Here is a 61,557-nt window from a genome sequence, read left to right on the forward strand (position 1 = left end):
GTGAAAAGACAGCCGTCAGATTGGGAGAAAATAATAGCAAATGAAGAAACAGACAAAGGATTAATCTCAAAAATATACAAGCAACTCCTGAAGCTCAATCCCAGAAAAATAAATGACCCAATCAAAAAATGGGCCAAAGAACTAAACAGACATTTCTCCAAAGAAGACATACAGATGGCTAACAAACACATGAAAAGGTGCTCAACATCACTCATTATTAGAGAAATGCAAATCAAAACCACAATGAGGTACCATTACACGCCAGTCAGGATGGCTGCTATCCAAAAGACTACAAGCAATAAATGCTGGAGAGGGTGTGGAGAAAAGGGAACCCTCTTACACTGTTGGTGGGAATGCAAACTAGTACAGCCACTATGGAAAACAGTGTGGAGATTCCTTAAAAAACTGGAAATAGAACTGCCATATGACCCAGCAATCCCACTTTTGGGCATACACACTGAGGAAACCAGATCTGAAAGAGACACGTGCACCCCAATGTTCATTGCAGCACTGTTTATAATAGCCAGGACATGGAAGCAACCTAGATGCCCATCAGCAGATGAATGGATAAGGAAGCTGTGGTACATATACACCATGGAATATTACTCAGCTGTCAAAAAGAATTCATTTGAATCAGTCCTAATGAGATGGATGAAACTGGAGCCCATTATACAGAGTGAAGTAAGCCAGAAAGATAAAGAACATTACAGCATACTAACACATATATATGGAATTTAGAAAGATGGTAATGATAACCCTATATGCAAAACAGAAAAAGAGACACAGAAATACAGAACAGACTTTTGAACTCTGTGGGAGAAGGTGAGGGTGGGATGTTTCAAAAGAACAGCATGTATACTATCTATGGTGAAACAGATCACCAGCCCAGGTGGGATGCATGAGACAAGTGCTCGGGCCTGGTGCACTGGGAAGACCCAGAGGAGTCGGGTGAAGAGGGAGGTGGGAGGGGGGATCGGGATGGGGAATAAGTGTAAATCTATGGCTGATTCATATCAATGTATGACAAAACCCACTGAAATGTTGTGAAGTAATTAGCCTCCAACTAATAAAAAAATTAAAAAAAAAAATAAAAATTAAAAAAAAAAAAAAAGAAAATGAGGATATGAAATACTATTACACTTGTCCTTTGAACTGCCAGAAAGTCAAATGAAACAATATATTGTGGTTTACACTGAATTTATTTTGTAAGTACATATAGATGGAGAAGTCAGTTAATATGTTTTTTAAAATAATTGACTTCATCATGGACAATATCCAATCTGATACCCTTCCTGTTTTCCATTGCTACTGGGTCACTTTTCCTCTGGGCAATAGGTATTTGTCCTTAAACCTGGGGTAACCTATACAACTTGTTCATCCCTAAATGACAGTCCCAGGGAAAAATCATAGATCTCATTCTAGTAGAACTTTAGATACTAGATTTTTCCTCATTTGCAGAGGTAACTGAAAAGTATACGGTCATTGGTGAAACAATTCATTGTGATGTATTCATCTTTTTAGATTAAGCTGTGAGACACAAGTTCATGGCAGGTGCTATGTTCTTTAATGGAACTTAGTGGATCTTAATAGAAGCTAAATAAGTAAAGAAATGTCTTCTTCCTTCTACTCTATATATGTTAGCTAATATTTAAGCACATTAACCTTCCCCCTCTACAAACAAGTCTTTAGATGAAGGGGAAGTCTTCACCTAAAAGAGGCATATTTGTTCTATTTCATCTTTCATTCCTTTACCCTGCCATTCACCGCACAAATACTTATACATTACATGGCAGGCACTATTTGAGGCTTTAGAGATACAGAAGTGAACAAAAAGAAAATTATCTCTGCATTTTAGGTGTCTATACTCTAAAAGCAGAGACAGTAAAACAAATAAATAAAATAGTACAATGGTTATAATAGCTATGTAGGATGTTAACAGGGTGATGTAAAAGAGAGAATAACAGGGTATGGGCTACATGAGATGGGATGAGCAGAGGTCATTCTGAGAATAGCATATGGACTAATTTGCAAAGAGCTGTGGAAAGAATCTTTGGGGGCTATGAGAATGGTTAGTGCAAAGGCCCTGAGGTATGAGAGAGCTTGACAAGTTCAAAATACAGAAAGGGAGGGGGTGATATATAGGTAAATAGGAGTGAAAAAGTAGAGAGTCATCTACCTTTTCAAGTTGAAGAAGTAAGTGGCCAAAACCAGGATTCAAGTTGAAGAAGTAAGTGGCCAAAACCAGGAGTGAGAACAGAAATGAGCTGGCAACTGATGAAAGAAGTAAAGTCCCTAAGTAACCCATGTCTTAGTCTCCAAAGCCTGAAACCAGCTTGGAACCTTTGGCTCACCTCATCTGAGCAGTGGTGTATGAGTTGTCTTCTCTAATTCTGACCTTCTTCTGTTGATTTTACTCAGGAAAACTCCTGGCTGGGAGGTCGTGGGGAGACACTTTCCATATGCAAATAAGATAATTATTCAAGAAAAATGGCCTAATGTAGTGTAGACAAATAAGTTAAATATTATCCATCGTCCTATGGGGTTTCTTAGAAATCAACATGTTTCCCTTTGATTTATAAACTCATGGCTTTGAAAGAAAGTTTAAACTGGAAAGTTCTCATTCATTTAAATCCAGCATAACATTTGCTTACAGTTGTTTGAAGTTTAAGAAACCCCTTGAGACTTATTTATTTAAAAAATCAGCCATTTAAAATTTAAAAGCCCTTTTAGCTCTTTTCATTCTTAAGAACAGGAAATTATGATTTTTATAAACACAAATAAACAGAAAAGTCTGATGCTAGAGTTCAGTTTGCAACATAAAAAGTAATGGTGCTGGTGTCAGTTTCAAATTAGGCAAATACATTCACACTTCCATGGTTTGATGAGAAAAATCAGACTTTGGTAAAATGAGGAATGGGTGTCTTTTATGTAGAGTAGCAAACCATAGCAGGATATCAAGAGTTTAACTCTGCATATTTTTTCACTTCACCTCAGCTCAGTGAGTTACTGAATTTCAGAGATTCCAGAAATACCAGACCTTTAGGAAAAAATTATCCAATCATAAACTGACAGTGTTTGAAGAGACTTTATAAAAGATCGTTTTATTTGTTAAGGCATTCTGAGTTGCAAGTGACAGATAATCCACCCACACTGGGCTTAAACAAAAGAAGAAATTATGTGACTGAAGAAGTCAGAGGTAAGGGGGGTTTCAAGCAGGGGAGAAAGTAAGAGACTCAAACAATGTCATCAGAACTCCAGGTCCTTGTACCTCCAAGCTTTGACTTCCCCTTTAGGCTTCATGTAATAGCGAGGTGGCTGTAAGTAACCTGGAAGCACATATTCATTCTTGGGTTCCACTGAAATCCCATGGAAAATTACCGAGACACACTGGCCGGTTTCTCAGTAATTGTTTCAAGACTCCCCGCATCTCTGATTGGGTCAGGAGTTCATTTCTGAGCCAATCACAGCACTTGAGGAGTCTGATATTCTGATTGGCCTGGCTCCAGAATTACAAGTTAACGGTGGATCTAGGGATTTGAGTGAATTTTGCTTGAACCACAGAGATAGAGGTAGAGAGGTGATATTCCAGAGGAAAAACTGGAGAGTCAAACAAATCATCCAACAAACAGAGCCAAACAAAAATGTTCACCCTACAACCTTCTGCACCGGTTCATCCGATGTTTGAGTCCCTTGAATTGGGAAAGTGGAATAGGAGCCTGGATCCAAGTCCTAGCTTTGCCATAACTTACCTGGCTGATGGGGCCCCGTTGCTTCACTTCTCTGCACCTCAGGATCCTTGTTTCTAAAAGCAACTTGATGCTGTCTCCGAGTTCTCTTCCAGCTCTGAAATGGTAATGATCCCAAGCTTGCCAAATGAGAATGGGAAGATTCTTCTGGCCTAAGATTTCATGGAAAAGCAAACGGAAGCAGCCCCAGGTGCAGGGCAGAAAAGGGAGCCAGCAGACCCCGGGCCATGGAGCAAAGGAAGCAAAGAGAATGCCCCGGGGAGCGGGGTCAACTCTGGGACAGGACATCTCTCTGCAAGCTAAGGAGCACCCTCCAGTCTCTGCTGAGTACTCTGGGAGTGAGTGTACTGGAGCAGCGGAGATAGTTGCCATAGAGAGGGATAAATAGACTGTTGTTTGGTGCAATAACTTGGTTTCTGCCAGGAAGTTTCACACTCAAAATAAATATTATATATGGCTCCCATCGGCAGTGCCTAATCCGGAAAGGAAAAAAAATGTATATTTTAGGAGGTGTTTTAATAAAGTGCTATGATTCTAGATGTTCATGACTTCCCATATAAAATCCTTGAAGTCATATATGTTTTGGAATCCAATTTTTTAGCTTTTGAAAAACAAATATGGAACATGTACCATATATTACCCAAAGTGGGATATAGTGTAGAAGCCTAGTCATCAAGTCAATATTTCTACAGTAAAACTTACTAATGTTCACATTGAGAGGTAAATAAAGACTAAAAATAGTCTCCTATTAGGTCAGGTCAGATTTCTGAGAAACAACAACAACACTGTTTTAAGGTTTTTTTGGATTTCAGAGTTATGGATAAAGCACTACAGACTTATAAGTGCCAGAGCTAAGTAAGATTATTTTGGAAAAGATTAAAAGAGATGGAATACAGAATATTAGTTTAAAAATGAAATTGCTTTTATTTATTAATCAGGGACATAGAATTTACTTCCTTGTCTATTTCTTCTGTGCTAGTCTCCAGTAGGTGTTCAGTAACTCTTGGTGAAATGAATATTGGCCGTGTTCTCACCATTACCCCAAATTCTCCACTGAACGTGTGTGTGCTCAGTCACGTCTGACTCTTCAGGAGCCCTGTGGACTGCAGCCTGCCAGGCTCCTCTGTCCGTGGGGATTTCCAGGCAAGGATACTGGGGGTGGGTTGCCATGTCCTACTCCAGAGGATCTTCCCGACCCAGGGATCAAATCCTCCTCTCTTGCATCTCCTGCATTGGCAGGTGGATTCTTCAACATTGCGCCACAGGGGAAGCCTCACTCCAATCCTAGGAACTATTTATAGTTCTCCCAGCATGCTCAAGTCATCTTACCTTGTTCCTTTGCCCATGGTATCCTCACTTTCTAAAGCTGCCCATCCCCTCAAATGCCTTGCTAACTTACATTTGTGATTCAGACTCAGTTCAGACCCCTGTTCCTTCAGGAAGTTGTTCTGATCATGCCCAGCTGGGCCCTCCTCTGTACACCTATAGTGAGCACTCTGTTTATGATCCTACTACAACATACTTTATAATGTCTAAATTCTTGCATGGGATTGCTAGATTTCTATGAGCAGAGGCCAAGAAATTCATATCCTATTACCTAGAAAAACTCATAATATCCCGCAATAAATTTCTGATGAAAGAATATATACACACACACATATAAACTCACACATCCCACATATTAAGGGATGAATATTGGTGAGTGAATACACACACACATACACATACACACACATTCACATCCCACATAAAATTCAATATGTCCTTTCACTTTTCCAAAATGTAAAATATTGGCCCATGAAATCTAGGAAATGTTTCTTTGCTTTTTCATGACTCAAATGACTAGTATATCATTCAGTGTAGGCAGGGTTACCCTGAAGTAAAAACCAATCTGGAATCTTGGAGGCCACCTGGGCCCTAAGCAGCTCAACCCCCTCATGTGCACAAGTCATGAAACATCTGGAGTATGCGAGGACCAGCAGAATTTCAGCTATGAAGACGTTTAGTTTGCTGTCGACACTTAGAACCAGATTTATGAGTAAAAGCTCACAGTTTATTATCACATGTTGACTTTTAAAAAGCAACTTCTAGATCAATATCAATTTGTTTTATTCTACTTCTTCTACGTCAGCTTCTAAAGGCCTGATTCTCTCAGTCTTTACATCTTTTTAAAAAATTTTAATTTGATATAGGAGTAGGGTTGATTAACAATGTTGTACAAATTTCAGGTGTATAGTAAATTGATTCAGTTTATACATATATATGTATCATTTCTTTTTCAGATTCCTTTCCCATTTAGCTTGTTACAGAATACTGAGCAGAGTTCCCTATGCTATACAGTAGGCTCTTGTTGATTATCCACTGTATGCTATATTTAAAATGGATAACTAACAAGGACCTACTATATAGCACAGGGAACTCTGCTCAATGTTATGTGGCAGCTTGGACGGGAAGGGGGTTTGGAGGAGAATGGAAACATGTATATGCATGGCTGAGTCCCTTTGCTGTTCACCTCAAACTATTGCAGCATTGTCAATGGACTATATCCCAATACAAAATAGAAAGTTCAAAAGAAAAAAAGAATAAATAAATATAGCAGTGTGTATATGTCTATCCCAGAGTCCCAATCTGTCGTTTCCTGGACCATCACATACCCAATCATCTAAGGAGTCCTTCCCTCCTTCCTCTTTCTGCTCTTAACACCCTAACCATCACCCCTGTGTGTCTGGGTTATAGCATTAGCTTGCTGAGTATCCTGTGTCTCCTACTTCAACCCGTCTCTACACCTTACAGCTAGAATAATCCTATTAGAACATTCTTTTGCATGTCAGTGTTTCTCCAGAGTTTACAGAATAAAATATTAAAGCTATAGCTTAGTATTCAAGGCCTGTTATCATTTGCCCCTGACCTCCACTATGACCTCATTTTCTTATTATCTCCTCTGAAAGCCTTTGGCTCATGTGCAGGGGCCCTCCTTGAGTTTCTGTGTCTTATCTGGCCTGGCTTAATAACAGTTCTTATCTCTTAGGGTTGTCCTTAAGATTGAATGAAACAATGTATTATAAATCTCCTAGCACACTGCCCTACGACACTGTTGGCTCTTGATATTACTATGGCACATGGTTAAAAATACATATGACAGGGACTTCCCTGGAGGTCCAGTAGTTAAGACTTTGCCTTCAACTGCAGGGACATTGGATTTGGCTTCTGGTTGGGGAGCTAAGATCCCCATGACTTGTGACCAAAAAACCAAAACAGAAGCAGAAACAATATTGTACCAAGTTAAATAAAGACTTTAAAAACAGTCCACATCAAAAAAACTCTTTAAAAACACACATGACACCCTTGTGACACTCATCAGCAATACCTTTTTAATTATCAGTGTCCGTGTGGCACGCCAGTGCATCCCTCACTCATTATTACCCTGAGCACAGAGAGCATTCTAACCAACACACCCATGCCAGTCATTCACATTTGAAAACCATATAAATACTTCTCACTTAGTGCTTTGCGGTGAATAGTTCCAGTTCCCATCATTCAAATGATGGCATGACACTATAGTCCTCAGTCTTATGGAGTTTCACTGTGACTGCCAATAGTTAAGCAGCCACTCAAAAGAGGTATCATTTTGAAGATCAAAGTATTTGCTTTCTTAGCTGCCAGGGATGGAGTGTTATAAATCCACTATGCTGTATAGTTTTTTCTTTTAATTGAAGTATAGTTGATTTACAGTGCTTCAGGTACAGCAAAGTAATTCAGTTATACATATTAATATGCATATGTATATATATTAATATACATACATTAGTTTCTTTTCTATTGTAGGTTATGAGAAGATATTGCATATAGTTCTCTGTGCTAAACATTAGGAACTGTTGTTTGTCTATTTTATATATAGTGATGTTTATCTGTTAATACCAGACTCCTGATTTATCCCTACCCCTCCTTCCCGCTTGGTAACCATAGGTTTGTTTTTCATGTCTGTGGGTCTGTTTTGTAAATTAGTTCATTTGTATCATTTGTTTTGGATGCCACATATAAGTTATATCATATGATATTTGTCTTTGTCCAACTTACTTCCCTCTTCACTTAATATGATAATCTCTAGGTCCATCCATGTTGCTGCAAATGATGTTACCTCATTCTTTTTCATAAATGAGTAATATTCATATATATATGAATTATATATATAATATATAGTTATATATCTTATAATTATAAAATATAAAATACATCTGCCCTGGTGGCTCAGACAGTAAAGAATCTGCCTGCAATGTGGGAACCTGGGTTTGATCCCTGGGTTGGGAAGCCCCCTGGAGGAGGGCATGGCAACCCACTCCAGTATCCTTGCCTGGAGAATCCCCATGGACAGAGGAGCCTGGTAGGCTACAGTACATGGGATCACAAAAAGTTGGACACACCTGAGCAACTGAGCACTGCATATATATATATGTATATATATATATGATGCTAGGAGGGATTGGGGGCAGGAGGAGAAGGGGACGACAGAGGGTGAGAGAGCTGGATGGCATCACTGACTCGATGGACATGATTTTGAGTAAATTCCAGGAGTTGGTGATGGACAGGGAGGCCTGGCGTGCTGCGATTCATGGGGTCGCAAAGAGTCGGACACAACTGACCGACTGAACTGAACTGATATATATATATATATGTGTGTGTGTGTGTGTGTGTGTGTGTGTATGTATATAAAATATCTTCCTTATATATGTATATATGTAAACATATATATCAGTTCAGTCACTCAGTCATGTCCGACTCTCTGTTACCCCATGGACTGCAGCACACTAGGCTTCCCTGTCCATTGCCAACTCCCAGAGCTTGCTCAAACTCATGTCCATCAAGTCAGTGATGCCATCCAATCGTCTTGTCCTCTGTCATCCCCTTCTCCTGCCTTCAATATTTCCCAGCATCAGGGTCTTTTCCAATGAGTCAGTTCTTCACATCAGGTGGATAAAGTACTGCAGCTTCAGCTTCAGCATTAATCCTTCCAATGAATATTCAGGATTTATTTCCTTTAGGATTGACTGGTTTGATTTCCTTGCTGTCCAAGAGACTCTCAAGAGTCTTCTCCAACACCACAGTTCAAAAGCATCAATTCTTTGCTGCTCAGCTTTCTTTATAGTCCAACTCTCACATCCATACATGACTACTGGAAAAACCATCAGTTCAGTTTAGTTCAGTCACTCAGTCATGTCCGACTCTTTGCAACCCCATGAATCGCAGCACACCAGGCCTCCCTGTCCATCACCAACTCCTGGAGTTTACTCAAACTCATGTCCATTGAGTCGGTGATGCCATCCAGCCATCTCATCCTCTGTTGTACCCTTCTCCTCCTGCCCCCAATCCCTCCCGGCATCAGGGTCTTTTCCAGTTAGTTAACTCTTTGTATGAGGTGGCCAAAGTATTGGAGTTTCAGCTTCAGCATCGGTCCTTCCAATGAACACCTAGGACTGATCTCCTTTAGGATGGACTGGTTGGATCTCCTTGCAGTCCAGGGGACTCTCAAGAGTCTTCTCCAACACCACAATTCAAAAGCATCAATTCTTCGGCACTCAGCTTTCTTCACAGTCCAACTCTCACATCCATACAGGACCACTGGAAAAACCATCGCCTTGACTAGATGGACCTTTGTTGGCAAAGTAATATCTCTGCTTTTTAACATGCTATCTAGATTGGTCATAACGTTCCTTCCAAGGAGTAAGCGTCTTTTAATTTCATGGCTGCAATCACCATCTGCAGTGATTTTGGAGCCCAGAAAAATAAAAGTCATCCACTGTTTCCACTGTTTCCCCTTCTATTTCCCATGAAGTGATAGGACCAGATGCCATGATCTTAGTTTTCTGAATGTTGAGCTTTAAGCCAACTTTTTCACTCTCCTCTTTCACTTTCATCAAGAGGCTTTTTAGTTCCCCTTCACTTTCTGCCATAAGGGTGGTGTCATCTGCATATCTGAGGTTATTGATATTTCTCCCGGCGATCTTGATTCCAGCTTGTGCTTCATCCAGCCCATCGTTTCTCATGATGTACTCTGCATGTAAGTTAAATAAGCAGGGTGACAATATACAGCCTTGACGTACTCCTTTTCCTATTTGGAACCAGACTGTTGTTCCATGTCCAGTTCTAACTGTTGCTTCCTGACCTGCATATAGGTTTCTCAAGAGGCAGGTCAGGTGGTCTGGTACTCCCATTTCTTTCAGAATTTTCCACAGTTTATTATGATCCACACAGTCAAAGGCTTTGGCAAGTCAATAAAACAGAAATAGATGTTTTTCTGGAGCTCTCTTGCTCTTTCAATGATCCAACAGATGTTGGCAATTTGATCTCTGGTTCCTCTGCCTTTTCTAAAACCAGCTTCATGGTTCACATATTGCTGAAGCCTAGCTTGGAGAATTTTGAGCATTACTTTACTAGCATGTGAGATGAGTACAATTGTGTGGTAGTTTGAGCATTCTTTCGGATTGCCTTTCTTTGGGATTGGAATGAAAACTGACCTTTTCCAGTCCTGTGATCACTGCTGAGTTTTCCAAATTTGCTGGCATATTGAATGCAGCACTTTCACAGCATCATCTTTCAGGATTTGAAATAGCTCAACTGGAATTCCATCACCTCCACTAGCTGTGTTCATAGTGATGCTTTCTAAGGCCCACTTGACTTCACATTCCAGGATGTCTGGCTCTAGGTGAGTGATCACACCATCATGATTATCTGGGTCACAAGGATCTTTTTTGTACAGTTCTTCTGTGTATTCTTGCCACCTCTTCTTAATATCTTCTGCTTCTGTTAGGTCCCTACCATTTCTGTCCTTTATTGAGCCCATTTTTGCATGAAATATTCCCTTGGTATGTCTAATTTTCTTGAAGAGATCTCTAGTCTTTCCCATTCTGTTGTTTTCCTCTATTTCTTTGCATTGACCACTGAGGAAGGCTTTCTTCTCTCTCCTTGCTATTCTTTGGAACTCTGCATTCAAATGGGAATATCTTTCATTTTCTCCTTTGCCTTTTGCTTCTCTTCTTTTCACAGCTATTTGTAAGGCCTCCTCACAAAACCACTTTGCTTTTTTGCATTTCTTTTCCATGGGGATGATCTTGATCCCTGTCTCCTGTACAATGTAATGAACCTCCGTCCATATTTCATCAGGCACTCTGTCTATCAGATCTAGTCCCTTAAATCTATTTCTTACTTCCACTGTATAATCATAAGGGATTTGATTTAGGTCATACCTGAATGGTCTAGTGGTTTTCCCCACTTTCTTCAATTTAAGTCTGAATTTGGCAATAAGGAGTTCATGATCTGAGCCACAGTCAGCTCCCAGTCCTGTTTTTTGCTGACTGTATAGAGCTTCTCCATCTTTGGCTGCAAAGAATATAATCAATCTGATTTCGGTGTTGACCATCTGGTGATGTCCATGTGTAGAGTCTTCTCTTGTGTTGTTGGAAGAGGGTGTTCGCTATGACCAGTGCGTTCTTTTGGCAAAACTCTATTAGCCTTTGCCCTGCTTCATTCTGTACTCCAAAGCCAAATTTGCCTGTTACTCCAGGTGTTTCTTGACTTCCTACTTTTGCATTCCAGCCCCCTATAATGAAAAGGACATCTTTTTTGGGTGTTAGTTCTAAAAGGTCTTGTAGGTCTTCATAGAACCGTTCAACTTCAGCTTCTTCAGTGTTAACTGGCTGGGGCATAGGCTTGGATTACCGTGCTATTGAGTGGTTTGCCTTAGAAACGAACAGAGATCATTCTGTCGTTTTTGAGATTGCATCCAGGTACTGCATTTCGGACTCTTTTGTTGACCATGATGGCTACTCCGTTTCTTCTAAGGGATTCCTGCCCACAGTAGTAGATATAATGGTCATCTGAGTTAAATTCACCCATTCCAGTCCATTTTAGTTGGCTGATTCCTAGAATGTTGACTAAAAGCTATATATGTATCTATTATTATATATATATACCATATATATAAATTATATATAACTTCTGTATCCACTTATCTGCTGATGCACACAGATTGTTTCCATGTCTTGGTTATTGTAACTAGTGCTGCTATGAACATTGGGGTGCATGTATCTTTTCAAGTTAAAGTTTTTGTCTTTTCCAGATATTTGCCCAGGAGTGGGATTGCTGGAGTATGCTGTGTAGTATTACGGTTGTCAAGGATGTCATACCAGCCACTGGTTTACTTGCTGAGAACAGGGATTGGCCGCTTGTTGGGTGTTTATAAATGTTCCCTTATTTAAACTGCCTGAAATCAGACTATAAAAACAACGCTGTACTGAAGCAAGAGTGCTGGACCAGAAATCTGAAAATCTGTCTACTGAGACCTATTTAGAACTAATGGTGTAATCCATTAGCATCCATTTATTTCTCAGTAGAATGTGAATATCTGTCTTCTTAGAAGACTGTTGTGAATAACAAATTACACTTGTGAAAATGTCTTGTTTATATTGATAGTTTGATTTCTGCCTGCAATTTGCATCTATAAAACATAGTGTAATATTCAAAGCATGTAAGAAAAGATTTTCATTAACTCTGTGGTATTTGCTGAAATCATTGTTTCTTTAGGACCAAATTTGGTTCCTTTCTCAGAGGTAAGTAGCTATAACACTGAGTCAACTGCAAGTTAAGTTTTGAGAAGGTTTCTCATTATTATTCCTTATGATTTTTGCTGTTGGTTTTCCTGAAGGAAAAGAAGGCATATGGAAGAAAGGGACTTAACAGAGGATAGGAAATTTGAGAAATATGATTGTTTGGGAGTGAAGGAAAAGAAAATTTGAATTTTTCTCCTAATATTGAAAACTGAGTTGTTTGATTAAAAAGAAAATGATTTATTTGGGCTAATATCTGTGTTCCCAGAATAACACAAAGACTCCTCTACCCCCTGGAGGAATGTCATGGTCAGTTCATAACAGCAACAAAAACAGCAGCAGCAGCAGCTCCTGTTCCAATTCTCGTTGTTGTTCTTCCGTCGCCAGGTTGTGTCCAGCTGTCTACGACCCCATGGACTGCAGCACACCAGGCTTCCCTGTCCTTCACTATCTCCTGGAGCTTGCTCAGACTCATGTTCATTGAGTCAGTGATACCATCCAACCATCTCTCATCCTCTGAGACCTCTTTCTCTTCCTGCCCTCAGTCTTTCCTAGCATCAGGGTCTTTTCAATTACCAGACTAGCCTTCAATCTCCAAGTTGACCCAAAATATAAAACAAGTTCTACCTGGCTCTCAACTCCCTGTTTCTTTCATGGCACCACCCCACCAAGCTGGTTGTGAAAATAACTGCTACTTCAATCACGGAGGCCAAAGACTGAAAGAGCGGTGACTACAAGATTTAGCTTTTTTTTTTTTTCACTTTCATTAGTACATGACAAGCATGATGGCCTTAAGTGTGTTGCTATTAATAATTCAATCACCACTAAGGTTGTAAGTGACGGCTCACAGCAGTGCCCATCTTCAGTAGAAGGAGCTACCAAGTTTTGCAAATGGGGAGAGCCTTGACTATGTTCCCAAGTTGAATTTTGATTAACAGCGAAAGGTATTGAAAGGTGCTTGAAAAAATGACTTTTAATTGTAATGTAATGAATGTCTCAAGGACTTGAAAGTGCTCATGTTTTTCGTGTCTCCCCTCACCCCTCCTGGTGAGGGCCTCCTGGTGGCTCAGACAGTAGAGAAACTGCCTACAATTCAGGGGACCTGGGTTCAATCCCTGGGTCAGGAAGATTCCATGGAGGAGGGCATGGCAACCCACTCCAGTATTCTTGCCTGGGAAATTCCATGGACAGAGGAGCCTGGCAGGCTACAGTCCATGGGGTCACAAAGAGTTGGACATGACTGAGCACCTAACACTCTCACCCCTCCACCCCTACCAAGTGGAAACAGGCATTATGATTACACTCATTGCTATCTGTGTTTTTAATGATTAACTTTTGGCTTAGTGACTTAAAAGGAGCCAAACTCTCAGCCCTTACTTAGGACAGAATGTTACATACGGCCTTAAACTGGGTTTACACATAACCCTGAGGCAAGGGACTCAAGAGCAGATCAAGTTAAAATGGAAAATCTTTCTGAAGTTTCCCACTTGAGCAGCTACCTATCAAGTCTCTAAACTGTGCTCCTACTGCCCTCTCCTGGTTGGATGGAAGAACAGCTAAAAGAAAAGTGAATGTGGGTTTCAGCATTGACTGCTCTTTGATTAATTCTAAATTACCAAGTGGTCAAGAGAGAAAAACAGTGGGACAGAAAAAGGATTCTCACTTGTGACTTTGCAGTGTGAGTACAAAGCCAGACTAAACATATTTCATGAAAGAACACCCCAACCAAAGTCTTGTGGTAGGGTCATTTGATTAGTAGGGTTGTCCCACAGCCATCAACCATGAGTGACCAGAGCTCATCTGAGCTCGGGATAGCTTTGCCTCAGGTGCACTAAATTGTAGGACAGGATGCAGTGGAGACACGAAACTCATGTTGCATTTGTTTTCATGCACTTCATAGCTTGGTGCCCTTTGTTGAACCCTGATGGCAGATGAAAAGACTGATAGCAGGCTGGAGTGCAAAAACAGAGGTAGCTGGAAATCTGTGGGAAATGTCTGTGTCTTGTTGTAAAACACTCTAGCATTGCTCCAGAGTTTATTGACCAAGTGCATGGCCATGATAAAACCTAAAAGTATAAATTTACTCAACTCTTTGCACTTGGTTCAGAATTGTGAAATGTGTTAGGTTTCAGTACTTCTCGGCTTCTTGGGCCATATCACTTGGGCTGGAAATGTCGCATGACATTAAACAAATCCTCACGTTTCAACGACCTTAGTTTTCACATCCGGAAAATGGTGATCATAAGGGTATGTCGAGGGGTTTGGGGAGGGTGTGATACATCTAATGTTCTTGGATCAGTGACTGTGTGTGCTCATTTGCTAAGTCATATCTGACTGTTTTGTGACCCTATGGACTATAGCTTGCCAGGCTCCTCTGTCTATGGAATTTTCCAGGCAAGAATATTGGAGCAAGTTGCCATTTTCTACTCCAGGGGATCTTCCTGACCCAGGGATTGAACCTGCATCTCTTGTGTCACCTGCATTGGCAGGGAGATTCTTTACCACTGCGCCACCTGCGAAGCCTGGATCCATGACTAGCACCTAGTAAATGTTCAATAAATGTCAGCATCTAACTCTTTGCGACCCCATGGACTGGAGCACTCCAGGCCTCCCTGTCCATCCCGGAGTTTACCCAAACTCATGTCCATTGAATCAGTGATGCCATCCAACCATCTCATCCTCTTTGTCCCCTTCTCCTCCGCCTTCAATCTTTCCCAGCATCAGGGTCTTTTCAAATGAGTCAGTTCTTCACATCAGGTGGCCAAAGTATTGGAGTTTCAGCTTCAACATCAGTCCTTCCAATGAATATTCAGGACTGATTTCCTTTTGGATCTCCTAAAGGAGATCCTTGGTTGGATCTCCTTGCTGTCCAAGGGACTCTCAAGAGTCTTCCCCAACACCACAGTTCAAAAGCATCAATTCTTTGGCCCTCAGCTTTCCTTTTAGTCCAACTCTCACATCCGTACATGACTACTGGAAAAACCATAGCTTTGACTAGACGGACCTCTGTGGGCAAGGTAATGTCTGGTTTTTAATATGCTGTCTAGTTGGTCATAACTTTTCTTCCAAGGAGTAAGCTTGTAGTAAGAAGTGGTTTTAGAAAAGGCAGAGGAACCAGAGATCAAATTGCCAACATCCCTTGGATCATTGAAAAAGCAAGAGAGTTCCAGAATATCATCTATTTCTGCTTTATTGACTATGCCAAAGCCTTTGACTGTGTGGATCACAACAAACTGTGGAAAATTCTGAAAGAGATGGGAATACCAGACCACCTGACCTGGCTCTTGAGAAATCTGTATGCAGGTCAAGAAGCAACAGTTAGAACTGGACATGGAACAACAGATTGGTTCCAAATAGGAAAATAGTACGTCAAGGATTGTCACCGCGCTTATTTAACTTATATGCAGAATACATCATGAGAAATGTTGGGCTGGATGAAGCACAAGCTGGAATCAAGATTGCCGGAAGAAATATCAGATATGCAGATGACACCACACTTATGGCAGAAAGAGAAGAACTAAACAGCCCCTTGATGAAAGTAAAAGAGGAAAGTGAAAAAGTTGGCTTAAAGCTCAACATTCAGAAAACTAAGATCATGGCATCCAGTCCCATCAATCACTTCATGGCAAATAGATGGGGAAACAGTGGCAGACTTTATTTTGGGGGGCTCCAAAGTCACTGCAGATGGTGACTGCAGCCATGAAATTAAAAGACGCTTACTCCCTGACATTAACATATCTAATATTCAGAAAATTTTAAAAAGGAAATATGCACATTCAGAATGGCCAAACAATAATAAGTACACCTCAAGGGCTTTGCTCACTGCCTATGGACAGGAAGTCAACCCATATTTGCTTCCCTTTCATCTTAATATCATTCCAGTAGTTTAAACTAAAGAAGACTGATTAAACCTGAGTAAACCACATGTCAGATGTGCACCTTGATTCTTCAATCTGTTAGCAAAAATTGAAAAGGGAGAGGGAATCCTGGTCATTCTTCATTTCAGAAACAATATAAAGGATCTTTGTGGACTAGATGAGGTTGCCACATTAGAATACCAGGCCACTAGAAGCCAGCAGCTGATCAGAGGGGTTATGAGAGTGAGTTTGTAGAAAGAGAAAAGGGGGCGGATTTTAAAAATAGCACCCATGTTTCTGATGGCAGGGGATGCACTGCTGTATGTTCCTGAAAGGAAGCACCAAAATCCTCAGACTAAAGTGGTGCAGCCAAGACTTTGGGACAAACTCACCCAGGGCAACTGGGAAAATTTCAACGCTTGCTTGAGGCAGAAAAAAATTATAGGGGTGAAGAAAGAGAAATTATGAGAAGTTAGCTGGGCAGGTGCAATTTTTCGAGTGGACGTAAGCCTCTTGGGACAAAGCCCAAACTCCTTAGCGTGACACGGAAGGAACTTCATAATGGGAGACTAAACCTAGACAGCATATAAGAAAGCAAAGGTCCATTTAGTCAAAGCTTTGGTTTCAGTAGTCATGTACGGATTTGAAAGTTGAACCATAAAGAAGGCTGAGCACTGAATAATTGATGCTTTTAAAATGTGGTGTTGGAGAAGACTCTTGAGAGTCCTTTGGACAGCAAGGAGATCAAAGTAGTCAGTCCTAAAGGAAATCAACCCTGAATATTCATTGGAAGGACTAATGCTGAAACTGAAGCTCCAATACTTCGGCCACCTGATGCTCCACCAACTCATTAGAAAAGACCTTGATGCTGGGAAAGATTGAAGGCAGGAAGAGAAGGGGACGCAAGAGGATGAAATGGTTGAATGGCATCACCGATTCAATGGACATGAGTTTGAGCAAGCTCTGGGAGATGGTGATGGACAGGGAAGCCTGGCATGCTGCACTCCATGGGGTCACAGAGAGTCAGACATGATTTAGGGACTGAACAATGAACACTAACAACTCCGGTATCATCCCTGAATCTGTCACCATCACACATTCCAAGCAGTCACCATCACACATTCCACGCTGACTCCACACGGAACCACTTTGCTTCCTGAACACAGCATCTCTTTTTCTGGGCCTTTACACAAGTGGGTCTGATACTGAGCAGTACCCTGTGGGGCTCCTGGGCACAAAAACGTTTCTGTGTCCCCCATTTCTTTATTACAGGAAATAGGCTTCATTCAGCCTTCATGATCTTGCCTGAGTTCCAATGGGCAGGTTCAAACAGTTGTTATTTAGGGAAGGGAGGGGATGCAGAGACAAGGGAGGAACAGTTGAGGAATAATAGTGGAGCCTTGGGGCAGGGTCCTGGTTCCCCCTCAAGCAATATACATAACAATATTTTTGAGCTGTTTTGCAGATACTGAATCCTCCACCAGGTAATGGCAACCCACTCCAATACTCTTGCCTGGAAAATCCCATGGACGGAGAAGCCTGGTAGGCTACAGTCCATGGTGTCGCAAAGAGGTCAGACATGACTGAGCAACGTCACTTTCCTTTTCCTTTCCACCAGGTAGGAGAAGCTAAGGATGTGCTGCCTACTAGCACGTAGATCCTAGCTCCCAGGCTACCAGGAGGTTGATGATGCTGACTCCCACTTACTTCACCACTAACCAATCAGAAAACTGTCCCTGAGGTGATCATGCCCTCTTTGATCCATTACTGTATCATTTCTCACTACCTTCTCCAGTGACACATAGTTTTTGAGGGCATTAGCCCACTGTGACCTTCTTTGCCTGGCAAAGCAATAAAGTTATTCCTTTTTCCTTCACTCGAAACTCTGTCTCTGAGATTTAGCTCAGTGTTGGGGTACAGAGGCTAGATTCAGTTTCAGGCCCCTCTGCCTGGAATGCCCATCACCTTACTGTCTTGATAGTTTCTTGTGTGTGTTAATCACTCAGTCCTGTCCAACTCTGCGACCCAACGGACTGTAGCCTGTCAGGCTCCTCTGTGCATGCAATTCTCCAGACAAGAATACTGGAGTGGGTAGCCTTTTCCTTCTCCAGGGGCCCTAATTCATCCTGTAGATCCCTTATATATGTCACTTCTACCAAGAATCACACTTCTCCCCTCTACAACCTTCCTTCATGCTTCCATAGCATTCTAGGCTTATCTCTAAAATCAGCTTTTTTATCTTTATTGTACATTAACTTACAGATCCCCTCCTTATGGACAGTTATTGGGTCTTATTCATCATCTTGGTTTCATCTCTTCCACATTTCTTGTCCTAAAATAGGTTATCAATACCTATTTTGAATAACTATAAAGACTCTCTTACTTTCCTTAGGACAATCCAGAATTTCTACTTGAGAATTTTACTCAGCGGCTGATTTTACCTTAGTGGTGAGGTCACCTTTAAGGCATTGTTTAAGGACATGGTAAGACCTTAATGAAAGCCCTGAAGTCAGCAACCACTCTAGAATTCTTTTCTTTTACTTTTAAGAATCTCCATCAATGTATAGTTTATCATTATTTGTGTATAGCAACTGCCCTGAAGCAAGCTGACATTTTAGCTTTAAATGTAACCAGTGATATATTAAAGCATGTTGTATTCTGAAAATACGTGGTCCAAATACATGACGACTGAATGCAGAACTACCTGTAACATGAAGGGCTTTGACTGATTTGCCTGGTGGTGCTTAAAACATTTTAGAGGTCTTCACACTCATTGTCCAATTAGACTCTCACAACAGTCCCTTACAGGCCGAGGCTGTAATTTCCAGTCTTATAGAGAAGGAAATTATGATTGCTGTATAGTTTTCCCAGGCTTATTCAGTAAACAGGTGGATGCCAGAGTTGACAGTCCTTACCATTTCTAACTTGGAGCTTGCATCTGAACTCTAGATTTGTACATGCAATCGCTTCTCAACATGGACACCTAAGGAATCTTAAACTTGAAAACAAATTTGAAGGACTTTCCTTGGTGGTGATTAAGATTCCATACTTCCAATGCAAGGGACCCAGGTTCGATCCCTGGTTGGGGAAGTAGATCCCACATGTCACAACTAAGAGTTTGTATACTGCAACTAAAGATCCCAAGTGCTGCAACTAAGATCCAGTGCAGTCTAACTAATTAATTAATTAAAATTTAAATAAACAAAACAAACTTCACATGTCTATATGCGTTAAATTGTGTCCCCTCGCCCAAAAAAAATTATGTTCAAGTTCCAAACTCCAGTACTTTGAATGTGACCTTATTTGCAAATAGACTTTGCAGATGCAAGGTCGTTAAAGTGGGTCCTTATCCAATGTGATTGTGTCTTTTTAAGAGACAAGCTCAGAGAGAATGCCATGAGATGACAGATGCAGAGACTGGAGTGATACAGTTGTAAGGCAAGGAATCTCAAGGATTGCCAGTCACCACCAGAAAGTAGGGAGAGGCAAGAAAGAATTCTATCAGCATCTCAGAGAGAGCAGGGTCCTGCCAACACCTTGATATCAAGCTTCTAGCCTCCAGAACGTGAGCAAATATATTTCTGCTGTTTTAAGTCACCACTTTGTGGTACTCTGATACAGCAGCCTTAAAAAACTAATACAACATTTAAAGCCTAACTTTTGAATCTTTTCTAAACCACTTCCTCCCATCAGTTTAGTTCAGTTCAGCCACTCAGTCGTGTCCAACTGTTTGTGACCCCGTAGACTGCAGCACGCCAGGCTTCCCTGTCCATTGCCAACTCTCGAAGTTTACTCAAACTCATGTCCATCACGTCAGTGATGCCATGCAACCGTCTCATCCTCTGTTGTCCCCTTCTCCTCCTGCCTTCAATCTTTTCCAGCATCAGGGTCTTTTCCAATGAGTCAACTCTTCTCATGAGGTGGCCAAAGTATTGGAGTTTCAGCTTCAGCATCAGTCCTTCCAATGAACACCCAGGACTGATCTCCTTTAGGATGGACTGGTTGGATCTCCTTGCAGTCCAGGGGACTCTCAAGAGTCTTCTCCAACACCACAGTTCAAAAGCATCAATTCTTCATCACTCAGCTTTCTTTATGGTCCAGCTTCCTCCCACAGTTTCTTGTAAAGCAGTAAATGGCAACTCCATCCTTGACCTCAGTTTTTTCCTCTTGCTCACACTCCAAACCCAGTCCATCCACACACTCTGCTGGCTTTACCATCACAGCATGCCTAGAGTCCAACCACTTATCACCACCCCCACTGCTGCTCCTCTGATCTGACCACCAGCATCCCTCTCACCTGGTTTATTGCAACAGCCTCTTAACGAGTACACATCCTTCTACCTTTGTTCCTCTGTACCCAGTTCTCAGCCCAGCAACCACCATGATCTTGCTAAAACGTAAGTCAAATCATACCACCTTCTGCTCACGACCCTTCAATGGCTTCCCAACAAACACAGGAAAAGGTAGAGTCCTTTCATGTAAATACAAGACCCTATATGAGCTGCATCTGCCGGCACTGCTTCTTGCTTCATGTCACCAGACTCCTCCTGTTCACTTCTTTCTGGCTCCGGTAGTCACTGGCTTGATCCTGCATCAAGTCCTTTGGAGAGATTGTCCAAGTCCCTAAAGGCTTTTCCCTTAGCCACCTGCTTGCATCCATCCCCCAATCGCAGGATTCTGCTCCTCGCCTCTAAGCTCCCCTACCCAATTTATTTAAAATAACTCTACGTTCCAATGATCGTCCTATACCCTTTCCTTGTTTCATTTATCTCGTTAGCACTGATGAATACCTAACCTTTCATATATGCGCTTTGCATCTGTTTACTGCCTCTCTCCTCACATTACAATGTAAACCCTATGAGGATAATAGCATTGCTTTCTTCCTTGTCTCTGTAGCATCTAGAAACATAGCTGACACGTAAAGGAATTCAATAAATGTTTGTTGAATAAATGGATAATAAAATCTCTTAAGTCAGTCTGCTACTCTTCCCATTTATTCAAATGATAGAAAAAGGAATCCAGTGTCAGTGACATAAATGACTAAACTAGATTAGCTTTTTAAAAAACTGAATATACTCAACACACTAACAATTTATTTGCATTCCTCTGAATTAACCACCATAAAATATTTAAACGATTTAAATACCTTGTCAGACTTACCTGAAACGACCAACAGATTCAAAAGTGGAGGAGGAGAAAGAAAAGAGATAAGAAAGAAGCAGGAGGAGGACTTTTATAGTTTATCAAGATAAGAGTGTTCACTATCAAAACAAAAGAATGAATACTGAAGAAGTGAAGTGAAGTTGCTCAGTCGTGTCCAACTCTTTGTGACCCCATGGACTGTAGCCTGACAGGCTCCTCTGCCCATGGAATTCTCCAGGCAAGAATACTGGAGTGGGTAGCTGTTCCCTTCTCCAGGGGATCTTCCCAACCCAGGGATCAAACCCAGGTCTCCCACACTGCAGGCAGATTCTTTCCCAGCTGAGCCACCAGGGAAGCCCAAGAATACTGGAGTGGGTAGCCTATCCCTTCTCCAGTGGATCTTCCTGACCCAGGATTTGAACCAGGGTCTCCTGCATTGCAGGAGGATTCTTTACCAACTAAGCTATCAGGGAAGCCCAGAAAGAAGTAAGGGCTTCCCTAAATTAGCATCTTCTTCAGCCAATTCTATGTCACCAAAACCATTCAGTTTTAAATCTACTAATAGTATTCATTCTGGTAAAGAATCTGCCTGCAATGTGGGAGACCCGGGTTTGATCCCTGGGTTGGGAAGATCCCCTGGAGAAGGGAACAGCTACCCACTCCAGTATTCTGGCCTGGAGAATTCTCAGAATGACTGAGCGACTTTCACTTTCACTTTCAATCTTTACTCTGTTTTAGTGAGTCATCTGGATTTCTTTTCTGTTTGGAAACCAGATCTATTCAAATCTTTGGATAAAAAACATGCTATGATTAGTTATTGGAATTTAAACAAATTTGGCAGTGATACTTTAGAGTGAAATAGTGCTTTTTTTTGGATTAGTGGCAGTTCAGTTCAGTTCAGCTCAGTTCAGTCGCTCAGTCGTGTCCGACTCTTTGCGACCCCATGAATCAACAGCACGCCAGGCCTCCCTGTCCATCACCAACTCCCGGAGTTTACTCAAACCCATGTCCATCGAGTTGGTGATGCCATCCAACCATCTCATCCTCTGTCGTCCTCTTCTCCTCCTGCCCCCAATCCCTCCCAGCATCAGGGTCTTCTCCAATGAGTCAACTCTTCACATGAGGTGGCCAAAGTACTGGAGTTTCAGTGGATTAGTGGCAAGCACATATTAAATTTTACAAGAATAGTTAAGTGATACTGATAAAATAAAAACCATAGATTCCTTACTAGGTAAATATAATCTCCCTAACATAGGAGAATGTCTCCATGGAGAGGAATACTCTGGGTGATGTGATAACTCAGGCCTTCGAAAACACAGAGGAAATAACATATGAAATTATAAACATTGTGAGAATAACACAGCTAAAGGGCACACTCAAGATCTGACAGGTTCACTGAATCTCAAAGCATTCTCTACTAAGGCAAATCTGTAGTGCTAAGTTCAGCATCCTGAGGAGGAAAGCCTGGGCCCGTGAAACATGGGATGGGGATGTTTGAATATGTGTGCATGCATAGTCATGTCCAATTCTTTGGGAACCCACGGACTGTAAACTGTGAGTCTCCTCTGTCCATGGGGATTCTCCAGGCAAGAATACTGGAGTGGGCTGCCATTTGCTACTCCAGGGGATCTTCCTGAACCAGGGGTCAAACCCAGTCTCCAGCTTCTCCTGCATTGACAGGAGGATTCTTTACCACTGTACCACCTGGGAAGCCCAGATACTGCCAAAGACTGTGGCTCTCTAGAATTCCCTGAAACGCTTGGAGCTTCAGAGGTAGTTCATCCCTCATCCCTCCTTATTAAAAGTTAGTACTTTCCCCTGCAGACAGAAAAGACACGGGAAAGAAACTCTTCCCCAGGACATGTCCCCACCTTTCTACTGAACGCCCCCCTCAGAATAGCACTGCTGAATTCATGTTGGGTTTGATTTAAAAAAAAGAAAGAGAGAATACTCTAAGAGAGTTGCAAAAATTAACTAGCATTTTATTTGCAGGAGCAGGGGAGTACCAATGGAATTGGATCTTAAGGATACTTGATCAAGAAAAGAAGAACATAAGAGTGAATAAGAAAGAATTCCTTAACCCCAGGGGACAATGCAAACCCCTCAGAGATGAGGGTTTGGGTCACAACACCAGAGACATGAAAGACCTGGAAAGGAAGGTGCAGAATTCAGGTAGATAATCAGAGAGAGATGAGGAGTGTCAGTTATGGCTTCAAGTCCACCTACAGACATGAGGCTAGTAGTCTGGGGTAACATCCCTGTTCTAATTCTTCTCTTAGAACCAGAGGCCCACGGGAACCCTGGAGAAGTGGATCCATGTGACGGACGGATCAGCAAGTGGCAGTAACCCAGAGTGCTGCTCAGAGCTCCCACGAAGAACCATCCCCCGGGAGTGCAGTGCCTTCAACCTTCCTGTAGCTTTTCAGCCAGCGAGCTGAGGTCATGGTCTTTCTGGGCAACCCACAGCCAGTGATTGAGCACGGTGTAGGTACAAGGGCTCATCTCTTCTAGCTAGTGCGGGATACCTGCATGGTGCTGGAGCTCCCTGCTGAGTTGGTTGAGTCTTTCTCAGAGCTAGAACACAGCCTGGAACTCTTCCTATTTTTCCCCCCTTTCCTCTTGACCTTTCATAGGCATTACTTCCAATAAATTGCTTGAACTTTTAACTCTATCTTGGGTTCTTGTTTCCCAAGGACCTACTGCCACAGGTTTGTAACTATGCTCACCATTGATAGATGAGGATATAGGCTTGGATAAATGGACTCACCTCAAATCATACAGCTCTTAATGGAATATTATTTCCTATTTAAATGTTTATTTAGTTTCATGCTGAATAATATCCATGAAACAATACCTTTTATATGCAAATTACACTTTCCTAATTCACACTGAGGGCTTCCTGGTGGCTCAACTGTAAAAAATCTGCCTGCAATACAGGAAACATAAGAGATGTGGGTTCGATCCCTGGGTTGGAAAGATCCCCTGGAGAAGGGAATGGCTATCCACTCCAGTATCCTTGCTTGGAGAATCTCCTGGACAGAGGAGCCTCCTGGGCAGGTGGGCTATAGTCCATGGAGTTTCACAGTCTGACACAACTGAAGCAACTTAGGATGCATGCATAATCCATGTTGAAAGTATAACTATATATTAAAAAAAAAAAGCTGAGGCAACTCTTACTCATCTTACATTGGAAAAGAGCCTAATACATCCATGTGCTGAGAATTTATTTGTTCTTAAAAAGTTTCTTTGGCCAAGAGTTGATTTCTGAGATTTAGACAACTTTTTTACTCAAAAGAAATGGAGGAGCTATCATCTCACCAGGAATCCAAAGCCAAGGTATTGTTAAAGTCAATGCCTGTGGCCACCAGACCCTAAAACAGACATCTTCTCTTAACAAAATGTGTGTCTAAATGAGACATTAACACTTCTGTCAAACAAAAGATAATATTTTAACTATTTTTTAAAATTTAAAATTAAAATGCTTTGGGAATTTCCTGGGGGTCCGGTGATTAGGACTCTATGCTTTCACGACTGAGGACCAGGGTTTGATCCCTGGTCAGGGAACTAAGATCTCAGAAGTCACAAGGCAGCCAAAAAAAAAAAAGAAAAAATTTAAAATGTTTTACTAATACTTAAAATAGGTTGACACTAGTTCATACATTTTATATGCTAAATAGGGTATGTATGTTCAAAAATTGAGACAACTGTTAAGCCTAAAAGTATCAATTTTTTATTCAATTGCTGTTAAATACTTTATATACTTATGTATGTAAATAAATGAGTTTACTCCACTTCAAAAAATTTCCATACAAAAACTGCAGTGTATTCAGCAAGGTGGCATACTTAAAAATCAATAGCAAGTAGAATTTCATAAAAAGGCAACGCGGCCCAGGATACTGATGCATCAAAACATCGCTGCATCAACTAAACTGTACCTTGACTCAGGATATCAGGCCTACTTAGAATGGCACATTAAACTGAATACAGGGAATTCAACAATATCCTTCATCTAGAGTACCTCTCTCTCATAAATACATACCCAAGGATAAGGCTTGGAGTTGGGAGACATGAAAAATCAAAATGCCATATTATAGATACCTCCACCTCTTGTTAGGTTTGCAACAGTCACTCTCATAATTTCTGGCCAAAACTACTAGTCAGAGCCCTCCACTCTGATCATTTATAGAAAAATGACAGTCTTTTTAACAATTAATTCTTAGTTCTCATGATGCTTTCAGGATTATCTAAGTCAGTTGAGTGTGCAGTTATATCTTTAGTCATGAAAATGTTTGAATAAAAATCTAATGAGCTTGCATGAAATGCTAAGTTTTTATTATTACAATTTCTCTGCTATAGAAGACTGATTATACAACATTTTGGTAATATACAACATTTTGGTAATATACATACATTTAATTAGTAGATGACCTTTAAGGTTAGGTTTCACCCGAAATACATCCAGAACTAGGTGAAAAACATACCAGAAATTTTCAAGTGCTGGTAAGATCAATTTTTATAGAACATATTGATAGAATACAAGAGTAAGTTATTGTCATCAATATTCATTCTCTAACTCATTATATAATTACCAAGTACCTGCTCTTTGCTATGCTCTATTCTAGGCACCAGAGATAAAGCTCTAAACAAAAATATTCCTCTCCATAAGCCTTACACTCCAGTGGAGAAGAGGACAAACAAAGTATGTGCTATATATTGAAAACCTATATCATAAGCGCCATGGAGAAAATGCAGGAAAGCAGAACAGGAGTGCTGGTGTGAGATTCAAGCTTAAACTCCGTTCTCAGGGAGGGCCTGCAAAGGCGACAACTGACTTGAGACCCAAAGAGGGTGAGAAAGCCAGCCACGGAAGACTTGACAAAAGAAAGTGCCGGAGAGAGGAACTTTTATTGACCTATTGCTCAGGGTACAGCCTAATACATGCTCACTAAAAAAGCTGAACTTTCAAAATACTATATATATATATATATACATATACATATATGTATACACTAAAGATAGTCACGTCTCTCCAAAATCCTGGCCCTTTCTCCCATGAATACATTAAGCTGCCACCTGAGAAACTGGGTCACTTAGTGACAAACTTGAAGCATGACTGAGGACAGAACCTTCCAAGATGATGACTTAGAATTCCAGATTCTGGCATATGCAGAGGAGCATATTCATACTTCATGTGTAAAGGTTGAATGGTGTATCTCAAGACTAGAAAACCTTTCTGATGTCAGCTCCAGGGGTGATAAAAAAAAGCCAGGTCAATTTAGGACTTGATGAATGAGGGCTAAACTGATGTAAGGCAATGGAGTGACTGAAGCCCCTAGTCCAGAACCAGAATGAATGGACCAGAGCAATATTGAGGCAGTCTGGAGAACTTTGCAGACCACAGTTGCTTCCATTTTCCCCCATTTTGCAAATCTGGTCTAAGTTCTTACAGCTAAACTCGTGAGCCCTTGGTTGTGACAGAAAAAAAAAGTTCTAGAAGGTAACATCTATCATAAGCAGTTGTGTGTTAAGCATTCTTGTAAAACCTTCTTTGAAAGGAGTCATATTTTTGGTTATATAAAATTGCAAAATCTGGGAGGACTAAGGGATCCACAACCATGATGAACCTGGACTTTGCAGCCAGACTGAGGTTTACATACCAGCTTTCCCACTTGATAGGTGCATGACCCTGGGTGTTTCCTATGGTCTGTGTTTCGGCTCCCCTGTCTTTGAAATTGACAATAATATCTACTCCATAGAGTTGTTACAATAAGGATGAAATTAATTAATATTTGAAAAAAAAATGTTCAGAACACTGTCTGGCATGTATTAAGCCTATATAAATGCTTTTAAAATAAAATAAAGTATAATTTAAGCTTCCTTTATAATACTTCCTTCAAAATACTTCCCTAGTAGCTCAGACGGTAAACCGTCTGCCTACAATGCAGGAGATCTGGGTTCAATTCCTGGGTTGGGAAGATCCCCTGGAGAAGGAAATGGGAAACCACTCCAGTGTTCTTGCTTGGAAAATCCCATGGATGGAGGAGCCTAGTGGGCTACAGTCCATGGGGTCGCAAAGAGTTGGACACGACTGAGAGACTTCTCTTCACTTCACTTCACTTATAATACTTTCAAAGAGTTACCTCTTGAATCTTCACCAAAAATAAAAATAAAAAAGACTTGCTGGCAAAGACTGTCTTTTACATAGAAATGTTTAAAACAGAACTCTGATATATTATGAATCTAGAAGCTCCAAATCTGTCAAGTTTATATCAACCCTTTAACTGAATTTCAAAGTGAATTGTATAAAAAATAGATGACCCCCAAAGATTATCAAATGAATACTTTATTAGAGTCATAACACTTATAAAATAAATTTATTTTCATCATGGAGTTACCAGATTTTAAGACCAACCAACACTTTCTCATTTTTACAGCTAAGGTATACAAAGAAATTCTCAAATGCTATAATTTTTGTTCAGTGCTTTGTCAGTCAACTCCCAAATCTAGATCATGATTAATCTACAATTCTAAGTATTCACAGTTAAATGACTTCTAGGCTTGGTTCTTTATGATCAAGAAGCAATGCATTTATAAAAGTGCCACCAAGGCAGTTTCACGAAATCATTTAATTTAATGCCACCAAGCAGCATGGACCTGTTATACTTTGGAAAAAAAATATAATCTCACAACTAAATCTAACAGACTTTTAACAATTCCAGCCGGAATGGATGATATATCCTTATGGCACATTTATGACTTTGTAATAGACCATTTATAATACACGTTTAAGTGTGCGGTATGGAATTGAAAAAACCAAGGAAGTTGGATTTTTATAGAAAAGCTATGATAAAGTCATAAGACTGGTTTCTTCTTGCCACATATTAAATATACCTTTTATCTTTATAGTTACATCACAAACCAACCCCTAATAAGATTCTTCTTCCTAAGGGATTATTACATAAACAGTATTTGATCACTGAGCATTGATTATGCTGCTCATTCAGACTGTTCCATGAAATCTAACTGCTCCACTTATACATGGCACTTGTAGGGGATGATTCAACCAAAATACAAAGGGCTGAAAATATAAAATAATCAAAAACTCTCTTTTCCCAGAGGTTGCCCTCTTGGGGCAAGAGATAAGTATCTCATTTGGACAGGTGGTGTGAGCTGGGGCCTAACTCTAACTTGTTCTCAAGCCATTTTGGCACTTTGCCATGACCAGGGTCTCTGAGGTGGGTTAAAATACTTTTCTGTGCTATTCAGCCAGAGATAGCTTTTGTGACCACTGTTCCTTGAAAACTGATTCTATGTATTTCTCACCAGTGCAAAACAACATAGGACTATTCTCTAGATGAGAATCTGCAACTTTAAGTTACATCTCATGTTCTGTTTGAATTTAACTTAAGAGTCATGTAAAAGAATTAGAAGTAAAATGTTTACCCTTTGGAGAGCTCTATTGGGTAAAGCCTCAGATATCCACATAAAAATACTCATCTATTCATGCATAGGACAAACAGCTGCTATTTGAAGCATAAATAAACCCAAAGTAAAACATCAGGCACTAGATACCCATTTCAGGAGTGGCTTAGGGGTCTCTGGGGCTCTTGTTTTAAGAATGCCAGCTAAGCATTTTGCTCAGTTGTTAGGAAAACATTTAGGTGGATTAAGCCACTAGGGTTTACTTCATAAATTACTTTTTCTTGTACTCAAGACTCTGCTTGAATTAGCCTGAGATGCTACAGCTGCTTCAAGGGTAACTGTTTGACCATTAACCCAAAGGCAGTGTGATTACTGAATGAGACTAAATATTACGTGGCTTGTCAAATTCACTTTAGACCTCTGAGGATCAGTTTAATAAAATACAAAACCCATAGCCAAGGTTTTAAACCAGAGGTCAGCAAACGATAGCCTGTAGCCACAGACCAAGTCCAGTCTGCTGCTGGTTTTCGAAAATAAAGATTTACTGGAACACACAGCTACACTCACTCATTTCATATTGTCTGCGGCTGTTTTCATAGTAGCAGCAGAGATGAGTACTTGTGACAGAGACTGTATGGCTCACAAAGCCTAAAATATTTACTATCTGTGCCTTTAGAGAAAAAGAACGCTGATCTCCATTTTACACTAAAACACAGAGTTCAGTGGGAACCTTATTTTAAATGCGTTTTTCTTCAGGAATTTTAGTTACCTGTTAAAATTAAGGTTCTGGTGATTTGGCAACTAAATACAAGAGATACCCCTTTTGCATGAATGCTATCTATGTATTTTATGGATGTAAAGGGAAATATTCGTTAAAATAAGAAAAAAAAAGAGACAGATAAATGTAAAACTAAAGGCCATTTCCTAACATCATAATAAAATTTCCATCCATGAAATGATGGATACTTAGATGGATGGATACTTAGATTCTCTCCATATACCAAACAAATTACTTTGGGGATATTGTTATATCTGAACAAAACGGTACCCAAATTGATCAAGACATAAAAAGTACACAAATGAAACTAACACACAAGCAGTTAGTCTTTAAGGAGTGTTACGGTCGCCATCTTCGTAAAGCCAGACCCAAACTGCAACCATAACAAGCTGTCGTCACAAAGGCAAAAATCTAAGAAAGAAGAAACAAAAATTCTTATCAGATTCATAACACTGACTTTAAGAAATCATTTGTCCAAAGGAACAACTGTCTGAAAACTGATCAGCCTACTTAAACATACTTCAACACTTAAGAAAATGATTTAGATCCTTTTTTTTTTTTTTACGATTTTATCCTCTCATACCATTAACCCCTTCTTTTAAACATTCTAGCCCCTAATAATAGGACATCATTTGTGGACAGCCTTAGGTTGAGCCTTTGTTCATACACTGGACTCACTTGTTAGGCACTGATGAGACCCCTAACATGATGCATATTCAAAACTTCATGATGAGATGTCTACCTGCACAGTGATCTCACAGCCACACAGACTGTAGCTCTCTCTCAGGGCCCGAGGATGGAGCAGATTATTTCTGTGACAATGGAAGTGACTGTAGAGCTAAACAGAAAACCCACAGGAATGAATCATCAGGTTGGCGTGGGAGATAGTTCTCAAATGTGCATGAGTTCTGAATTACTGTCCTTCGTATTCAAAAAGGATTTTTTTAGCATCAACTATGTGTGCATCAGTACATTTGGTACATATAAATAAGTAACAGGTATTGTCCTCACCCTTCTGGGGTTTATGATCCATAGAAAACTCCCCAAACCATTCAATATGTTAAAAGATTATGATGTAGTACAGGAATCCTTTACCAGGAAACCAGAGCTCTGAGAAGGAATATCAGATCCACCTACGGAACATTTTCACAGTGTAATTACCATGCTGCTGCTTTCCCCACCCTTCTGCTGGCTGTCTCTAGATACATCTCTCTTTTTTAAGGAAACTTTACTAGCGTACAGTTGCTTTCCAATGTCATGTTAGTTTCCAGCGCACAGCAAAGTGAATCAGGTATGCTGCTGCTGCTGCTAAGTTGCTTCAGTCCTGCCCGACTCTGTGTGATCCCATAGACGGCAGCCCACCAGGCTCCCCCGACCCTGGGATTCTCCAGGCAAGAACACTGGAGTGGGTTGTCATTTCCTTCTCCAATGCTTGAGAGGGAAAGTGAAAGTGAAGTTGCTCAGTCGTGTCCGACTCTTAGCGACCCCATGGACTGCAGCCCACCAGGCTCCTCCGTCCATGGGATTTTCCAGGCAAAGAGTACTGGGGTGGGTCAGGTGTACATTTACATACATATCTTACATCTCTGATCTAGGCATTTCTTTTCTGTTGAAAGAGAATGACCACTTTATTTTAAAGTACAAACGTGAATATTTAATTAGAACATGAAAAGAAATCACAACCACCACAAATTCTGAAAAGCTGACAAATGTCACAAATATTCCCAAACCTAAAACAACAATTTTGTTTTACTACCTGCCTGATAACATCTTACTTCTGAGGACCCACTTTCTTAGCTATCCTTTCACAAGACTATTTCAGATGACAATAGCATGAGAGAGATTTTGTAATCTTGGATAAAATCCACTGTTTCTTCTTTGATGGTTGATTAAAATTTGTTTTGTTTCAGTAACAAAAAAAGTTTTTTTCAGTTTTATACATATTTGTAGTAACATGCAAACTGTGCAGGTTTGTCAAATTTGGGAAACTATCACATTTCATACATGATTTACAAAATTTCAGGACATTTCAAATTTTCTTGAGGAATGATACTCTTAAATCATAAATCTCAAAGTGTAAATCTTACTGCACTTTGGGTTGCTCATGTGTAGTTACAATTGTCCTCCATGTCTTTCTTGCACTGGCAGATGATGAAATTTACATTATCCCCATTGAATTCTGGGGGGCTGTATGCATGTGGCTCCCCCAGTTCTATTTATAATACTGTTCTAATGTTTGCACAGAATTTCTGATAAGTTCTATCTCAAATGATTTCCATAAAAAAAAGCCTGGTGCCTTTTTTATTTTATGTCAAATATACACCTGCCAGGAGGGAGTTTCTGCTTTGACCAGGAGTCCACTTACATTTTTGTTCATCAGTTGATCTGATCTGCAAAATGGTTCCCCTATTGTGAGTCAGCTCATCAGCTCAGTGGATTTCACTCACCTACTCTGGGCTGACTGGTCCCTGCATGAATGACTACTTTTGATATCTATTACTAGTGAAAAGGAGTTCTCTCTCTAAGGCAGAGGTCACCAACCTCCAAGGTCTAATGCCTGATGATCTGAGGTGGAACTGATGCAACCACCATAATGGAAATAAAGTGCACAATAAATGTAATGCGCTTGAATCATACTGAAACCATCTCCCTTGCACCCCTGGTCCATGAAAAAATTGTCTTCCACAGAACTAATCCCTAGCGCCAGGAAGACTGGAGACTGACTGCTGCTCTAAGGTATGCTGAAATGAAAAGTGAGGGACTGAACAGAATGTCACAGATGAATGGCTCATGCATTTAAGTGTTATTAAAACTCAGAAACTAAAGATTTACTTCTATCAGAGTGTATGGGTAAAACGGAGGTTAATGCAGAATTTAAAGCATGGAGAAGATTACTAAGGCAGCTTCATTTAGGCAGAAAAAGGGAAGGACAAATCTGTGTCTGTGACAAAGACCACGTCTGAAGCTACAAGGAGTAGAAATGACAATTAATTCTTTTCATAAAGTAGACTTTGTTGCGCAAGGCCAACCACAAGCACTCATATAGGTATGGTCTTATGTGAATGTCAACCTCCTGGTGCTTCAGCTTCATCATCCACAGCACTGGGGTAATGACAGTACTTGGCCTGGCTCGTAAGGTTAACTCTACAGATAAACAGCTATTATATGTTTAATCCTGATGGCTATTATTAAAGAAAACTATTGTTGCCAGAGGAGTTTCTTAGAGACCCTGATGGGGAGGGGAGGCGTGGGTGCACAGTGTTCACCCCTCACTTACTGTGGCTGCCACGTTTATGTTATACTGGTTATCGCTCAGGAGTGGCTGCGTAGTCACGGTTCTATTGCAGTGTAGGTCATGCAGCGACGTGGTGGCTGCCTCCAGCAAAAAGGCTCCAAAGTAGAATACGAAGACTGTAAAATGGTAAGCGAAGTCCTGAAAGAGGATGGAAATGAGAGACATCTACCAGTAAAGAGAATAAGCTTTTCCAAGTGTTTTTTATTTCGAACCAAGTTTAGGTTCAGGAAAAACAGAACCTTTAATCAGTCTTTAACCACACTGGCCATTTCTTTTGGCTCCCTTAGCAATGTCAAGCTGTTAGAATCCCAAGGAAATCAACCGACTGACTCGTTGTAATTGGCACAGTGGCAAACCTTCAGATAGACTGAATTTGATAAAATACTTAATTCAATTTAGATAAGGCACCACAGAATTCCTGCCCTTAAAATTCAAGTAAAAGAGCATTTAAATTACATCTTGTTAGAGTAATTATATAACTACATATAATAACATATACACAGATTTCATATATAATAACATATACACAGATTTCATAATTATTTTATTTTTGAGCAGTTTTTATTTTTATTCATTAGATTGTCATTCCATACACTGAGAGATATAAAATATCTATGAAATAATTTAATTCAATACCATATATCTAGATATTTTAAAAAACAAAATACTTCTACAAAAAGTAGAGGAAGTTTTCATGCAAAACTCAGCAGTTATTAAGTTATTTTATCTGTCACTGGCATTAATGTGACATATAACTATTAAAATTCACATTGTCTAACCTGACTCAATGTACCATCAACACACTGCTGTGTATTTTTTTTTTTTTTTAATTTTTTTATTAGTTGGAGGCTAATTGCTTCAACTGCTGTGTATTTTTGTTGGCAATTTCTATAGCAGGCACTTCACATTTATTATTAATCACTCTTACAACCACCATTTATTATTTCCATTTAACAAACAAGCAATTTCTTCTTCTTCTTCTTTTTTTTTTTTTTGGTGAAGTGATGAAATGACTGTCCCAAAGCCCCACAAAGCTGAACTTCTGAAGAGAGACCTCAAACCTACACCAGTCTGTCTGATTCCAAAGTCCATTTGCTTTCCTCTCTATCAAACTGTTCCTGATACAGCTATAGTACAAAAAAAAAAAAAAAGGAACACTGCATGGCTTTTGTGTAAATGCCCATTCAGCAAGCAAAACAGTCCACAGAAATTGTTTCTATTCTCCCTAGAATAATAAGGACAAAGTTAACTAACTAGGAGTGAGAATTACAAAAGGTACAATGCTAAAAATGCTTACTTAACACTTCTAATTTATAAATTGACCCACCAATGCCTTCAAATGATGTAATAAAAAAGTTATATACTAGCCACATGTCTAATCTATAGGAGAAATGCTTAAACATTTACATGTGGTTAGTCAATAAATGTTCACTGACGAAGGTCAAAATCCAATGTCACCACTTTGAGAGATAAAATGCAATAGAAATGGGTCTTACTTAAAGTAGTAATAAAGACTGAGAGGAAAATATGTTTCAGACCATTAGATACTCATCTAATTTACTGAAGGGGACTCTCAGAAATGGCTCATTTCATCCCAAAAGGAATGGGAAGAGTTGGGTGACATGGCCTGTAACTCTTAGGATGATGTAGTCCTTGCCTTCTTTGCCAGCCTTATCTGACGTTACCCTCTTTCCTCTTTGAACGTCAGCCATGCTGGTCTCATTTTTGGCCTCAAGGAATCACTCTATACCTCAAGATTGATACCCTTTACATATGGCAATCTCTCTGACTGAGCCTTCCCACAACCAATGACCACATGCACCTACACTCCAGCCCTCTACACACACACACACACACACACCTCCCAATACCACCTTTCCATTCCTGCCTCATTTTGCCTCCTCCCTCCGTGGGCTCCCCTGATGGCTCAGCAAGTAAAGAATGCACCTGCAGTGCAGGAGGCACAGGAGACACAGAGTCATTCCCCGGTGGGGGGACGAGCCCCTGGAGAAGGAAATGGCAACCCATTCCAGTACTCTTGCTTAGAGAATCCCATGGACAGAGGAGCCCAGTGGGATACAGTCCATGGGGTCACAAAGAGCTGGACACGGCTGAAGTGACCCAGCATGCAAGCACCCTAAAGTGTAAGAGGAACTCATGGCAACGGTGGTGAGAAAACCACTGTGTCAGCTCCTGGAGTTACAGACTCAGGCATGTCACCTGTATTGGGGAATTACACATCTCGGAAAAGCATCTCCTGGTGTCCGCCTGGGCCCTTGTAGGGAAGGAACACTTGATCTTGAGACAACAAAGGACGAAGTATCCAGAACTGCCCATTATGAATGGCGTTCTCCCAAAGCCACCAACTCACAGAGTCAACACTGCTTCCTCAGGTGGGAAGGGGACATCAGAGTTCAAGCTGAGCTGGGCTAGTGGGCCGGAGTCTGTTGTGTGAGCAGGTGGCCTAGGCCCCCAAGTCACCCACCAGGATGGGACTGCCCTCCTTCTTCAGCCCAAGCCTATAGCCACATGGGGAAGAGGTCCCTAGGGTCCAGATGAAGGGGAAGAAAAACACCTGAGCTTCTTTCTCGTGGCATGATGTGCTGTCACAAGGCAAAAAGGGACAGCAGCTGTATTACACATGCTTTAGAGACACATTCAGAGCTGGCTGTGAAAGAGCAGTTAGGGAACATCTTCCTAACGGATGGAACTCTGAGTGGTGCAGCATGGCATACAGTTTGTTAAGAAAGCAAAGTGGCCCAAGGTGAGAACAACAGAGACTCATCCGCAGTGGGGAAAGGTCTGGTAAGCTGGTCAGGGCCCTCAAAAATAAAAGCTCAGAGACAAGGAAGTGTGGAGCAGGGAGATGGACATATGGGATTAGGTGTGAAATGTGAAGTGTGACCTTTCTTTTATGTGGTCACGCCCACCAGAAGCATCCACATGGAAGATGACCTGACCAGTTGATGCAACCAATTAAAAAGCAAAGACATTACTTAGCCAACAAACGTCCATCTAGTCAAAGCTATGGTTTTCTAGTAGTCACGTATGGATGTGAGAGTTGGACTATAAAGAAAGCTTAGTGCCAAAGAATTGATGCTTTTGAACTGCGGTGTTGGAGAAGACTCTTGAGAATCCCTTGGTTTGCAAGGAGATCAAACCAGTCCATCCTCAAGGAAATTAGTCCTGAACATTCTTTGGAAGGACTGATGCTGAAGCTGAAACTCCAATACTTTGGCCACCTGATGAGAAGAACTGACTCCTTGGAAAAGACCCTGATGCTGGGGAAGACTAAAGGCAGGAGGAGAAGGGGATGACAGAGGATGAGATGGTTGGATGGCATCACCAACTCGATGGACATGAGTTTGAGCAAGCTCCAGGAGTTGGTGATGGAGTCCTAGCATGCTGCAGTCCATGGGATCGCAAGGAGTCGGACACAACTGAGAGGCTGAACTCACTGATCTGGTTCCTGGCATGATGGGTACATGAATAGAGAGGCCATGACTGGGAAGGTGAGTCTATGTCACGGCCCAATAGTGCAGACTCCCAACAGCCAAAGCTGACAAGCCTCTTATCCGTATACATCAGAGGCCAGACAATGAAAACCACAATCACAGAAGACTAACCAAATTGATCACAAGGATCACAGCCTTGTCTAACCCAGTGAGCCATGCCATGTAGGGCCACCCAAGACAGATGGGTCACGGTGGAGAGTTCTGACAAAACACGGTCCACTGGAGAAGGGAATGGAAAATCACTTTAGCATTCTTTCCTTGAGAACCCCACGAACAGTATGAAAAGCTGACCTACCTCTTGCCTTTTCTGAATGTTAAATGTGACAGCAACAGAGACTGACTCTGAGACCCTGACATGGTGCTCTTCTCACCTGGTATCAAACTGATGAAACTCAGTTCCCATCTTCCTGGGAGGCATAAAGTTTCATTCTCACAAAATGGACACTCACTGTGAGTATGGATTTGCTTTTCCTCTCTGCAGAACCTCTGCCACTACCACTGTCCAGGGACTTATAGAATATGCCTGATTTATTGGCATCCACTCAACACAGCATCTGACCAAGGGACTAACTTCTCAGCAGAGGATGAGTGGGAATGGGCCCACGACCCTGAGCTGTCTCCTATCCTGCACCATCTAGGACCTGCTGGCCTGACAGCACACTGGGATGGCTGGCTGAAGGCACGGCCTGGAGGAACCACCCCGTGAGGATGTGTGGCCATACTTCGGGATGCAGTAGATACAATGAAGAAGAGTTTTCAACATGGTGTCCTGTCCCATGGGGACAGTGGGAACCAAGGGTGGAAGGAGTTTCTCCTGTTACCATCGTCACTCCCAGTGACCTCGTCAAAGACTTTTTTAACTGCTGCCCCTGCACTCTGGACCCTGCATGATCAGAGGTCCCACTCCGGGGGGTGTACTCTTGCTAGAGGATCCGGCAAGCAGCCCGTTGACCGTGAGCTACAGCTCCTACCTGTGTGCTTTGGATTCTTTGTGCTCAGGCATCAAAAGGTGAGAGGAGGGGTCACCATCTTGACAAGAGAAGGTGTGACTGCTGATACTCAGGAGGGCGGGAAGGAGTCTATGTGGAACTTGGGTGCTCTACTTGGGGTCCTAGACTCCTCTTGCCCAACTGTGTGTAAAATGGAGCAACACTGGCCTGAAAGGGCTATAGTTACCAGAGGGCTTACAGTCCTTCAGGCGGAAGGGACTGGATTATACCACCAGGTAAACAGAAGAGACCAGCAGGTGTGAAGTGCTGAGCAAGAGGAGTTTAAAATGGTCAGTGGAGCCGGGGAGGTGACTGGGACTAGTTGTGGCTCTGAGACCAGCTTCAGTCAGAGGGGCTGCAGTTTGTCTCTGTAGCCTCTCTAGCTCTGCTTCAGGAAGAGAGGTACACTGGGACCTTGGAGGAGCAACACCCCACACATATATGGTGCAGTGGATCCATGGGGTGCAAGAAGAGGTCTGGGGCATCTTCAGGTGCATGTGTGTCCCTTCTAACACACATAACCTGACATTCCACTGTGAGGACCACAGTCAGCTGACAGCTTTGGCTTCAGTGGATTTGGAATCTACTGCTGAGACTGGGCTAAGCCCATGTTCTTCTCTGGCAGCCCACAGCTGGTGATGGTGCAGCGTGGACACTGGTACCTGGCCACTTTCACCAACACAAGAGCGAAAGGGAAGGCTGTGCTCTGAAGCTTCACACTAGGCTGGCCAGGACTTTGTCACACTCTAAGACTTCTTTGCTTTATCTTACATCTTTCTTCTTTTAAAGGTGTTGCTTCCTCCCCTTTCCCTCAAATAAAACAAAACAAAACACAAAAACCCTTGTACTTCAAAATCCATCTCAGAATCCACATCCCAGTGGCCTGGAGATGACATATATATATATGCTATTCTCATTCCCTTCTTGGCCAGTAACATAATTATTGCATCAGGCTTCCCAGGTGGCTCAATGGTAAAGAATCTGCTTGCCAATGCAAGAGATGCAGGTTTGATCCCTGGATTGGGAAGATCCCCTGGAGAAGGGACAGACTACCCATTCCAATATTCTTGGGCTTCCCTGGTGGCTCAGCTGGTAAAGAATCCTCCTGCAATGCAGGAGACCAGGGTTCGATCCCTGGATTGGGAAGATCCCCTGAAGAAGGGAAAGGCTACCCACTCCAGTATTCTGCTGGAGAGTTCCATGGACTGTACAGTCCCTAGGGTCACAAAGAGTTGGACACGACTGAGTGACTTTCATTTTCCAGTATTATAGCCAGGAGAATTTCATGGACGGAGGAGCCTGGCAGGCTGCAGTCTATGGGGTCGCAAAAGAGTTGGACATGACTGAACAACTGAGTACAGACACAATTCTTGCATCAGCTGTATAATCATTTCCTCACTGCTACTGTCCACTCCAACAAACGCTCTGAGACCCGCTCCCGGTCCTACCTCATTCACCGTCGTGTTTTGAGAGCCTTAGGAAGAATCAGGCACATACTAGGTGCTCAGTCTATCTCCCTCCACCCTTGCCTGGACAGCCACACCTGTGTTTATATTTGGCCACTCTGGATATCTTATTCCAGTTCCTGCTCTGTGTGGGATGTGCGCACGAAGGTCTTCCACAATTTTGCTCATTGTTTTGGACAATGAAGGTTATTTATTCTAAGTCAGAGGGTCTCCTAAAGGTGAGTGTGCATCAGAAGCACTTGAAAAGCTTGTTAAAACAGACTATTGGGCCCCAACCCCAGAATTTCTGACTTAGATGTCTGGGTGGAACCTGAGAATCTGCATTCCTAACAAGTTCCCAGGTGATGACAGTGCTGCGGGGGAGGGACCACCCTTTGCGGACCACCTGCCCGAAGCCCTTGGCACCCCTCCATTAGCAGAGGAGCCCATCTCTTTCTGAGTCTTCTTCACATACTTTTGCTTCTCTGCCAATCTTCCCAACACTCACACACCCCAGAGTGTAGCTCATCTGCCTTCAACACCAGCAAACTCGGCCTCAACTACAGCCTGAATCTTTTCAGCAGCAAGTTACTCTCTCCCACAGTCTTATGTCCAGATCATGTTTCGCTTCTCGGCTCAGGATCAAACCTTCACTAACTATTAAAAAAGAAAAAAACTACACTGTATATAGAGGGATCTTCTTTTACACAATGGCAGCATGAAAAAAAGGATAATAGACTCTCCAAGCTTTAATTTTCTCATTTGTAAAAATGAGGACAACACTAGTTTTCCATAAGGTCAAACAGGCAAATAAATGTGACAACAGAAAACAAAGCTCAGGACATTTTAAGTTATCGAGTGATTTCTACACTAGGCAAATGATCACATGTGTGCCAGCTACATATTGCAGAATAAAGGGAAACCTTTAAAATTGTACAGGACCATTTTTTCAGGGGATATCTTTTATTTCTCTAACATACATCTTTCCTTACCACTCCACCTCTCAGAAAAGGGAAAATAAATGTGATATCTCCTGTTTAAAGTCAGGTGAAATGATACTACCCTTATGGCAGAAAGTGAAGAGGAACTAAAGAGCCACTTGATGAAAGTGAAAGAGGAGAGAGAAAAAGCTGGCTTAAAACTCAACATTCAGAAAACTAAGATCATGGCATCTGGTCCCATCACTTCACAACAAATAGATGAGGAAACAATGGAAACAGTGAGAGACTTTATTTTCTTGGGCTCTAAAATCAGTGCAGATGGTGACTGCAGCCATGAAATTAAAAGACACTTGCTCCTTGGAAGAAAAGCTATGACCAACCTAGAGAGCATGTTAAAAAGCAGAGACATTACTTTACCAAGAAATGTCTGTCTAGTCAAAGCTATGGTTTTTCCAGTAGTCACGTACGGATGTGAGAGTTGGACTATAAAGAAAGCTGAGTGCCGAAGAATTGATGCTTTTGAACTGTGGTGTTGGAGAAGGCTCTTGAGAGTCCTTTGGACTGCAAAGAGATCCAACCAGTCCATCCTAAGGGAAATCAGCCCTGATTATTCATTGGAAGGGCTGATGCTGAAGCTGAAGCTCCAATATTTTGGCCACCTGATGCAAAGAACTGACTCATTGGAAAAGATCCTGATGCTGGGAAAGATTGAGGGCAGGAGGAGAAGGGGATGACAGAGGATGAGATGGTTGGATGGCATCATCAACTCGATGGACATGAGTTTGAGCAAGTTCTGGGAGTTGGTGATGGACAGGGAAGTCTGGCATGCTGTAGTCCACAGGGTCGCAAAGAGTCAGACATGACTGAGCAACTGATCTGAACTGAACTGAAATGGTATTATTACTTCTCCATCAAACACAATAAGAAAAACCACCTCAAAATTAAAATCTGCTTCTTTCCCCAAATTAGAAGGGGCCCAGTTTTTAGCACTTACTGTATGTTATTGTGTGTATGTGTATATGTGTGTGTTCTCAGTCATGTCTGACTCTTTGTGACCCCATGGACTATAGCCCACTGGGTTCCTCTGTCCATGGGATTTTCCAGGCAGGAATACTGGAATGGATTGCCATTTCCTCCTCCAGAGAATCTTCCTGACTCAGGGATCAAACCTGCATCTCTTGCATTGGCAGGCAGATTCTTTACCACTAGCACCACCTGGGAAGCCCAATATATAACATATTATATTGTTATTTCACCATTTACACCAAAACTAGAAAAAATACTGAAGACATCAGTCATGAATGCTAATGAAATCTCATGATCAGAGAAGGTATACATATTGTAGGTAACATCCCACAATGAACAGGTCTAGAAAATAATTTCTCTATCAAAATGCATTCTTGCTTCCTTCATGCATGGCATACAGGTGACAGAGAGTAAACAATTATCATGGGGGGAAGCAATAATTTTTTAAGCAATTAATGTTTAACAACTCCAGAAGGCAGCAATTAAAAATTGTTACCATCTGGTGACGACTGCATGATACGCATGGCTCAAAAATTCTCCTGGCTGAGTGTACGAAATAAATTACAAAACCTATCAAAAGCAACCATGTGGTCAGAGATGACTAAGAATGCAGAAAATCACAAAAGAAGAAGGGAAAGGGTGCCCTTTCTAAATACTATGTAAGAATATAAGCAAATTTCTTGAAGGCAAGAGTTGGCTTTGTGAAACTACACCCACTATATGACAAGATGGTACTAATAACCACCATACTGGGTACTGTGTGTTGCTGTCCCCAGCTTTCTCTCAGTAAAAGTGGACTGCTGCTGCTGCCAAGTCGTTTCAGTCATGTCCGACTCAGTGCGACCCCTTAGACGGCAGCCCACCAGGCTCCGCCGTCCCTGGGATTCTCCAGGCAAGAACACTGGAGTGGGTTGCCATTTCCTTCTCCAATGCATGAAAGTGAAAAGCGAAAGTGAAGTCGCTCAGTTGTGTCCAACTCTTAGCGATCCCATGGACTGCAGCCCACCAGGCTCCTCTGCCCATGGGATTTTCCAAGCAAGAGTACTGGAGTGTGTTGCCATTGCCTTCTCCGAAAAGTGGACTACTCTAACTAAAAACCTATAAGATGAACTCTGCAGGTGACTTACGGAACAGACTGGTTCATTTCAACTCTCCCTTTAATAAAGTGGTTTAATTAAAAAAAAACAAAACATGTTTTATTGTATGAACATCAGATACAATGCAACAAAAATTGGGAAGAAATACAAGTTTAGAAAACCTAATTAAACCTAGTAAATTTAGAAACAATATTAATGCTTGGGCTCAATACCAAAGATAAGGCTCAATATGAGCAAAAGAGAAAAATAGGATATGAACGTACATCTAATAAAACCAGGAGTGATATCAGAAACATATTTAAACATTGGTAGGACATATGCCTCAACCAGTTAGAGATAATGCTGAGCATTGCAGGATCCTGGAGACTCACTACTTTTCCAGATATTGACTTTTTATTTGCTGAGCTATTAGGAGGTCCAGGAAGGTCCCAAAGAAAGGGTCAGGTTATAGGGATTAGGAAGAGGTAGTAGGTTAGGGTAAAATCTATGTATTAACTAGTACCAAAGTATCAGTAGAGCTGTTTTGCTGGTACATATTGCCCAATTACCACCTTCAAGTCTGATATTAAAAGAGCTTGGTAGCACTCTCCAACATAAAGGATTGACTGATTCATTCATGCGTTATTATAAGAAAGTCAGGCATTTAGAAAAAGGCGATTAAGCATCTATCATATTTATAACTTAAATAGGGATTTTTGATCTTCCTTGAGCAATAGTTAGAAATCTTTTCTCATCATTAATGAGAATCAAGGCAAACATGCAGAAATACATTGTATCAGCAACCTAGGAAATAGGACTTTATAAGTTTCAAACTGCAAGCCTCAACATGTTTAAGGAGTTTGATGATTTACTGATCACTTACTATAAGCTGAACATTTTACAATACACGAATTCCATTGTTCCTTAACAACATCTGGTGAGGCTAGTATTATTACTATCATTTTACAGAAATGAGGCTCAGTATTTTGTCCAAGGCTACTTGGTTAGTAAGCAGACCCAACTAATCTCAAAGCCTGGGCAGGATTATAACCATCGCACTTCAAGTCCTCCTTAGCTGGCCCTGGCTGACTGAAAGGGCAGTCACATTTGCTAGATTTCACTGCTGATAACATCTGAGATGATGCTCCTCAGTATGGTCTATAAACAAGACAAGAACAAATATTTTTTCTTGCTGCTGAATAAAACACTATCACACTCGAAAGAAACATATACAAAGTGTGACCGAAGGTCTGATTTAAGTTTCTAACTGCCAAAGTGTGAAAGAAACCTAGTGGTGGTTCTTCATGAACCTTATTAAACTGATCACCGATGGACTACCATTCATGCTCCGCTGGGCCATTTACAGATAACCCCAGAGAATGAATGACCACAAGCACAAAAGAGATTTGACTACATGATACGAGAAAAAGGAAATGTAAGTTGACCCAATATAATGGTATCATAATTTTTAAAATGGTGTCAATTGAAAATTCATTTCTTTAAACTCTTGCTAATCTAGGACAGACATTGAAAATAAATACAAAATATCCCCTTGGCTTTTCTAAATTTTCTGAAGAGTAGAATATAGAGCTACTTGTTTTCTGAAAAGAATATATGTATTTGGTATCTGAAGCAGGAATCAATGGAAAACTTTAAGATAAATGGCATAGCATCCATCTCCCAAAAGCATCTGTTCAACAGTTCAATAACTGTAATGTGATTCATTTGTTGTACACAACAAAACCATCTTTGCAGAAAGGTCGTCTAACTCATAAGGGAGGAACAGAGAGATGGCTGAGTTATGTCAATGCTGGAATTGCACAAACTGGGAGTCTGCTGTCCAGATGGGCCGGCCACAAGGCAACACAGCAGCCCCTGTGCTCTGACCTCTCCTGTCCCCGAGAGGCAATGGATAGAACCAGAGATCTGGCATCTCAGGACAGAACAAGATACTCATAAGTCTCTCGCATTTTCTGGAAAGAGATATAAAGATCCCTTACCAGGAAATTCCAATTGGCATTAATCTGAGTCACCATGCCAGAGAGGAACACGCCCAGGAAGAGAAGAGAACAGACGAAAGCTGTCACAGACACGAACATGACCCATCCTTGCAACAGAGGTAGAGGAACATTGGAGGAGGCGACGAGTATCCACACGAGTCCTCCGAACACCTGCAAGGGAAAAGAAACACAGTGACAGATCTGGGCACAGAACCGGACCTGCCTGCATCAGGCTTCCTTGCTGCCTTAGCTCCTCCCCAGGCCCCTGCATGTGTTCCTGAAACCCCACCAGTGACTTGTCTCCATCATTACTAAAGATGCCTTCTCTCAGCTGCAAGCCAGAGCTTCTGCTTGGGGGCCTGATCTGACTCCACATCTATTTCTGAACCTGCCTTTCTGTTGGACTCTTGTCCTCAGCCTATGACCAGGCTCAGCATGCTTTCACCATCTAAAAGTATTTTCCTTTAAAAGAATTTGAAAAAGAATAAATATATGTTTGTGTATTATATAACTGCATCACTTCGCTATACACTAAAACTAACACAACATTGTTAATCAACTATGCCCCCCCCCCCCAAAAAAAGTTTAAGTATTTCCCTTTGACCTTGGTGCCTCTCTATTTTCCTCTCTAAGGATTTCTCTTTTCAGTTCACCCTTTTTACACATTTATCTCTACACCTCCTCTCCTTATTACCATCTACTGGCTTCTGCTCTCACCACTTCTCAGAGAGACTGTTAGCAAAGATCAGCCATAAATTTCTAACCTGTCACTTTTCATGGCCATGCTTCAGTCCTTATCATGACCTATTCGCACAGGTGAGATTATTGCCTATACATGGTGACTCAGATGGTGAAGAGCCTGCCTACAGTGAAGGAGACCTGGGTTTGATCCCTGAGTTGGGAAGAGCCCCTGGAGGAGGGATCAGCTACCCACTCCAATATTCCTGCCTGGAGAATTCCATGAACAGAGGAGCCTGGCGGGCTACAGTCAGTCCATGGGGACATGACTGAGCGACTAAATGCTAACTAACTGAATAGCTGTAGCTACAGTACATGATTGGAGAAGGAAATGGCAACCCACTCCAGTATTCTTACCTGGAGAATCCCATGGACAGAGGAGCCTGGCAGCCTACAGTCCACGGGGTCAAAAGAGTTGGACACGACTTAGCAACTAAACAACCACCACTGTACATGATAGAAAACAATAAAATTTTTCATCACTTATTGATGCTCTTCTATGTGTTGGACATGAGAATAAGAACTTTAGATATTTATACACCTAATATTCAGTAAATACCTACTGTCTGGCACTGTGCCGGGTGCAAGGCATAAAATGGTAAACGATGGTCTCAGCCATCACAGAGTTCACAGTGTCTTATACGAAAGAGGAAATTAAGCAAGTCTCTCAAATGCTGCTTCACATGTGGCACAACTGGGCAAACGCTGGGCGCTAAACCCAGATGTGAGAAGTCAGAAAACACTGCCTAGAAGCAACAACTCAAAGGACAGTGCCAGGGAGAAGGGCAGAGGGCAGAGGAGGTTGTTTCAGGGCAGGAGGTAAATCTTGAGATGATTTGGGGCAGGGGGGCTGAGAAAAAGCCTGGCAGAGCTGAAGGGCAGAACTCAGGGTGATGGAGCAGCAGGCTGGCACATGACAGCAAAAGAACAGATAAGGAAAATACCCAGATTTATGGCTGGGGCAAGTAGCAGTGAGTGAGAAAACACAGGAGGAGAAGGAGGAGGAGTGAGCGGGTGAAGACAGTTTTATGAATCTGACAACAACAGTCTCCTCCATGCTACCACCAAAGAGATAAAGGCTAGGGACTTTCCTGGTGTCCAGTGGTTAAAACTCCTCCCTGGTGGGGAACTAAGATCCCACATGTCACACGGCCACAAAAAGAGAGAGAGTGAGATAAAGGCTACACATACTTTACAGGGTATTCCAGGCCCTTTATGTGCTAACCTGTCTTTTTCATACTTGTCTCTTGCCACTAAGCCCCTCACATCTTCGGTTCAGTTCAGTTCAGTCGCTCAGTCATGTCCGACTCTTTGCGATCCCATGAGTCGCAGCACGCCAGGCCTCCCTGTCCATCACTAACTCCTGGAGTTTACTCAAACTCAAGTCCATCGAGTCGGTGATGCCATCCAGCCATCTCATCCTCTGTCGTCCCCTTCTCCTCCTGCCCCCAATCCCTCCCAGCATCAGGGTCTTTTCCAATGAATCAACTCTTCGCATGTTACCTTATAGCAAAAGAAATGAACAGTCCAGAGACAAAGCTCTTCCATATTTGAGTGACCTGACTTATGTTGGCCCAGAATATTGTTCCTTCCCTATGTGTACTTGAGAAACGCCCATGCATAGCTCACCCTGGATAGCACATCAACCGGAAGGTCTTTCCTGAGTGCCATCCCACATTCAGGCCATCTTCCAGCCCTCTGGGCGAACTCTCTATTGTGGATTTGTTACATGGATGAGAAACACTGTATTAATAATTAATGCCCCTGGCTTTCAGTCCAACTGTACTACTAGACCTTCTTGGCAGCAGGCTGTCTTATATGTCTCTGTATCTAATATCGTTTATTTATCTACATGTTAATTCTTCCCTACCTCTCAGTCAGGCACTGTGCCAAATTTGGCAATGAAAAACTTAAGTTATAGATGTATCCTAGAGACACGAACAGGCAAGTGGGAATCAATCCCCAGCCCCACACACAATACAACAATATAAGTGACGTCACAGAAGCAGGTTATGTCTGGCATATGGAAGGCTCTTAGATATTTGCTTCATGAACAAGCAAGCTCTTGTTTCCCATGGGAGAACAACTGGAGCACCAAATACTAAAAAAAAAAAGCCATAATCATGTGCATCTTGCTAGATAATATCCAACTTGCTCATTAGAAATTATAAATACAAGCATTAAGTTTCTTAAAAAAAAAAAAGAGAGGCCCACACAATGCATTAGTACTTTGAAAACCATTTTGGAAAGTCTAAGTTATCACTTGAACGATAATAATGAAAGAGCCAGTCTAATAAATAGATAATAATGTTGTTATATCTCAAGTGCTAATTCCAAAACAAACATGAACAATCAACCTGGAAAGTTTTATGAAGTAAATCTAAGTCATGAATATTAATACATATTTTTAAAAAATGTAACCATAACCTTAGTAACTATGAAAGAAACAGTGTTCCTGGTAAAAGATTCTCTGCTCTTTCTTACTGTTTAATACATATTTGAAGGCGATAAGATCTTGCATTTTTTCTTTTTTCTCAGCCTCTTTTTCTTGGTACATTGTTTTTACTACCCTCTACAAATAGGCAAGATTATTTTAAATACTGTTTATGAAATATACATCACTACTAAATATCTATTAATTCAAAAATCATTTCTTGAGACTCCAGGTGCCAAAATAAAGAATAATAAAGAACAACGTGCCACTGTCCATTGGGGACAGGCAGACTCAGAAGGATAAGCATCATTATTCAATACAGAGGTTATGATCACGTGACACTTCTAAAGACGACGCTATATGATCTCTTGGAATTAAGCATAACATGTCATAAGCCTGGACTGGACCTCAAAGTGGCCAGTCTCAAATCTGCTGCCAAGCACTGGAGAAGGACACTGAGAAAAGAGGTGAAGAAAAAAAAAAGGCACGGTTCTGTCTCCAGGAGCTCTAAATAAGGGAGAAATAGACACCATCAAGTCTGATTCAGGAGCAGATTGTGGTGAGTGCTATAAAAAGAGCTCAACGCTGTGCGCTCCGGGAGATGGGGAGAGGGGAGAAGGAGCAGAAGGGGAGGAATCCAGAAGGCAGGCCGGGGAGGCAGGCTCTGCGGGCTTGCAAGGCAGATGAGGGCTGTGACTGGGGATGCTAAGGTGACACAGTAGAGATGAACTGTTCTTGTCAGACTCGACACTACTGTCCTTCCCATACCTCAAAGGCTAGGAAAGGGAACTAAGTGTGTATACGAGAAGAGAACAGACTTGCGCTCCTATCTGTGATGTGGGTATGGCTGGAAAGAGGGGAGAGGAGGCAGGAAGGTGTATGAATGCCTTCCCCCCCCCGCCCCCACAAATGCTTTTTGCACATGTGTGCATGCACACACACCCCCACACTCTACATCCTTAGATCAGAGATTCTGTGAAACCCAGATTTAAGTCTTGCTCACCGCAGTAGGTAGAGGATGGGCCAAAGAAGAAAGTTTAAGCCCACTCTGGAGATCCACCTTGCTCACTGCAAGACTGTCACATTGGTGAACAGGTCCTCAGGGCCTCGACACAGTATTTCTCCTTACTCCACGATACACTACCTCTTCTTTTGCCAAAAGCTACTCTTCTCCTGAACATCCAAATATGGCTCCAACTTTAAAAAAAAACAAAAACTGAGCCTTCACTAACATGACCAATGTTGAGTATATTCTCTTCACCTGATTCTAGGTATTCCTTAGTTCAGAGTATTTACCAGCCACGTTAATTATCAGCATCCTTGTTCAGTAGAGGTTACTCTGGAGGGAGCTTTGTTTTTAGAAGTGAAAAGCAGAACACAAAAGTGGTTAAAATCTGAGGGAGAACAGTTGGTAACATTTTGCAGCAACTGGAGCGTGCACACGGCCTGAAGAAGTGGGGAATGCCGGTTCACCGGTGGTGTGTGTGTCTTGGATCTGAGTTCACTTCTGACCTCTTGTCTATTATGGCCTTCCACCACTCTCTGGTGTCCTAAAAAGACCGATAATTACACACAAGACTCCCTAAGGCACCACCTTTTGAAATTTCTTCCAGGAATAAAGTCAGGGCTCATGACTTTGAATCTCAGCCCTGACAAGAAGACAAGCCGACTTCCAGGTAATGCAAAAGTAAATACCTCTTCAAGCAGGTATCAGTCTTCCCCTCTTACCCCTTGTCTCCTGAGCTCAAATTTAAGTGTACTTGGCACACACCTAAGTGCTCAAATACACCCCGAGTTGCCGTGACTAAGTTGCTACCCATTCCTAAACCCACGGTCTCCTTTGTGGCTTAGTCTATGCTCATCACTCAGTTTGGCTCCTGCAGGCCAGAGGGTGTGACCTGGCTGAAGCCTTGCCATAAGAAAACCGTGCAAGTATTCATCCACACATCACACCAAACTGAACCCTCACAGTTGGAGCTAAAACATGTTTTCACTAGAAACTGTGGATGGACAAAAATACGTAACCCCACGGGAAACCATGGTCTTGAGTAACCAGTAATTCTGGCTGCATGGATTACAGACTTCTCAACTTGGCTTCTATTTGGATGGTCTTCCTATGTCCCCAAAGGATTCCTTTTGCAAACACCCTTTTTCTTTTCAAATGTCACTTATTTCCTAACAGCGTGCTTTTAAACATGCCCTCCGACAACTTAGCTAATAATTTCCAAATCACTTTGACACCTTCATCTTAGTATACTCTTATTATTCACTAAATAAACAGGCCAATTCCTATGCTGACCTATTTTCAGTCAATATTTGGAATGAGACCAGGGAAAGGTAAGTGAAGCTAAAGGTATGAAGGGCTGATCAGACTGCCACTCCTGAGAAACACTTCAATATTGCGAACTTTCTGTATGTAATGCATAACCCTCTGTTTCCAATTTTCCTACTATTTACATATTGGACATTTCATCACTTTATATCAGTGGAATGAAAAAACCAGAATGCCTAGAGGAAAAACACATCTCCCAACCTGGCTTACAGAGTTAGCTTGAGTATGAGGTTAAAGCTGATGAGGCTAAGAGAAATATGAGCTAGTATTTACCTAGCTCTTGTGTTCCAAGCACTGTTCTGAGGGTTTTATTTGCACCAACTTAAGCCTTACAAACACTGAGAGATAAGCACTATTATTATTCCCATTTTATAGATAAACTATTCCAGATAGAGTCATTAATAATTTGCTCTAAATTATACAGTTAATAAATGGTAGACCTGGGATCTGAACTTATAGTCTTAACATTATGCTAGTCCAGCCCCCAAAAGTCTAATGTTTATTCCAGAGCAGTTTTTGTAATTTGGCCACGGATTGACTTGGGGTAAAGGGCCAGAATGATTCTCCAAAATCATATCAAATTGGGTAGGTAAGTGCATATGCATTCTTTCTGCATACAGTCATATACAGTCTTCAATGTCCATCAGAATCACAAAGGGGTTTGAAGGCCTCCCAAAGTTCAGAACACCTTATCTTCCTGATAATCTCTCCTATTTCAACGGATGCTGGCTAATCGGGTTCCTGCACATGAAACAATATGGTTAAAGGACGTTTAACATGTTCAGACTATTTATCTTCTAGTGAATAGATCACCTATAACTCCGTTTTATATACAACATGTGTTTCAAAGAATTTTTTTAAGTGGCATATACTTCAGTCAACAGATACAATAACTGATAGATATATTTACAAGGCAGCCCATAAAACTGCAAAGTCATTCACGATGTGACTGCAGTCCAGTGGGGACAGCATGGGGGAGACTGCTGGCAGCCTCTCCAAGCCCACCCTCTCCCCTGCAGTGCTCCTCTCCCTGCCACCCTCTCTCTGCACTGCAGCCTCTGCCCCTCTTCCCCTGCACACGAAGAGGCCATCACACTGGTCCATGCTTCTGCCCGGCATGCTGCCTTCAGACTTTTTGCTGGATAACAACACTCTGCTACCAAGTCTTAACAGAAAGACTTCCCTGACTGGTTGAAATCAGAGGCTCACATGCATGTTTTGCACACTGGATTGTGAGGTCAGAGTGGGCCACATTGCCTAAACATCTCTGGATGCTCAGAACCCAGGCCAGCACTTTATACTGAGGATGCTCAACTGCATTCTCTTTGAAATGAATGGAAACTCACCAGTGTGTGTAATAGATGGTTCTAGAGGACAATTCTCCAGAAGAGCAGCTTGAGGCGCTGGGAACACACTGCTGTCTGGAGCTTGGCTCATTCCTTGGTACATGGTGGGTGTTCAAAAATAGGCATGAAGACTCGGGAAGCAGGAACATGCCCTTCTCAATTTTTAAGTTATTATTGGCAACACCTACAGCCTCGTACAAGATAGAGTGGCAAGTTATGGGGAAGCTGGCACCTTTTGAAATCTAGCTCATGATCCCTCTTTCAATCTTCTTTCTAATTCTTCAGTTGAGCCCAAGATTTTATTCAGTTTACCTATTCTACTGCAATGGCCATGGAACTAGTGACCAGAGTGGTGCTTGTCTTATGCCTTGCCCCATCCACCCTGGCTCCTTCCCATCAATCACCATCTGCCTTCTCACCATGCTGATTTCCATTCAAACTGGTCCTGGACTAGCCCTGGTACAGTTTTCAGAGGCAAACATTGTCACGGCATTTTGTTTGTTTTGTTTTTAATCAGGGAAAAAAAGGACAAATTCTGAGAAGCAACATGAAATGACATCTATAGAAAAGACCTAATGCAAATGAGGATTTGCTATTTCAGTTTATTTGAAAGAATTAAAAATACATTTGACAATGTCATAAAGGATTAGACTTTTTCCTTGTCCATTCTGACCTAAACTTCCATTTTGGTTTCTCAAATAGCTGCTACTAACCCTAAAATGGAAAGCCCATATTACAGGAGAGATGTATGTTCTGGCTCTTTTTTATTCTTATTTATAATCACCCTTGATTTTTAAAATATGTTTTTCACATGTTTATAGGTAACAAGTTATCCTCCAGGTTAAAATGTTCATGCAAAAATATCAATGCTTCAGCATCAACAAGGGCTGTACAAGTCATTGCCTCTTATCTTTCTTTTTACCCCCCTTCTTCTGAAAGCTATTATACAAAAGTTAGGAGTGTTGTCTGTGGTGACTGTTCAAGAGCATGGCCCTTTTCACATAAAATAGGACACAGCAAAGTCAAGTAAACTATAAGCTGCTGAAGAAGAGTCATGACATTTTAGAAGCTGGGCAATAATAAGCGCTGGAGAAGGTGTGGAGAAAAAGGAAAACTCCTACCCTGTTGTTGGGAATGTGAATTGGTACATCCACTATGGAGAATAGAATGGAGGTTCCTTTAAAAACTAAAAATAGTGCTCCCAGATAATCTAGCCATCCTACTCCTGGACAAAAATCCTGAGAAAACCATATTTTGAAAAGATAAATGCACCTGAATATTCATTGCAGCATTATCAACAATAGCTAAGACATGGAATCTGTGTTGACAGATGAATGGATAAAGAAGATGTGGTATATACACACAACGGACTCAGCCACAAAAAGAATAAAATAATGCCATTTGCAGCAACATGGATGGACGGAGAGATGATCATACTAAGTGAGGTAAGCCAGAACGAGGAAGACAAGTATCATATGACACTGCTTGTATGTGGAATCTAAAAAATGATAAAAATGAATTTACAAAACAGAAATAGACTCACAGATGTAGAAAGCAAACTTATGGTTACCAAACAGGAACGTGTGGAGGGATAAATTAGGAGATTGGGATTAAAATATATACAGTACTATGCAAAGAGCATCAATAAGGATCCAGTGTATAGCACAGGGAACTCTACTCAATATCTTGTAATAACCTATAATGGAAGAGAATGTAAAAAAATATGTACACTTATATATGGAGAAGGACATGGCAACCCACTCCACAATTCTTGCCTGGGAAATCCCATGGACAGAGCAGCTCGATGGGCTACAGTCCATGGGGTCACAAAGAGTTGGACGTGACTTAGTGAATAAACAACAGCAACAATACTTATATATATGTATAACTGAATCACTCTGCTATTTATATGAAACTAACACAACACTGTAAATCAACTATCTGTATTTCAATAAAAATTTTTTTGTTTCCTCTCCAATATTTTATTATAAAAAAAAATAATCATACAGAAAAGCAGACTGGATTTTACAGTGAATACCTACAGCACCTAGATTTTTCCATTTAGCTTTTACCATTCTCTTGTATTATTTTTTTTTTAATTATGAAAGTATGATAACACATTGACAGGAGACTTGGAAAATACAGAACAACATTACATATAGCTCCACTATATATCATGATTATTTTTTAAGTAGATAAATTAAGATTTTTAGTTGGAATTTCAATATCAAACTCTCAAAAATTAATAGCAAGAATATACAGAGAAGTAGAAGAATATAACAGACCTGAAAAGCACTGTGAACAAATTCTACATGAAGAATTATACAATTTTCACACAACAGTATAAATAAAAATGTTTTAAATAAAATGTTTCCTTTCTTCTAGAAAGAAATTGGACAAGACTTTAAGCAGGCATACTTCAAAGCTGCCCTTCCCCACTGCAATCAGTTTCTCTGAAATATTTTCACACACTCTTCGGTTTGTCCTACAGAGCAATCACACAGCGTTTGTTAAGTACTGCACATGCGTGGTACTGGGTTACACCAGCCTGGCTCCTGTCTCCTGTCATTACACAGTCTTTCCTATTCAGTTGTATCAATGCCGACACACTCCATCCACAGCGCCTACCACCACGTACAACATTTCTATTGGACACCACAAGACAAATCTCCTCTCCTTAACCTTTTCCTTTGGAGCTCAAGGTCAAGGTTATCAGCAAATTGGTTTAAAGTTTCCCATATTTCAGTTCTTCCTATTTCTTACGGAGCTGCCAATCAGGGCAAATGACTGCTGAAAATAATCTTTGGCAGGGGCTTTTTTTTTTTTTTCTCTTATGAAGTTTTAAACACTCCTTTCTCATGGATAGAGATTCTCAACTCAGAGGCAAAGGAAAAAATCTTACTTAAGAATTAAAATCCTTTCAACACAGGGAAATATATCCACAGATAGCCCCATCTTCACCACTGTAGACACACAACGTCCCTTTTGCAACCATTATCTATTTTCTGGTCGAGAGAGGAAAACTCTACACAGTCAAACATTTATGTGTGAGTCCATCTACAGTCAAAGCTGTGGGTTGAAAATAACCTGAAATCCTTGCCATAGATTTATCTGCGTGACTGCACATGCCTGCTGCATCGCCCATCCCTCCCCATCATCCTTTCATTAACATTTTGTTTTTCTGGTATAATTCCTCTGTGTTATATATTATACTCAAGTTTGGTCTAGGATCATTTCAGGCCACGTCCAAACTTTACATCATGGTTGACCTTCTAAACATCAAGTCTGTGTCTCTTCTCTGCTTCTTTTCTTTGTCACACTTCTGGTTTGCATTATCCCTCATCCAAACTACTGCAATAAGCCCCTTAGCGATCACCCCTGTCTTCAACCTCTCCACGTTATGACCAACCTTCACTACTCAAAGATTTCTACAACACAAGTCTGATCAAGTTTATCTCTGTCCTTCAGCAGCTCCCCATCATAGACAGAATAAATGTTATGCCTTGGCTGATCATTTCTCAGCAAACCACACCTTGAACTCTACCTGCCCTTTTTCCTCGCCTGCCACCTTCCCATGAGTCATGTAAAAAAACACACGTCGAAAAACATTAATCGTTGCCAGAACCTCTATGCCATGGTCTTTCTTGTCTCTGGGGTTTTCACATATTCTCCTTTCTACCTAGAATTCTCTTTCCCATTTTTTTTTTCCTGTCTATTGAACCTCTACTCATACTTTCAGGTTAAACTCAAATGTCACCGTCCCACTGAAGCTGCCTGATATGACCTTCCCAGTGGCCAGATGCACTCCACCCTGGTTTTCAACAGTGCTTTTCATAAACCAATTTTATCACTTCAAACATAGCATTATAATTCTTTCCTGGCTTTTACTTCACTGTATAGGAATTTCTTTTAAGAGCAGGAGTTATGTTAATTATCCTCTTTTCAGGGCATAAAAGAAGGTGTGATGCATAGCTGGTTCTTAGTCATTTGTGGAATACATGAAAATGATTGTGGCATCCTAAACACTGCAGTTGGAAGCCTATGAGTAAGAGTCCTAGACTATCTCACATAAAGAGAGATGTTCAGGATTTTCCTGGGGAATGCAGATGGTTTCCTAAACACTGAAACTGTGAAACACACTGAATACGATAATGACCTTTACTCTTTCCCATGTTTAATACTTTCATACTTCTGATCTTCTTGTGCATTATTTTAATACAAGACAAGCTCATTAAGGACAAGGACAGGAAACAGCTTGCTCAGCCCAAAAGTTCAGATGCTCCAATGGCGTCTTCCTAAACAGACCTGACTGGGGAGTGCTTTGCCTATCGTTCACTTTCCATGGTTGAGTCTTTATTACCTGAATGGTAGTTATTTGGGGACATATCCTCTCAACTAGGTTATAAGCTCTTTCAGGTGAGGCAGGGTCTAAACATCTTTGTTCCTAGAATGATGTCTTGTGCACAACAGATATTCACTAATTACCTAGTGAATGATTTGGAAAATATTAATTCAGGGACCACAGAATCAAAGCATTAGATTTTGAAAATGATAACTTTTGAAGGCTTCCCATCTTAAACTAAAAAGCTTTGCTTTGCAAAACTAACTTAATATTAAACTCTTCATAGCAAGCACATGTTGGTAAGAACAGCTGAGTGCAAAATGCCAGAGGAGGACAACTTGGGTGTCTAAGAGTTGCACTATCTCCACCTGGGAACCCAGCACTATAAATTACTTTACCTGGTGTTTGGAGGCTGACAATACCTATATCTTCTGAGTTATCTCCCCCAACAACTGCCTTACACTTGAGAGACTGTGAATATGGTACCATAAGGTGAATTGAAATCAAATTATCGGAGCAAAGTTACTGTTTAGTGTGAGACACGAACTCCAAGATCATGGTTTCATCAATGATTGATAGCCCAGCCCGTCTTTGTCAGGTTCAGTTTTCAAGGGTTTAGTTTTGACAGCACTAGGACATAAAGAAATTGCAAGGACAAGCAGGTTTGATAGAAGGTCAAAATTAAGGAGTCTGGGCATATTTAGAAACCTTGGCAGAAGCTCAAATAAGGGGTCGCCAGAAAGGAAATCAGCAGTGTTTAGAACTCCTTCTCACATTAATTTACAGAGAGAAATTTCTGAAGAGGAGCCATGGGAGGCTCAACAATTTCAAGGGATCAGAACATTAGAGGGAAATTAGGAAATCAAGGACCAAAGGTGCTTTAAAAGTGTCTCCTTTGCTCATATCTGTGCACGTCCTCAGTGTGGACTTTCTAGATAGGAAGAGGGGACCAAGGAGGTCTACATCTCAGCTCTCTTAAAGCACATAATCCAATAGCGCTAAGTGGTACATGATGAGGGCCAAGAAGGAGCTATAGTTTGGTTCCAATGTGGTCTCTGCTTTCTCTAAGGTCACCACTTCCACTGAAATATTTTGGTCCTTTTGTTTTTCGTGGATTGGGTTGGGAAAGAGGGATGTTGATATCAAGTGAAAGGTAATGGGGGGCTCAGATTTAAACCTATCAAGATATTTGACCATAACAAGTGAAAATTAAATGGAACTGGCTTTCGGAAGTGATGCCGTTCTATCTAGATAAGGATCCCAGAAGGGCTTGTGGGATAAGAAGCCAGAGGAAATGCAGAGACAAGAGGAAAGAGACTGGATATTTCTGTAAGCCTGGGACTTCTCCTGGAATGGAGCGAGGCAAAAGTTCTAGCAGGGTGAGAGGCTTCTTGTCAACAAAGCCCCATAAAGGTCTCCCTTGGTGGTTCTCAGCCAAGACTGCATTAGTACCTCTGGGGAGATTCTGGAAAAACCTCACGGACTTGAGGTGCTCCCCTAGAGAGTCTGATTTAATTAGCCTGGCCTAAGGACTATTTTGAAAATCTGCCTGAGCAATTAAGTATGGCGGGAGTTGAGAACCACTGGGTTAGATAAATAAAGAGGATACTGGGGTGGGAGAGAGGAAATAGAATAAATCATTTTCCACTTTTTTTTCCCTCAGAATGAAGCAGAGTTTCCAGAAAGTGTCACATAAACACTGGTGGTTCTTGAGATGGCGTGTGATTTGACAGCACAGGGATAAGCCTTCTTTGCATATATATACACATATGTATGTCACATATCGTTACATATACATACACCTGCTCTGCTCTGCTAAGTCATTTCATTCATGTCCATCCCTTTGTGACCCCATGGACTGTAGCCTGCCAGGTTCCCCTGTTCATAGGATTCTTTGGCAAGACTACTGTAAGGGGTTGCCGTGCCCTCATCCAGGGCATCCTCCCAACCCAGGGATCGAAGTGCAGAAAGTAAATGCATTTAAGCGCACAATCTGTAAATTCTAGAACAAGTGGATATGGCAAAAACTTCTGACAGAGCTATGCAAACAACTGGAGATTGAAGAACAGCAAACTCAAGTGGCCCAGAACCTGTGAAATCCTTCTTGCCAGCCTTCACTGATCTACACTGTCTCCCTTGGCCTAGCGGTGCAGCCCGCACAAAGCCATCCTCTCCTGGCTCTTCTCACCTGGATGCTGGTCCCTCATCCCACGTATTCAGATACTTCCAAACTGGGCACAGACTTAAATCGGCCTCTTCCAGCCTCGAAGTCACGATCCGATTACTGATGTTATAGCCTGGAACTTAACTTGTCTCCTTTTTCAGATTCAAATCTGAGCTAAAACCTAACTTAGGGTGCCTTAGCACAGTAGGGCGGAAAATCAGTGCTCACCAGGCGTCCCATCCCCGCAAGCACAAAAGTGAAACCGAAGCGACCCAAATCCAGGTTATGCAAACGCAAAGGAGGGGGTGAGGGGTATGAAAGGAAAACTCCAAACCGAGCAAACAAAACCCGCCTGTAGAAAAGGCGCAGACTCGAGAACGTTTCCCTCTGTATTTGCCATTCTCAGGGCATGATGCAACCTCAGGTTGCCCAATTTATATTTGCACATTTTTCCTAGCGAGCTTCAAAACCTCCCAACTCCATAAAACGCGCCGTTTTAAAAGTTCAAGTCTGCAGCCCAAGAAGCCTGCACGACAGGCCGGACGACCCGACGGTCACCTAAGCCCAAGGAACTGGGCCGAGTCTCAAAGACGAGGAAGGGAGAGGCGCAAAGGCAGGAAGCGAGAACTTGACAGCCACGTCTGCTCCTTTCCCCTACCAGCCTCAGGTCACTGGATAAGCTACTGCCAAGGGCAACCGTCTGTGCTTCACCTTTCCCCTGCTCGGCTTCTTGGGTCCTGCTCCTCTCCCCGATCCAAAGGGCGCTCAGAGTGGCAAAACGGGAAAACCAAAACCAAAAAAAGTGCCCAGGTCTTTAGCCTTCCTCCTCCTCTTCCTGGCACCTCCCGCCCCCGCTTTCCACATCCTGGCGGCCTCCTGGTCACCCAGTCATCGGCTACACCTTGCACCACCCAATAAAATGGCAGGTAGCAACAGGCGAGGCCTCCAGCCCCGCGCGCCTGCCACCCCGGGCAAGCCTCCCGAGGTCTCCGACGGTACCCCCAAAGCCAAATAGCCCGTCTCCTCTTCAAGTCCCCAATCCTCGGCCCCGCGGGGCCTCCTGATCGCTCTCCCGGGACCATTTCTGTCGCCAGCGGAGGAGCAGGTGGCCGCGTAACAGGTGCCAGGCGAGAGGGTCCGGGCGGTGGCGCCGCCGCCCAGATGCGGGCTGCGCTGGGCACCGGGAGGACCCCGGTAGGAGCACCGGAGAAGGCCACGTCGGGGGACGGGAGCCGGCGTACCGCGCAGACGGAGACAGCGCCCGGGGGGTCAGGATGCGGCCGCCCGTCCTCGCCACCCAGGGCGCGACCCTCGCCCAGGCTGCCCCACTTACAATCTCCAGGCACACGAAGGCGCCCGAGTAGGTCCGCAGGATGTCGGGGCCGGCGGGCAGGGTGACCCGCGGCGCTGGGAAGGACATGGCGGGATTCGGGGGCGGCGGAACTGGCGCTCCGCCGGCCGACATGCTGCCGCTGCTGCGTCTCCGTGCGCCGCCGCCTCCCTCCGCCCGCCTCCGCCTCCCGGGCTCCCGCCGCCGCCGCCGCCGCCGCCGCTCGGGCCCGCCGGGTCCTGGCGCGCCGCTCGGGAGGGAGGGGGCGTGGCCGCGCCGTCCCCGGCCAGTTCGGGCCCCGCCCCGTCACGTGGGCCCAGGTGAGCGCGCCTCCGCCACTGCGCCCGCGCGGGTCACGTGCGCAGGTGCGGCGGCCACCCGGCCCAATTCTTCCTGCGCCCGCTCTCCCGGTCCCCTGTGCCACCCGGCGGCCAGCGCTCTTGGCTCCACCTCCCTACTCCCCTTGTCTCCCTCCCCGTAGTTTCCACCTGTTCTCTTTCACCTCTCCTCCCCTCAACTCTCACCGCCTCCCTGTCCCACTTTCCTCGCTTTAACTACAAGTCAGGTCTTGGAGCTGTGACTCAAGGTAAAATCCAGGTCATCAGTCACACCGAAAAGGGGGAGTGGATCAGTTTTAAATGGGACTCTTGTGGGATTTTAAAAACACCACTAGGACGTTGTCGCCTGGTGGAGTCAGATGGGTCAGCGCCAGCATCTGTTGGCAGCGGATGTCGGGCAGGGAACCCGCTGCTTTGCATGCCAGTGGTGTGCTCACCTGTGGAATGGGATTGAGGTGATCTGCTCCATATGGATGTCTGAATTACATGATGCAACAGGAAAATGGTAAACCCCAAGTAAGCACTCTTTAAATGGTAACTGGTAGGATGATGGCTATTTTTCTGATTTTTACATATGCACACATCACACAGTTTTGTACACATGGAGTTGCATAAGTTGTATTTTCCACATAAAGCTTTACTTATTGGTTTCACCTGACTGAAATTTATGAATTGCTGTTTTTTTTTAAAAAAAACTATTCATTTATTTATTTGGCTGCACCAGGTCCCAGTTGGGGCACCCGGAATCTTTCCTGCATCATGCAGGAACTTTCCTTGTTTTGCAGGAGCTCAGTAGTTGCCCCAGGAGGTCTTATTTGCTGCAGAGTCGTGTGGGTTCCTAGTTCCTAGTGTGGGATCAAACCTAGGCCCCCTGTGTTACAAGGTGGCTTCTTAAACCCTGGACCACCAGAGAAGACCCTCCTGTTCTCTTTTAAACACTTAGAAGGATTTTTTTTTTTAAGATTCTATGTATGGTTTGGATTCCATGCCCCAATTTATCCCCATTTTATATTTGGTTTTAATGTCAATATTTTATAAGTAAAATAAATGGAAGGAGATAAATTTTCTCAAAGATCAGCTGAAGATAAGCAAAGCTACACACAGCAACATACAAACACATGTAGAGCAAGCTGAAAAAGTATTAGGCAAGATCATCAGACACTAATTGAATACTAATCTTGTCTGTCAGGTTTAGCCTTTGAGGAACCCTGTTTAGTTGTATGCATTGGTCATCAGATTTTAGTCATTCTATCTCTTTATTATATTAAGCAAAACTCATAGGTGTGGTGGCAGCATCAGAGTAGAAACCATAAAACAGGGTGTGAGTGAAACCTTTTGTGTAGATCTTTTATCGTCCCCACCTCTTCATGTCATCACTTCCTGATACTTAATGTGTGGCATTTATCTAATAGGAAATTTCATTGGTTTGATCAATGAACCTGCTTTGAGTTTTCTACCTGCTTTGAGTTTTCAGGCTCAGACTGTCAGGGAATGATCTTTCATGATTGTTTTATTCTATTTTCTGTCAAATAGCTCTCAGTAAACACTTCAAGTATGTCCAAAAGGAAGACCTCTTCAAATTATTCATCATGAGGATGGGCAGCTATAGTGATGGACCCCCAAAATTTCAATGAATAAGCATAAAATTGGAAAAGACTCTGATGTTGGGAAAGATTGAGGGCAGGAGGAGAAGGCATCATTGACTTAATGGACATGAGTTTAAGCAAACTCCAGGAGATGATGAAGAACAGGGAAACTTGGAGTGCTGTAGCCCATGGCATCTCAAAGAGTCGGACACAAATGAGTGACTGAACAACAACAAAGCGTAAAATAACTTTGAAGTTTCCAATATGCTCAGTGACTTAGAAGAGTCTTAATCGTGCTTGTTTAAAATTACCACCAAGGGGAAAACTTCATTGTGTCCCTTCTAGCACCCTCCTTGCTGTTTGTTCCATGCATCCCCTACCATCCTGGACTATACCTGCTTTCTTCCTGCTTCCACAATGACAAGCGGAATAAAAAATATATCATTGAGACCTCTTCTATTATTGTGACATATTATTTGTTAAAAAATGGATTCCTCCCTAGAATGGTTTTCTTCTCTCATGACCACTACCATGATCTGTTTATTCTTGATGACACCAGTTTCCTTCTAATGAAGGCAGCAGCTCTGGAATCAAAGAAAAGCACTCATCTCACCCCTGCCCCTCATCGCTCTCTTCCTGCATACATTTGACTGTGAGCTCTTTACAACTTCACTTTTCTATTTTTCCACATCCTGTTTCCCTGGTTTACTGATCCTCAACATGACATTTACCTTGCTCACAGACTTCTCTTAGACTCCATGTTTTGGAACGTTATCCTTCATATTCATGACATTTTCAACAATTTTTTGCCTACAACTTCTTGCTATCTTCAATGAGCTGAACAACACCTGAATCACACCTGGACCACCTTCTTGCTTGGAATTTCACTACTCTGTCTGCTGGAATGTTGACGTCTTCTATCCATCTAAGTCTTGTTTCTCAGTCCATTGGCCGCCAGCCTTTCACTCCCTCATAATTCTCTAATTTCTGGCTCCTCTATCCATCTCGTGCTTGTGGGAAGGTATTTTAGAGATGTTTGTGTTTGTCTCACATGTTGCCTCCAATTTTGTACTTTACTATAAATTTATCCACACTGCCACATATTCTGCTGTGTG

The 61,557-nt window shown here is 42.0% G+C and overlaps 1 protein-coding gene across 1 annotated transcript; it reads right to left on the minus strand.

The window, feature by feature from the left end:
* Positions 1 to 27,670: 27,670 nt before the first annotated feature.
* On the minus strand, positions 27,671 to 58,790 carry MAL2 (mal, T cell differentiation protein 2). Its single transcript, XM_043880266.1, has 4 exons — positions 58,522 to 58,790; positions 43,833 to 44,003; positions 32,823 to 32,978; positions 27,671 to 29,956 (listed from the first exon to the last, which is right to left on the minus strand). Exons 1-4 carry the CDS (start codon positions 58,651 to 58,653, stop codon positions 29,885 to 29,887), a joined length of 531 nt encoding a protein of 176 aa, XP_043736201.1. The 5' UTR covers positions 58,654 to 58,790; the 3' UTR covers positions 27,671 to 29,884.
* Positions 58,791 to 61,557: the final 2,767 nt, after the last annotated feature.

Source organism: Cervus elaphus, chromosome 21, assembly GCF_910594005.1.
Source record: "Cervus elaphus chromosome 21, mCerEla1.1, whole genome shotgun sequence".
In the NCBI taxonomy this organism is placed as follows: Eukaryota; Metazoa; Chordata; class Mammalia; order Artiodactyla; family Cervidae; genus Cervus; species Cervus elaphus.

Bases quoted from the DNA above. Each gene is read 5' to 3' on its own strand.
- MAL2 (XM_043880266.1), bottom strand. From the start codon at position 58,653: ATGTCGGCCGGCGGAGCGCCAGTTCCGCCGCCCCCGAATCCCGCCATG. The intron at 32,979-43,832 runs GTAAGGGATCTT...ATCCTCTTTCAG, and splicing joins ATGCCAATTGGAATTTCCTG to GACTTCGCTTACCATTTTAC. The intron at 29,957-32,822 runs GTAAGTGAGGGG...CTTCTTTCTTAG, and splicing joins ACATAAACGTGGCAGCCACA to ATTTTTGCCTTTGTGACGAC.